General features: G+C 32.9%; 3 protein-coding genes across 5 annotated transcripts; 2 read left to right on the top strand and 1 right to left on the bottom strand.

The window, feature by feature from the left end:
• The first annotated feature begins 32,468 nt into the window (after window positions 1-32,468).
• LOC112025944 (putative receptor-like protein kinase At3g47110) lies at window positions 32,469-47,807 on the top strand. Its single transcript, XM_065778582.1, has 8 exons — window positions 32,469-32,523; window positions 32,802-32,862; window positions 34,659-35,626; window positions 35,820-35,891; window positions 35,978-36,109; window positions 36,819-38,807; window positions 39,172-39,470; window positions 47,499-47,807. The coding sequence occupies exons 1-8, from the start codon at window positions 32,469-32,471 to the stop codon at window positions 47,805-47,807; spliced, it is 3,885 nt and encodes a 1,294-aa protein (XP_065634654.1).
• A 6,712-nt stretch (window positions 47,808-54,519) lies between these two features.
• Window positions 54,520-61,342, top strand: LOC112010005 (O-fucosyltransferase 8). Of its 2 annotated transcripts, none has more exons than XM_024042364.2 (10): window positions 54,520-54,702; window positions 56,187-56,276; window positions 56,369-56,468; window positions 56,599-56,669; window positions 57,343-57,431; window positions 58,396-58,516; window positions 58,600-58,743; window positions 59,026-59,360; window positions 59,464-59,704; window positions 60,857-61,342. In XM_024042364.2, exons 2-10 carry the CDS (start codon window positions 56,232-56,234, stop codon window positions 61,166-61,168), a joined length of 1,458 nt encoding a protein of 485 aa, XP_023898132.1. In that variant the 5' UTR covers window positions 54,520-54,702; window positions 56,187-56,231; the 3' UTR covers window positions 61,169-61,342. The 2 variants fall into 2 exon arrangements, with proteins under 2 accessions (XP_023898132.1, XP_023898131.1); XM_024042363.2 differs by lacking the exon at window positions 54,520-54,702 and adding an exon at window positions 54,808-55,466.
• Window positions 61,343-61,557: 215 nt separating this feature from the next.
• Window positions 61,558-67,572, bottom strand: LOC112010006 (nucleobase-ascorbate transporter 2). 2 transcript variants are annotated; one of them, XM_024042365.2, is made up of 13 exons: window positions 67,141-67,572; window positions 66,904-67,001; window positions 66,330-66,506; window positions 65,513-65,613; window positions 65,331-65,406; window positions 65,147-65,206; window positions 64,265-64,449; window positions 63,643-63,739; window positions 63,414-63,559; window positions 63,244-63,335; window positions 63,082-63,159; window positions 62,828-62,988; window positions 61,558-62,016 (listed from the first exon to the last, which is right to left on the bottom strand). In XM_024042365.2, exons 1-13 carry the CDS (start codon window positions 67,235-67,237, stop codon window positions 61,804-61,806), a joined length of 1,581 nt encoding a protein of 526 aa, XP_023898133.1. In that variant the 5' UTR covers window positions 67,238-67,572; the 3' UTR covers window positions 61,558-61,803. The 2 variants fall into 2 exon arrangements, with proteins under 2 accessions (XP_023898133.1, XP_065634639.1); XM_065778567.1 differs by lacking the exon at window positions 66,330-66,506.
• Between the last annotated feature and the right edge of the window lie 4,517 nt (window positions 67,573-72,089).

Raw genomic sequence — 72,089 nt, 5'->3', positions numbered from 1 at the left:
TTGTGGGGGCAAACTACCCTAATATTCTATCTCCGAGATTTATTTATTCTTCAATTTTTGGAGTGGGAATATTAATTCAAATTCTTTGTTGCACTTTTTGCTTCATTAACACCAATTACAATATGTCTTCATTTGACTTTCCTTATAAAATAACTGTTGTTTAAAATTGAAAGAAATAAACTACGTAACACACCATTAAACGGTGGAGTAAAAAATTGAATATAAAAAGTGAGATAAAAATTTGTATTCAAGAAAATGAATTGAATAAAAATTGTAAGTTCGACGAGTGAAGAAAATACACTTTTAAGAACATGGTATGAAATTTTAGGATAAAGGGCAATCATTTCTTTAAATGAACCAAACATTCAATAGATTTGATTCTTTATATAAGGAGAACTTGGTTTCTTAATGGATGAAAGTAAATTTTAGTTAGTTCTTATCATCAAATAAACAATTTAAGGATTAAATTATAACAAAAATTAGTTATATTTTGGTTTGATGAGAAAAAGAAATCATTGAAAATGGATCATGGTTAAAATTATATCTTATGATAAAGTCTTTTATTATCAAATAAACAATTTAGGGTTTAAATTATACCAAAAATTAGTTATATTTTGGTTTGATGAGAAAAAGAAATCATTGAAAATGGATAATGGTCAAAATTATATCTTATGATCTTATCTATTAAAAAAAAAAAGGAAAGGTGGGGGCTTCCTTAGAGTCCAAGCCCAATGGACCTTCGGAGAAATCCCCAAATACTTGGCGCAGAAGGAGTTCATTTGAACTTGTTAAGTATCTTCTTAATCTTGAAGCAAAATAGAGTGAGTACTCACAGGGACGGACTCCCCGCCAAATTTTTTTGAAAATTTTAATTATTACTTAGTATATAGGATGATCAAAAAAATCCCCAATTCACCAATATCATAATTCAATAATTCATAACAAAAAAAATCTCATAGAATGAATTACAGTATTTATATTTTTTTCAAAAGATAAAATGCCAAAATTATTTTAGAAGCCAATATTGATGACGTAGCATTGCCAACTCTTAATATTGATATCCCAATTTTTTAAAATCCTCAAACGAAGTTTTGAAAAACTTCATTAGTGTGATTTTCAATTGCATTCAAAAGTATAGGATTATCATATTGGTGAGTTAGTCAACATGATAAAATCAACATATTAATTCCAATTACCCAAAATCTGAAGATCTGAAGTCTTCTTCTTCTTTTTTCTTCTTCTTTGAAAAATGTTAGAATATCATGTTGTAACTTTCGACTTTTTTGGTTCATATTATATCCTTCTTGACTTACATATTTAGGTAATAAAGTGCAATTTTTTTTTTGCCATGATTTTTTTTTTTTTTTTTTTTATATAACCATGTCAAATGAAATTTTTTGTTCATGCTTTGGCCCCCCTAAGTTCAAATCCTGGTTCCGTTCATGAGTACTCATACTTCATTTTTATGTTTTGGGAGATGATTAATCATTATATACATCCCTCTACAGCCTACGCTATCATCTTGTGAATATTTACTCTGTACCAAATATACAAATAAATAAATGTTGCCTTTCGTTCTAACAACTAATCATTCTTGCGAATTTTATAATAGTTTTCATGTAAGTTCCTGTCAAGATTAGAGAATGTTTGGGTATCATTTTATATAGCATCTAATCAATTATTTAACATTAATTTAGGCTTCTAATTGAATTCGATTCAAGGTTAAAATACCACATAGATTGTTACAAATATATTTTTTTAAAAGAAGAAGTGAGATTTTGCTTTAATTTATAAAGGATTTCAGTTTGTATTATTATTTGAGCCCGTGAATGAGAGATGTCAACAGCAGAAACCGCAAAATGCACGCTTGTCAAAGTGAAAAATGCCGGCTTATTAGGCGGCTCTTGCCGGATGGTACTCTTTGGTCTTCTACTATGATCACCCTTATCCTTATCCTTGCTGGATTTCTTGTTGGTGACTTGGTGTCACACTAAATATATATGAGAATGGAGATCTAAGCGCTCACGAGTAACATTTAGAATGTTTCTAGATTTTCTTTTTTCTTTAAAAAAAAAAAAAACACATCATTTTACACAAAGGTAGTGTTTATTATACACACCATAATGACCATATTACACGTATCTTTATACACACGTGCATTTCAAGTGTGTGTAAGAATGTGACGTGTATATTAATATTTTTCCTTTACACAATATGCTAAAGTGACAACTTTTTTGGCTTGGCTAATTAAGAGTGTTTATAACTCTTCGAGCACCCAACTAATCTTCTAATATGTGTAATTTTCACATCAAAGATGATCTAATTAAGGTGCTAGTTTAGTGTTTTAAATTTTTGGTCTGATGAATCTCATGAGGTCTTGGGACTCACTAGAACAATTCTCAAAAAATTACTAAAATAACAAGTTGTGATCACATGAGCCCATCATTTGCTACTTTATTAAGTTTCAATCAAACAAACCATGTCAAAAAATTATGTCCTTCAACTTACTGTTTTATGAGCTGTTTACAACACCATTATTATATGAGGCACATGCCCCACGATTTATGAATATATACGTTTAGCACCGCATAAGATTCAATAACAGTTAACCAACTCATGGCTCACGAGGAGATGGGATGACCACGGGCACCGATGTAGTGACAATTGTCAGGTAAAGATCACAAAATTTGATTGCGTATTGTACCATGGAGATAATTGGTCTAACATAAACAAATCGTATATAGAGAAAAATGGAATGAATGAAGACTTTAGTGTTTAGATTCTTTAGAAGCAATGTGCTACACATTTTTGTCAAATATATACAGCTAAGAAACCAAGAATTTTATATCAATTGCAATGTGATCTACTACAAAATGAAGAAAAAAAAAATCTTAAGCTCTGCACATCTTGCCAAGTTGGCAGAGGAAGAGTGTCATTTGGTTGAAATAGTTGGGTAGGGAACTCCTCAAAATCAAAGGTAATTTCGACAAAAGTTTGAAACTGGTGTCAACCCATTTCAGATTTGATAGATCTGAGAGTGTGAATGTTTTCATCCGAATCTTTTGGTATGAATCATTCAGGTCAAAGGATATATAATATATCCTTTAACTTTGACTGGTTCATATAGGACAAACAAGATCACACATATAATTATATATACATAATAGAATGTAATTTGGGGAGTGACATCACATATTACTCATGGGCATTGCTCTTAAAAGGTTGGCCACTTGTCTTATATATTGATTAAAATTGGAAGAAAATAAAAGATTTAAATGGGAGGGGTCCTTTTTCATCATTATTTTTATAACTATCTCTCATATTTCTTGTGTGTTTTATTCATTTTTATGTCTTCTCCTTCAGTATTGTGGCCTCACTTCATCACAGGTCTCGTAAAGCTCATGTCATTGTGCTAAGTATATAGTACAACTCTAATCTAGGGGCTCATTGTATTAAATTCTATTAGATTGCCTAAAGTAATCTTGAGCATCAGCATCAGGCATTGTAAATGCCAAATGCAAAGGTTATTTAACATTAGGAGCCACAAATCAATCAGCAGTGGGAAGGCTATATGGCATATGCCAAAAAAATTTTGAGATTTAGCTACAGTACCATCTCAAATGTAAGATGATACTGTAGCTAAATGTTATAAAAAATAATAATATTTTAATACCCTCATCTCTCTCTCCTCTCTTATTTTAACTGAAAATTTCTCACTCCTCTCATTGTTTCTCTTTCTTCTCTCTCTTTCTTTCTGCTTTCTCTTCTTCCTGCTCTCTCTTCTTCAACGGAATGGAGGCAACGACGTGGAGGCTTGATCAGAAAAGCTACGGTGGAGGCGTGGAGGTCGTGGGTTTCCGACGTTTGGGTGGCGTTTGGGTTGGCATTTGGGTGCTGTTTGGCGTTTGGGTCGAAGATGGTGATGATGATGACGGGTTTGGGATGAACAGAGACGGCGACCCTCTCTCTCTCGCCATCGCTGCCGGTGAGAACAGATGAGTTTGGGTTTGGTGAGAACAGATAGGTTTGATTTCGAATTTTGGATTTTGGATTTTAATTTTGATTTTGATTTGGCTAGAATTGGTTGTGCCGTGTTGGTGTTGATGGTGCTGTGGATGGTGGGCCGACGGTGGGGTGGGTGTCCGTGGCTCCGTCGGAGTGGGTTTTGGGTCAGTGGGTGGCGGCGTGGGTTTGCTGCCTGGGATTTTTTTTTTTTTTTTTTNATCCCACAATCTAGATATCGATTTTCGTAATCTTAAGGGTGAAACTTTTATTTGACTAAAACATGCTTTATTTTTCCATTTTTATGTTTTCTGTTTCTTTGTCTTTTTTGAATGCTTAAAATTGTGTGAAAACACAAGAGTTTGTTTAGACCCTAAAATAAAAATTATGGCTAGATTGCTTTTACTTTGACTTATCTAAGTGCAGAAACAAGAGTAAATGAAGCGTAATCAATCGATACTACTCTAGTGCATGCACATGAATAACAAACAATAAAAGTAAAGTACAAAAGTAAGGAAAGAGAGATGCAATCACAAGATAACACACCAATGTGTTATCGAAGAAGAAACCGAAAAACTCGGCAAAAAACCTCTATGCCGCCCTCCAAGCGGTAATCGATTCACTAAACAATCAGTTGAGATACATGAGCTAGCAAGAGACACTCCAAGCCTAATCTACCCAATGCACTTAAGCCCTCCAAGCTCTTACTCCAACAAGACTTCTCAGAACCGTGTCTTGTCTAGCTTTCCGGATCTCGTAATACGCTTGATTACATCCACCAAGCCTCACTGGTTTCTTTTGACAAATCCCCAAAACTTCCCAAACTCCAAAACACTCTCTACACTCTGAAAATGTGTGAGTTGTGTTTGGGTACAAATCTCTTCTCAAGGTATGATAATGGGAGAGGGAAGAAGAAGAGGCTACAATAATTTCTCACTAAGGATGAGTAGCTCTCTTTCTAAAAGATAAGTGTGTGTGTCGTAGAAAACCTATTTAGGGTTTTTCTCTTTGAATGGTCTCCTTACAATTTCTTTAGGTAATGAGGGTATATATAATATGAGTGAAGGGTAAGAAAGTTACTCTGAAAATGTGTGGGTCGTGTTTGAGTACAAATTTCCTTTCAAGATATGATAATGGGAGAGGAAAAGAGAAGAGGCTACAATGATTTCTCACTAAGGATGAATAGCTCTCTCTCTAAAAGATGGGTGTATGTTGTAGAAAACCTATCTAGGATTTTTCTCTCTGAATGACCTCCTTATAATTTTTGTGGGTAATGAGGATATATATAGTATGGGTAAATGGTAAGAAAGTCACATTCAAAAATCCTCAAAGCATAATGTTTCGCGACTACCTCGCGGGAAGGCCTTACCCGCGAGATATTTGCGAAACTGACAGCTTGACACGACTCTTCAGTTTTCAGTCATGTGCTTCTCACATGCCCTTTTCGCAGAAACCTTTCTCGCGAACTTCTCGCGAGCTAGTCGCGAAATGCACCGATTCTTCAATTAAGCTTGAATTTTCACAAACTTAATACTAAACTTAATAAAATAAAATCTCACAAAATACAATGAAATAAATTAAAACAATTACAACACTTTTTGTCTTGGAATAAAGCCAACATAAAACATAGTTGTAAATCACAACTTTACATTTTTAATATAAATATATGAAAGAAAATAAATACAAAAGGCAATAAAATATTAAAAACATTTCACCCATACCTCTAATATATATATATATATATATATTTTTTTTTTTTATAGAAGAAAACCTAAAATTTCATAAAAATAAAGCTCAACTATAATCAACCAAAAGTATATTATTTAGGTGTAGAGAAATATCCTTCATCCACATATATAAACCGTTAATATGTCTCGCATGTCTAATAAAGTTGTGAGCCATATAATTACTTTCTTATGGATATGCGAAAAACTAAAACTGCTAATGGACTCTACTGAAAACTTAAATATTTGAAATAAGGTCCCCAAATGAAGCAAAGGATTTATCCTCATTCCTAGGGGTGACCACGGGTTGGTCTAGGTCGGGTTTGTGCCCAACTTGCGACCAACCTGACCAAGTTAGGTGGACAATTTCTAGACCCACTGCCGGCTAGTCAGAGAGTTGGGTTGGATTAGTCGGTTCTTTGCCAGACAGTGGTTAGGTCTCGGTCAGAGTTGAATTTGGCTGAAAATTCGACAGATTTGGCTGAAATTCGGTGAATTTGGTCAAAAATTGGTCGTGTTTGATTAGATCTCGCTGCATCTTGACGAGATCTTGCCAGATCTGGTGAGATTTGACTGAGGAATTCCTCAGACGGTGGAGATCGGTAGCCTTTTGGTGGCAGAATCAACCAGGTTGGTTGAAATCGGGTTTAGATGCAAGGACCTACCAACTGACCCACTGGAATCAAGTTTAGGACTTTGGAAACCGTCGCCAACCTGTCATAGGAGTCGGATTTGGCGGTTTCCGGATTGGGTTGGTTGATATGGCTGGTGGGTCAGGTCCACGAGTGATCTTGGACAGCCCTACTCATTCCTTAGAGCTACGATGATCACCTCATCCTCCTTCTAAAATAATGAAGGAAAAACTAAGGTTATGTTTGGTAACAGTTTTTGTTTTCTATTTTCAAAATTTTGTTTTTGGGAATATAAAGAAAAAACAATTTTCTTGTATTTTTGAAATAAAAAACATGTTTGGTTAGTTGAAATTAAAAAGATAGGTTTTTGAATAAAAAAATAGAAAATACTAAAATATATTGTTCCTAGGATTTGAACTCTAATTGCTAACTCATTAAATGAGACAGATTCATTAAATTAAATGTGTGTTTTCATTAACTTTTGAAAATTAAAAACTGAAAACAAAATTTTACATGTTTTCAATTTCCTTTACAAATTGAGTTTTGAAAACAAATTTTGTTTTCTATCCATTTTGGATTACCAAACAAGTTTTTTAGTCTCAAAAATATAAAATTGTTTTTGGGAACATAAAATAGAGGGAAAAAACAGTTACTAAACAAATCCTAAGTTTCTTGGTGAAAACAATAGCTCTAAGGAAACGTTCACCCATTTGATTGTGAAAGAAAAGGTAAACGTTAAAGGCATTCTAGCTATATTAAAATTTCTTTACAAACCCTCTACAACGTTTAGTAATAAAGAATAGTCAAAGGATTCTATAAAACTTAAAAATGAATTTAAAGAAAAAATTGATTTTGTTGTGACTTTAAGCCTTTTATATCATTCATTTCATAACTTGAATCTAGCTTACATTATAATCTTTGTACAAAATCCTTTTTAAGGTTTGCTTTTAAGGCGTACACTCAATTCAACTCTTGTGATCCTCTTATTAAAAAATTAAAAAATAAAATAAAATAAAACTCTTGCAATCCTCTCCCTTCCGGAGTGGAAAGAATAATCATGATTTTAAAAATTGAAATGGTCATAAAATTGAAAATGTGTTTGGTTCCCGATTTTTCCCAATTGAACCGATGATTATTATGGTTGAACTACTGGTTTTCCTAGTTTTTGCCGGACCCATTCCATGACTTGTTCCCGGTTGAACTAGCCGATCCGATTTTAAAAACCATGAGACTTATGTTCTCTAGTTTGAAAACTTAATCTAGGCAAAAATTTGTTAATGGTGCTTGCCCTTTAAGCAAATTAACTAACTCCTTTTAGTATCCATCTCCACAAGAAGACACCAAATTCTAGGAGCTAGGACTAAGGAGCCCATCTTAGAGCACCCATAGCTCTACTTCAATACTAGTAGGCTAGTAGCTATATATTCCAGTGGCTCTTAAGAAACCCTTCACCCATTCTTCTTGACAGGATCTTATGAGTCCTATATCAACTCCAATTTCGAGATTACCTAATGAAGACCCATCCGTGTTGAGTTTAAACCAGCTCTCAAAGGCTAGGGGCGGCATTCTTATTATGATTAGCCCCTACCAGTAAGGCAGTAAGAAGATGTTCTCGAGCCTGGTTCCCTAGATCCACATGTTTCTAGTCGGGTCTAAATGAATGAATGAAGAAGCACGCTCAAGTGGACTTCAAGATCTCTTGCTCTACGTATCCTCCCATGTATCAGTCGGGTGCTCTAGTTGTGTAACTCATTTAGCCTCAGTTTAAAAAATCAAAACCCTCAAGCCCTCATACACCCAAAAAAAAAAAAAAAGTTACTCAGTCAATAATAACGTAAAAACATACATTTGATCATACCTCAATGTGCCTGTTTAGGTTTAGGTTGAATGACCTTTTAGCGGCCATTGGTTGCTCAGGAAGAGCATAAGCATTGTTAGCAGGGATGAATGGCATATAAACATTCCCAAATGAACTGAATCTAGTGCCTATTCTATTTCATTCATTAAAATCTAAAATGAAACTCATAATATCACCTTTAATGCCATTTTTGTGTACTGATTCTACTGAAGAAAAGACCAAGACCTACGCTAGGAGAAGTGGACTAGGGCTGTGGAACTGGGAAGAGAAACGAAGATTTCTTTTTTCTTTATTTCTTACTTCTTCTTATTAACCCAAAAGATTGCAATATTTAGATTTTGGTCCCAGTTACAGAAATTTGATTACAATTTTATATATTTGATTATGTTATATTTTTTAGATTACAGAAATTACAAAAAAAATATAAATAAATTAATTAATCAATTATATTTCTTCACCTTAAAGAAACGAACTTATTATATGTTGTGTTAATTTTGGTGAGGGATCTAGTTCTTTGGTTTACGTTCTCTTTTTCTTTTTCCTTTTTTAAATAAGTTTTATTTTACTTTTTAAAAATATGTTTTTGTTCCTACTTTCACGATTTTATTAAATCCTAATTTAATTCTAATTGATTTTACATTGAAGTGCATTTTTTTTTTTTTTGGTTGCTCCCTACTTAAGAAGATTATTTTATTTCTATATTAATTTATATTTATATTTAAAATTACATTTTGTATAATAATTAAATTTGAACAAAGTGTAAACACGCCATTTCACTACTTACATTTAACCTACATAGGGCAAAACCATAATTTGATTTAATTCAATTTAATTCTTTCGATTTTATAGCACCAAATTGCATAAAATTTCTTTCTCAAAAAAAAAAATTGCATAAAATTTATTAAATTTATTTTTAAAAAATTAAATTTAGTTATTTGGTGCCATATAACCACTATAGACCTAAATTATCACATAATCATGGAATTTTTAGATAATCCTAACAAACTATATAATAACTCTAATAATATAAATCTATCACAAAAAATGGAATATATTTCCATTAATTTGATAGTTGTATACGTTGATAATTTTTTTTTTTTTAAATCTATCATATTTCAATATATCTATCAATCACGTTTTCTTACTCTTCTTTTTTTTTTTTTTCAATTTTTTATATATATTAACGTTGATTAGAAATTATAATTTCAATAGGATTTAAACTCTATAATTATATTAAATGAGACTCAACAAATATATATCATCTTTAATTTTAATAGGATTTAAATTTATATCAAATGGACTCTACCAATATATTCATCATTTAAAAAAAAAAAAAATTTACATAACCAAATTTGATTAGGAATCCATAACCCTAACCAAATTTGATCAGGATTCCATAACCCTATATAATATTATAAATAGTTTTTTTAGGGATTATTTATTACAATTTCAACTCGACTTTTCATTCCTATATTATATTTTAAATAGTTTTTTTTTTTTTTGGGATTATTCTTCCAACATCACTTTGCTGTACAGTTTTTTGCATTGATTTTGGTTCTTGGAGTGTCTTCAAAACAAAAGGTATGTAAAGTTTTTTTATCAGGTTTAATGTTAACATATATGAGATATGTTTTGGTTAATTAGAAAAAGTTTGATTAAACATAAAAGGAAAAAGAGCTAAAGAACACACAATCTGGAAAAAAAATAAATAGTGATTGTATTAGGCAGAGGCTTTTGGAGATTGTTGTTTTTATTTTTGGAATTCTTTATGTTCATGTGTATGTATGTATTGAGTTTAATTGAATTGAAATTATCTTTGAAACTTTGGTTTTGATTGAATAATGAAAATGATAGAAGAAGTATGTTCCAATATTTAGAGTCTTCTATATATGTGTTGTTGTAATTTAAACTTGGTATTTAAATTATTAAATTGTTAATTCACAGTTTCATTGTTCATCTATTAATCATGAACAATAATATTGCTATTTGCAACCATCATGATATGCTATCAATGATGTGATCATTCTGAATACTTTCCTTTAGAGTTTAGATAGAGTCTATTTTATGATTAAAAAAAATTACAATTAAAAGACTTTTAAAATTATGGTTTTTTTTTAAAAATTATTGGATATGTTGGATCTTAAATGACTTTCATTAAACTCCATCCTTTATGGCATCATTAAAAAGAAAACTCATATAGATAGGTACGGATCTAACTATGACATCCTATGCTATAAAATAAAATTTGGGCCTATGGTTATCTTCTCTTTGCAAAAAATGGTTAAATTATCATTAATTGTGATAGTTCACTTTTAAGTAAAATAGAAACTCTAATAACTAAGTTTGAAGAAATTTAAAATTCTATTTCAAATAATTTCCAAAACATTAGATTTTATTTTAATTATTTTAATAATTCTATATTGTAAAAGAATAAAATTTATACATTACACACAATCATTACTTCAGTTACTTTCTAAACATTGGAGGATATGAGAATGCAATTTGTAGATCTACTATCAACATAATATAAATTAGATTGGTGGTGGATAGTAGATTTAATTGCAATTGAGTATTGTGTGAAGTCGTCACCATAGAATAGCCCATGCCGGAATGTGTTATGTGGAACCAATGATACGAAAGAAAAAGAATTTTTCTAAGCCATTATATTTGATAAAAAATTACATATTTTCATTCATTTTCAAGTTATACATTTTTTTTTTTTTTTAAAGTTATAGACCTTTAAGCAAAATAAATAATTTTTATTTTTGTTTAACTATTTTGTGCATTACACGGGTTAGTGACCAGTATATATTGTATTAATAAACTCAACCACATGATTGAATTTAATTAGATAAAATGAAACATTAATAAAATTATATATAAATTTTGCCAATTATCACCATATTGTCCGTTTTGGGTAGCTTGTTGCTTAGACTTTTTATTGGAGAGACCTAAAATAAAAAGGAAAAAGTTATGCGAACCTTGCGGAAGTTGTGAAAGCAGGGGGGAAGGATATATATCATCTCCGTGGTTCATAATATTGAAAGGAGAAAAACACTTTTAAAGATAAAGAAAGCTTTGTTTGAGGACATATTGTGGAGGGAATAATACACATATCAGAATAGTTGGTGCTTACTTAAAAAACAAGGGAGTTGCAGCTATATAGAATTCATGAATGTAGTATAAAACAAGGCAAAATTTATTAAGTTGGTTGTTGCATTATGTTCATGTCACCGTGACAACAACAAGTCAATCGTTTTTAAATTGGATTGTTGCTCTCAAAAGGAAAAAAAAAAAATTGGATTGTTTAATCCGGTCCAATCAATCTGTTTGGGAAAAAAATTATCCAGAAGATGGGGTTTAATGCGAAGTGGGTAAATATTATGATGAGATGTATGCGCACAGTATCTTACTTAGTACTAATTAATGGGAAACCTTGTGGTAATATTACCCCAACTAGGGGGTTGCGCCAAGGGGACCCACTTTCTTTATATTTGTTTTTGTTGTGTGCAGAAGGTTTATCAGCTTTATTACAGACATCAACGGATCAGGGCAATCTAATGGGAGTGGCGGCTTGCCAAAGAGCCCCAAAAATTTTACATCTCTTCTTCACAGATGATAGCCTTATCTTTTGTCAAGCTACTAGGGAGGATTGCTCTAATTTAGAGAAGATCCTGGAAACTTATGAACAAGCTTTGGGGCAGCAACTAAATAGGGACAAAACCTCCCTATATTTTAGTAGAAATACACCACCAGATATCTAGGAAGAAATAAATAATCGTTTTGGTGCTGAAGTCATTCAACAACATGAGAAGTACCTTGGTCTTCCATCATTGGTTGGGAAGAATAAGTGCAATACATTCAAGCAACTCATTGAAAGACTTACGGTTTCAAATATTGCGAGTGCTGAGGCAGACATTGCAGTCACGTTGTGTGAATTAGAAAAGATATTTGTACCATCTTTCTTCACTGTGATGGTACATTTGGTCATGCACTTGGCTACTAAATCCAAGATTGGTGGTCCAGTTCAGTACCGTTGGATGTACCCCATTGAGAGGTAAGTCGTACATAATACATGCTTGTCTGAGGCTTCATGTGTGCTTTGTAATAGCTAGTCTCAATTACTAACCTTTCATGCGCATTATAGGTACCTCTCACACCTTAAGTCTTACGTAAGGAATAGGGCTACTCCAGAAGGGTGTATTGACAAAGGATACATAGTGGAGGAATGCTTAACGTTTTGTTCACGGTATATGGAAGGAGCTGAAACTATATTCTCACAACCCACGAGGGCGATGGAGGAGTCAACAGTGGCGGTTTCTAGTGTGGCACTAGACAATAGGGAGTTGACCCAAGCTCATCGCTATGTGCTATTCAATTCCGAGAACATTTACCAGTTTCGTGAGTAAGTACAACAGATATCAATATAATTGCACGACAATCCAATGTTTGCTACGTGTATTAACACTAACACAATTGCCATTTCATGCAGGATGCACAAAAGTTTGATAGAGGATGAACTTCGAAGGGGCCACTGTCGTATATCCAATGCTACTATTCATAAGCACCACATGGAGAAGTTTTGTGGTTGGTTTAGATGTTACGTATGTGTCAACTTCTTAACCTTGCAACTTTCCTATAAGTAGAATGACTATACTAATTAAAATCAGTTTGTTTGGTTATATTAGGTGATGTCAATGACTGATGCTGATAGGGAAACTACTTGACTTACTGATACACTTATCATGTTTTCTAAAGGGCCTATACTTCAGTAAATCGGCTGAAACATTATGTCATAAATGGGTTAAAATTTAGGAGTTCGGATGTTGAGGGAAATAGAAAAATGCAGAATAGTGGAGTTAGTGTCGCCACAGAAGGTGGCAATACGTACTATGGTGTGTTGACAGATATTATTGAGTTGAATTATTCTGACAATATCATACATGTGTTATTCAAGTGTAAATGGGTTGATGATTAAAATATAAGGGGATATAAGACTGATGAGTTTGAGTTTCCTATGGTGAATTTTACTTACTCCGTACATGGTAGGGAGGAAATGGTGCATGAACTATATGTCTTGTCATCTCAAGCTACACAAGTTTTTTATGTTGAAGATAAAAGGCACAAAGATTGGTATGTCGTCGTTAAAATGAAAGCTAGAGATGTGTTTGATGCGGGTATTGGACCCCATTGTGATGAGGATGACACAGATGAGTTTCTTGAGAACATTCTGTACTCTCTCACTAGTATTGATGTTTGTAGGGATGACCTTCGTTGGGGTCAAGATGATGTGGAGGGAATGACAATTGCTACCTCTATCATTGGCCTAAGAGATCTTCATGAAATTGACAACTTAGATGAGTGTAAGTTCATTGATGATAAGTCCAACGATGAAGATGACAACAAAGTCGAGTACAGTGATGATGAGTAGTGTAATAGGATACTGCCGTTGTATGTGTAATTATGTTATAGTTATTATTGAACTTATAAGTTCTCATTTGTAAAGGCATATTGCATGTAAAGCTTGACAATGTTGCATATATGTATGGAAACTGTTATTTTGACAAAACTGTTAAGAAATAAAAGTTTGCACATATATAATTATCAAGTGAAACTATTACTTTTTCGTGTTGTTGCTTATATATGTTACAACTGTTATTTCTTCGTATTGTTAAGAAATAATAGTTTTAACATACATAATTATCTTTAAAATTGTTAATCTATCATGTCATTACTTGTTGACCATGTTTCCTCTTTGTGTTGTAAAAGGTGTTGGACGCAAGAATGGGGAGGAAACGTCAGTTGTGACTTGTTTACGTTGGGGAAGGATCGTTGCATGCACAACAATGGGTGGAGGTAGCTGATGAGGAAGCCCACATTTCTGAGGATGCAAGACCGGTGGCAACGCCAGTGGCAAGTGATGATGAGACACAGGCCCCAGGTATTGGTCATGTCTTTGAATGTAAGGTTTGATGTTTATTATTGGATGGTTGGATCAGTTCTAATAGCTATAGGAATTAATTGGGTTCACATCTTTTTAATATTGTAGGATTTATGTTTTGCAATTTAAATTATGAGTTGCTGGTCTACAAAAACAAATAATATAATTAAAATATGTAAATATATTCAGTATATTCTGTTGACTTCGGTTCGTTTGGTCCATTCATTTCCCTTGGGTCCAATTTGGTCAATTTTGGTCTATTTGGTCCAATTTGGTATGCTCAGTCCATTCAGTTCTGCTCAGTCCAGTTCAGTCCAATAGTGTCTACTTCGGTCCTTTAGGTCCACTATGGTCCATTCGATCACTTCAGACCAATTTGATCCTCTTTGGTCCACTTCGTTCACTTTGGTCCATGTTAGTGCACTTAAGAATGATCAAAGATAAGTTTGGGTTGAAATTATATATTCTAAATCCAAATTTGTTAAGGAAAAATGAAGGCAACCCAAATGAAGCATGGTTGCTCATTTTTTCAAAACCTAGGTAAGTGCATGCTTCTTTAAAGATGCAAAATTAACCTAAATCAAAATAAACTCACAAAATTACATGATAGAAGAGTTATCATAATTTTATTTTCCTTTTAAACAAAATAAGTGCCAAGACTAGTTTTGGTTAAGTGCTCTTCCAAATTTGTAGGCCAAGTTACAACCTTTTTATGGGACTTATAAGTTACTATTAAGGAGAACTGGTTGCAGGTTGTCATAGAAGGTAATGCGTTGTGTGGATTGCCAATATAATGGGTGAATAAGTTGACTGGTCGATTACTCACAGTGCCAATAGGCATCTAAGTTCATTAGTCATAGTACGAAGAAGTCCCATACATTTTTGAATTCACGAAATTACAAATTAACAGTCATTCTAATTATAATGCAAGTCAGCAAATGTTCTCAACAATTAACTTGGTCGAGTAGGGGAGGTATTGGTCGTTTGCGACCTCATTAAATCGAAATTCATCAACATATGTTGCTGTTCCTAAATGATTAAAAGTTACACTTGCAAAACTTGTGGGTTACATGAATTTGTGGGAGAAAGGCCTAAATTTACTCATGTTTTGTTTAAATGAAATCATAAACCTTTTATTATTTAAGTTGGTAGATGCAAAATTTTTGTGTGGTGTGATAGTTTTCACTAGTTGTGAGCTTTGTTAAATCAGTCCTAATATTGGTGGTTTTGTAGATACAGATGATTATGTTCAAACTTCAGCACCAGTTCAAAATCTAGCATTGGGAAATAGGCTTGGAAGACGTGGGAAAACAAGGTTGGTTGACATATGGGCAATGACTGGTGAGTACAAAATTCAGTTGCTATTAAATGATGAAGGCCAACTGATTGGGGAAGACAGGTCTTTGTTCATTCGGTGGTTAGGCTCATTTTGCGAGAATGGCCTATTTTGCCCGCTTATGTCTGTTGATTGGCCAAGTGTTCCTTAAAATTTTAAATAGGATTGTTAGGCGGAGATTGAGATAGTATGAAAATAAAATATTAGTTATTTTTCTTTATAGCTGTTGTCCTAATTAAATGTCATATTTAGCCATTGTTCTAATTAAAATACTACATTTTTCTAACTCCACTTTTACATTTCAGAAATGGTATATAATTAATCCCACTATTGTCGCACAACCCAATCAAATGAGATGAGCAATGCATCAACTAGGGGAACTGAGGAGAAATCGCAGGACCAAGTTGAAGAAGGATCACAAAAAACTAGGGCTGACACGTGAACAAGTATTGGCAAGCAAACCGCCTGAGGTTATCACAGTGCAATGGACGGAGATGGTTGATTATTGGTTCAATGACAAAACTGATGTATTGCTACTTTGTTCGTCAATCTCATCTTCGTGGTAATTTAGTCAAGAGATGTTTTGTTATTTTATTTTTGATAGTAATGTGGTTACAGACAAAAATTAACAAAAAACAAGGAGAGTCGAGGTAAGCAGGAAGTCATAGCAAGGTCTGGGCCCAAAAGTCTTGCTCAAATTTCTAATCAAATGGTAAGAAATAAATATAGAATTCATGAATGCCTACATGATGTTTTTGATATTTTGTTTTCCTATTTACCAAGTTAACCTCATTTCATATGTTATAGGAATAAGGATAAGTTAGTTATATTATAGGTATTTTTGTAAGTAAAAAATACAATAAATAACTCTATGCATCCTTTTAATATATAGAGATGACTTTGTTAATCCTCTTAATATGTACATATTAAGCAGCCACTTAAGGAGAGAAAGTCCAGCAAAGTTTGCTTGTGCACTAGTTCAACCTAGAATTTAAATTTTGATGCCTACTAGCTCATGTGATAACTATTATCCGTATGGGGTACTTTTTATGGTGTTGGATTAGAAAGAACTAGCCATTGGAACACTAATTGCATTTTCTGATTTAAATTTGATGCAAGGTGACTTTTTTTTATGTGAGATGTTATATATATTTGGTTTATGACCTAATATAGTAGTGTCATTGACACTTCTAACCTATCACAAGGAGATTGTAATATTTTAAAGTTGAATGTTACAGTTTTTCACCTAGTGTAGATGAAGGAAAAATTATGGTTGCCAAATATAAAATGGAGTCCTAGATCGTCAGTTCATAGAAACCATCATATGTCCCCTCCAAATCTTGACGTGCTTATCTAGGATCTAATTGTAAACTATTTTTGTAATTGCAACTAAGCATTGCTACATTTCACCCAAGCTTAGGTTTGTAAAAGGAGTCTTACAATCTTACAAGTGCTTGCAGCAATTCAGAGCTCTCAGTGGTACAAGATAATTTTCGGTCAAGAATTTGGTTTATACATGCTCATTCTGCCTAAAAAGTAACCTGTGAAAGATAATAATTATAGTACATTTAGTAAAATATAGAGACCATAACCTCCACCTTATCTAATTATCCAAGTCAACTAAATTTATTTATTACCAAATGAACCATTCTATCCAAGTCATTGATGTTAAGGTGATCATTCATCCATTTGACTTCAAACTGTTGCTATACACAAGCAAAAGCTTGTTTTCATTATAGTTGACTGTTTGCAACAAATGGAACATGTGCCAAAGAAGATGTCAAGAAGAATAGTGATTCAAATGGGAAGTTTTAAATGTTTATTTTTTGTCATCCTTGGTGCACATATTTTTCAGCAATCTGGTAAGCATCGAACATAATTTTTTGTTGCAAATCATAAAGAAACATGCCTAGTTAACTAAGTCCCAAAATTTTAGATCACCCATGGGTAATTTGTGACAAATTTGTGTGCAAAGTGGGCATCTCAATCTTATCTCAAATAAAGTGTCATTATAGAAAGTCTATGATGCTTATTTTCTAACTCCCCATGTCAATTTTATTTTTAATCTCTTCATTTAACAAGCCCACGTGTATTTGGAAGCTTGCTAAATCTTCTCATTTATTTACTACTCTCTCAGCTTTATCTTTATTTTCCAAATTTGCTATGTTATGACTATTTCATTGTGGATTTGTGTTAATTGTGGCACAACAACATGAATACCTTAGTGTTTATTGTATTTATGTTTGTTCATCATGTAGGCGAAAGCTAAAGGGGTGGCAGTCGAACACGTGGATGTATATCAACGAGTATACCGCACCAAAGATGGGGTTGCTGTTAGTGCCCGTGTGCAAGATAACATGGTAAGCACAATTTGATCAAATTGAATTTTAGTGTATTTTGTGTTTGTATTGATTATGGTGTGTAATATGTTGTTTGGTTCTTGTGGGAAAATAAGATAGGATGGTAGCACTTTTGAATGACCAGGGCATATGACTACAAGGAGAGATTGGTAATGGAATCCTCTGGTCCAACAACGACGCGTATGCTCGGGTGATTGGTCGTCCAAAGCACCCAGGATGTGTACGTAGGGTAGGTTTTGGAATCACTCCATTAGGAAGAAGTGGCATAAACTATTCACAGTCTACCTCAACTCCGTCATCAAGTAGAGCTCACCAAAGGATGTCAGAGTTGGAGACGAGTCATGAAGAGCTTAGGGAGCAGCTAGCTCAATCTAGGGAGGAACTAGTAAAGCATAGGGAGGAAGTAGCTCAATTTGAGGAGAGGCATAAGGAGGAACTAGCTCAATCTGAGGCAAGACACGAAGCAGAAATGGCTGAACTGAGGACATCAATGAGAAGCATGTTTGAGGAACTTAGCCAGGGGTTTCGTAATATATATCCTTCTCAGGTAGCAAACAAATGTTATTTAGCAAAATGCTACTTTTTGCAATGCATTGTTATGTGATATTAATACGATGCCTTTAATTTATTTTAGGATCACAATGCCTGATGGGAATGAAACTGTGAATCATGAGGTAAAACAAAATTTCTCTAAAAACAGTAGTCTACATATATACATACCATGCTATGATGGATAAACTGTGAACCTCAATAGTCAGTACAGGAGGAAAGAAAACTTTTTGCTAGTGAATATGTTATAAAATCTCATAATGCAATTGTATTATTGTAATATAAGTTGATTCAAGACACATTTCAAAGATGACTACTCTAGAGTATCGCATTCTTATTTGCCACCTGAAACATGAAGAACACAGTTTTTTGGCATATTCACATCTCCATGACTAGACACATGCAAAATACGTAATGTAAAGGAACAAAGCAATAGCTCTCATTATCAATGTCAATAATGTATTGCTAAACTTGATTGAATTGGAAGTTTTGACTAGATTGTTTTAATGAATAGTTGAACTATTGCTTAGTCTTCCTCTCATGTTACTCTTTGTATTGTATTACGGTTTTAAATCCAAATGAGCTTTCCCTATTTCTAATTATCTAGGTACGTAGTCTCGCACCTATCATATATAATATCTTTCACTTTTCCCTTTCATTTTGGCATTTGAAAAGCCAAATCACTCCATAATTAGGCAAAAAATAATGCCAAATAATATATGTCTCATTCCCTCATAACATTATTTTGCCAAATTGCTCAATTGTCAGGCCTTTTCATACAAATGTGCATCTAAGCATTGCCGAATTACAATTTCAAATTCATGTTTAGAGTATTATTATGTATTGCAAGCAAAAATTTGGCAAATTTAACTTGACAAAGAATAATTTGTGCAGTTTTACCATGAAGTGGACAAGAAAGCATTTCCGTTCAAAATGGAAGCAAATGAAACTGAGGACATTCTAAGCATGTTGTAAACACAAACGTTTTTATATATATATTTTTGTAAACACAAATGTTGCTGCTTGCTGCCTTAGTGTTTGAGGGCAGTTTAGAATGTAAAACTTAGCTTCTTGTATACTTTTTGTGATGTACAAAACTTGTATATATCTTTTGGCAATTTTGTGTTGGGAACTTGTATATATCTTTCTTGATTTGTTGTTGGGAACTCGTTCATGGAACTTGTGATGTTGGGATGTAACAGGAAGTTGTGATAGCAGGGAGTTGTGATGTTGGAAACTTAAATATATATAGCAGGAAGTTGTGATAGCAGAGGGAGGGGGGGGGGGGAGGAAAAAAAAACCTATAGTCGCGTTTTAAAAACGCTTAAATGTAGCTAAAAAAGCCATGTTTTTTGTACAAACGCAGCTATAGGTCTGAACTAAAGCCACGTTTATAAAACGTGGCTATAGACCCTAACCTATAGCTGCGTTTCTGAAAAACGCAGCTACAGGGCAGATATGAGCTGCGTTTAAAATGCGACTATAGAACCCTTTTCAGCTACATTCAAACAACCTATAGCTGCATTTTTAAAATGCGGCTACAAGTCTGTAGCCTTAGCTGTGATTATAAACGCAGCTCAAAGCTAACCTAAAAAACGCGGCTATAGGTCTGACCTTTAACCGCGTTTCTAAAAACGCAACTATAGGCCCGAATTCATCTTATAGGGTTAAAAAAATGCGGCTTTAGGTATGACCTTTAGCCTCATTTTTGGCCTATTGCTGCGCTATTTATGCCGTGTTTGTAAACGTGACTATAGGAAACGTGGCTCTATCCTATAGCCGTATTTTTGGGGTTTATAGCCGCGTTTTTTAAACACGGCTATAGACCCCTTTTTTTTTGTAGTGAACCCATTGAATAATACTTGGTAGGCGGATGTGATTAAGCAAGTCTTCTCTCACGCGGATGCTAATACAATTTTGGGCATTCCCCTAAGCTTTCGACGTTCAATGGATCGCTTAGTTTGGGTGTATACTCCAAAAGGTAACTTCACAGCACGTAGTGCTTACAAGGTGGCCCTTTCTTCCACCTCTGGTCCTGTACCTGAAACCTCAAATACACAGAATTGTAAGTCATTCTGGAAATCTCTATAGGGTCTTAATGTTCCAAATGAAATTAAGAATTTTGCTTGGAAAGCGAGCCGTAATATTCTTCCTACAAAAGTGAACCTTTGTCACCGAAAAGTTATTGATAGTCCAATATGTGAGGCTTGCGGCTTGGAAGTTGAGAGCAGTGGCCACATATTTTGGCATTGTGCCAAAACTCAAGATATTTGGCCTTTGTCTGCTCTTCCTCTTGACATGCACAGTGTGCACATAGCACGTGGGCAATGATGTACTAGAACTAATTATAGCTATTGCTTGGTGTATTTGGTATAACAGGAATCAAGTTCGACTTGGGAAACCAACTCAATCGGCTGGTATGATTAACAATAAAGCAAAGAGGTAATTGAAGAATTTCAAGTAGCAAATTTCACACCATCAAAGCCAATAGTGAAGGAAGCAGATTTATGGATCAATCCGAAGCCTCCCTGGTACGAAGTTAATAATGATGGAGTTGTCTTTGCACAATAGCAGGTGTGGGAGCTGTAATTCGAGACAATGAAGGTAGAGTTGTAGTTGCATTAAGCAAGAAGCTGCATTATCCCTTATGACCATTGGAAGCCAAAGCCAAAGCTCTTGAGGAAGCTATCGACTTTGCTTAGGATGTTGGCATTCAAGATGCCCATTTTGAAAGCGATTCACTTCTACTACTGATTCTATTTTTGAGTTGCCCACTTGTGGCCATCTCTAATATTGTTTTTGGGATTTGCCATAGGTTACAAGCTTTTCGATTTGTGCAAGTTTCCCATGTTAGGCGAGAAGGTAATAAACCTGTGCATATTTTAGCTTAATATGCCAAAGGGTTAGATAGTTTTGTAGCCTGGGTAGAGGAAGATCCAGTTATCATTGAGTCGGCTTTGGCTCAAGATGTATTGAATTTATCTTCATCTTAATAAAGTTACTAGTCTTTTCATAAAAAAAAAAAAAAAAAAAAAATGTTTTCATTGATTCTATGGCACATCAAGTTTGATAAAAATTCCATATAAAAACTATGAGTCATGTAACCAAATTGATAGCTCTGTTATTTCCAACAAAGACATTTAAAGTTCAATTTCACCCCCAACTATTGATGTATAAAATAAAAATATATATACCATATTAAGAACCTCAACTTTATTTTTTTTGGTTGAAAAAAAAGAACCTCAACTAATTTATTGTTTTTCCTAGCCCAATAGTTGGTATAATTGGTTATGAGAACTTTTATAGCTCAATTGTTACTTCTTGATGTGTTTAACAGAGACATCTATGGTTTAAATCCATCCTCCTTGTTTGTAGTTATTGAATTTTATTTTTAAAAAACAAAGAGTTATAAGCTAAATGTAATAAAAAAAAAATTAAAAGAAAGATTGTTATTCAGAATTAAAAAGAGAAAATTAATAGTTGTTAAAGATTTATACATCATTGTCAATGTAACAATCTAGTGAGATAAAATTTGTTTGAATTCTTAGATCTACGCGCGATACAAGAACATGGCAAATATATAATTATTTGCACCGCAAAGCCTTCTTTAATTTGAATTATAGTTTTTAAGAATTCTATGATTATCGAGCTGGGCATATAATCTAATATATATACTTATATTTTATGATGAAACCCATTTATAATCATATACTATATAATAAAAGTTGTGCTTAAAAGCCATGGTTGTACCAAGTGGCTTTGCCAAATTGCAGAAATTTTTTAGATTTTTAGATTCTAAGAAAATATATATATATATATATATAATTTTTCTTCTCCTATAATTTCTAAGTGGATAAAAATCTTAATTTGATTATAGTTGAATTACACTTGCAAAAGAACTAATATAGTTGATAGCAGTAATTTTAGATAAAACATCATTTTATTTGTTCTTATTAATTTCTTTAGATAAAATAACAATAGGTGTTTTAACAAAACATGCAGCCTATAATAAGTGTTTTCTAAAATTTCAAAAAGAGATTAAATTTAGTTGGTTGGTACCATACAACTACAACCTACAATTGTGTCTCTCTACAATATTATCAACAAAGTCTAAAATCAATAAGATAGAATTAACTATAAAAAAGGATAGAATTTCAAAAATTAAAAAAAAAATACGTAAAAGCAAATAAGATAGAATATCAATTTGATAAATATGCATTGTTAATTTTTATCATGTGACTACCCGTTTTGTTAATTTTTTTTTTTTACTACGTTATGTCATCTTTTTCCTAATAATCAAGTAACAAAAGAAAGTATTTGATTTACAACTACAACTCTAATTGTGTCTATCTAAAATGTTATCAACAATCCCTAAATCAATAGGATAAAAAATACGTAAAAGCAAATAAGATAGAAATTTTTTTATATGAAAAGAAAGATAGAATTGAATATTACTATGATGTATCAAAGTACGTTTTTTTTATTTATTTTTACTACGTTTTTTTGGGGGTGGGGGGGGGGGGGGGGGTGGTGGGGGATGGGGGGGCGGGGCGGGCAGAATGCACTTAATAATAGAGTTTAACGTGGAAGATAGAGAGATTATTTCAAGAGTTGTTAGCTTATTTCAAAGGAATTCAATCAGTCTAGTAATAGTGTCACGTTTGGACAAACTTTAGTGAACCCTTGAAAAAGGTTGAAAAAGGTCAGGTTTCTTGTAGTGATGGTTCATTGTTCAAATTCTTCACCTAAATGGTTTTTTGACCTCAAATCAAACTTTGCTTAAATTTTCTTTTTCAGAACATGCATTTTAGGTTACTAACAAAAAAATCATGGGGAAAAGAAAAGGGAAAAAAATTGATGGAGTATTTAAAGGAGCTTATAGTGGATATTTATTATAGATGATGGAATTTATAGTGCGCATTTAAAGTTTTTTATTTATTTATTGGGGCACATAGCAAAAAGATTGACATGTATCAATAGTTATCTGCCATGTGGCGTTATTTTTTCATATCATACCTAATAGATAGAGGAAGTTACAAAATGTGATATGTGTCATTGTTTTATGCATTGTCACAGAGACACTTGTCACTACTTTGTGCATCCACTAGTTGTAGGGATTCAAATTTTATAATAGACTAGTGAAAGTCTCGTGCGTTGCACGGTTTTAGTCATGTATTTTGTATATTGTCTTGTTTTGATATTTAAATCATCTGTTGTAATGTTGATTTTATTCAAATAGTTATATCACCCACTTAGTTGTAAAACCAACAATTATACATGAAAACTTACTAATAAATAAAAGTAATACCCTAACTTGATGTAACATTCTAACTTCCTAATAAATAAATATAACACACGAAAAAATAATGAATTTAATAATTAAAACATTTGAAAACAATATTAAGCCAAAATTCCAATTCATTAATGAAAAACAATCTAAGTTTCTGAACTTTTTTTTTTTAAAGTAAAGATAGACTTACATAGGAATTTGGACAGATGGATATAAGAAAATTTTTAGATCCTTCTTTTTCTATTGTATCCAATTTCACGTTGATAGCAAATTTTGCTTTTAAAAAAGATAGATTACATGGAGCAAAGCACCAAACGGAAATCATAACAAATTAAATCCACAATAAAATATTGATGTCAACAACAAATAACCATGTGATGAGAAAATAAATGATACAAATATATTGCTTGCTATATTAACATCTAAAAAAAGGCTAAAAGGTGTGATGATTATGAGATTAGGAGGGACATAAGTCTATATTTTCAGCATAATTCATAAACACAGACATAGAGTTTTAGCCTATCTATAAAACTTGTTGATAAAATCATATAGTATATAATAAAAAGGTAATAAATACACAAAATCTATTCAATTTGGTGAAAGGAAAAAAATGCCTACAGGGTTGTAGGTAGGGTCGAGAGGAGAAGGGAAGAATATAGAAAATAATTGTAAGGTGAGTAATAGAAAGAATAGTACACCAAAAAACTGTGTGTGTATATATAGAGAGAATTTTAAGTTGTGGTGAAGATGATATTAATAAAAAGAAAGAGTTTAAGTGAAAATCAAATAACTTTTTTTTTTTTACTTTATTATTATTTACTAGGAAAAGATGNTATGTGTCATTGTTTTATGCATTGTCACAGAGACACTTGTCACTACTTTGTGCATCCACTAGTTGTAGGGATTCAAATTTTATAATAGACTAGTGAAAGTCTCGTGCGTTGCACGGTTTTAGTCATGTATTTTGTATATTGTCTTGTTTTGATATTTAAATCATCTGTTGTAATGTTGATTTTATTCAAATAGTTATATCACCCACTTAGTTGTAAAACCAACAATTATACATGAAAACTTACTAATAAATAAAAGTAATACCCTAACTTGATGTAACATTCTAACTTCCTAATAAATAAATATAACACACGAAAAAATAATGAATTTAATAATTAAAACATTTGAAAACAATATTAAGCCAAAATTCCAATTCATTAATGAAAAACAATCTAAGTTTCTGAACTTTTTTTTTTTAAAGTAAAGATAGACTTACATAGGAATTTGGACAGATGGATATAAGAAAATTTTTAGATCCTTCTTTTTCTATTGTATCCAATTTCACGTTGATAGCAAATTTTGCTTTTAAAAAAGATAGATTACATGGAGCAAAGCACCAAACGGAAATCATAACAAATTAAATCCACAATAAAATATTGATGTCAACAACAAATAACCATGTGATGAGAAAATAAATGATACAAATATATTGCTTGCTATATTAACATCTAAAAAAAGGCTAAAAGGTGTGATGATTATGAGATTAGGAGGGACATAAGTCTATATTTTCAGCATAATTCATAAACACAGACATAGAGTTTTAGCCTATCTATAAAACTTGTTGATAAAATCATATAGTATATAATAAAAAGGTAATAAATACACAAAATCTATTCAATTTGGTGAAAGGAAAAAAATGCCTACAGGGTTGTAGGTAGGGTCGAGAGGAGAAGGGAAGAATATAGAAAATAATTGTAAGGTGAGTAATAGAAAGAATAGTACACCAAAAAACTGTGTGTGTATATATAGAGAGAATTTTAAGTTGTGGTGAAGATGATATTAATAAAAAGAAAGAGTTTAAGTGAAAATCAAATAACTTTTTTTTTTTTACTTTATTATTATTTACTAGGAAAAAGATGACATAAGATGCAAATTTAGCCCCACCCCCCCCCAAAAAAAAAACACTATCAAATTTCTATCCATATCTCTATTCTCTTCATGTCTTTTAAGCTTTTAGCATACCCAAACGGTGCAATTATGCAAACCCATGATCTCTTTTCACCTCTTACAATTCTGTTATTTCTGTCTCCTCTCTTTCCCATTCATTTGATCATACAGTCCTGCGGTTTTGTCGCAAGCTTTAGGGAATGACTTCAAAGGCCCTCAAGTCCATCACTGACATGCTCTCCACGCTCACAAAAACTTCTCTTTCATGCTCACTCGATTTTTCTATGTTCGCAATTCCAATTTCCAAGAAGTGAAGTTCCTCTTTCTTTTTCTCTTCTTCATTTGTCTAATCTACTTTTATCTCTTCATGTTTCTTTACTTCCGTTCCATGCATGATCTGTGCCTTTTTTTTTTTTTTAATACTAATTGCACCATTAATTTGAAATCCATTGTTCAGATTTAGTGGGTGATTCTGAGACGAATTTGGCTCTTCACAGGTACAAGTACAGTGGTGTGGGTCACAGGGGCGGCTTAATGTATTTGGGGGCTTAAGGCAAAAACAAAAATTGAGGCATTTTATATATTTAAATATGATTTTTAAAAAAATTTAAATTTAATTATCTTATTTTAGATGCAAAATTACTACTAATTAACATGAACCATGTAGATTTTTTTTTTGAAAGTCTATAGACAAAAAATTTGACAAAACTTTTCACATCTATTGACATGGCAAATTGATAATTTGATAGTGGTAAGTAAAAAAGTAATATTAGTGGTGGATTTAGATAAAAATTAGTAAAAGTTTGTCAGCTCAACTTGTGAAAAATGTTGTGATTTTCTTTTTTGTATTGCTATTTTTTTTAGAAGTTATATTCATAATATTTTCATAACAAATCTTAGGTGTTAATTTGTTATTGGTTCTAATTTAAACTCACCATTGAAATTAATTTTTTATCATCAATAATACTGTGTAACAACTTATCTCTTAGGATTTATTTTGAAAGTGTTGTGAAAAATGTTGTGAATGTAATATTTTTTTTCTTTTTTTCATTTGATAAAAAAATATTATTTTATTCATTGACTAATATTTAGACTTAATTAATACTATTATAATATATTAAAAAACCTCTATTGATTAAAATTTAGGGGCCTTTTTTCTACTTGGGGCCTTAGGCGACCGCATCGGTTGCTTTATATATAGAGCCGGCCCTGGTGGGTCACTCCTACCTTGCCAGATATGTGCTCCAACCTGTAAGTGCTTCACTCATGCCAAATCGTGAAAGGCATAGATGGAGTTCAAGAACTAGAATTACATAAGTAATATATTATTGGTGTTAAAGTATGTGCTTTAGTTTCATTTTTGCGGTGGTATCAATCTCTCCAATTCTTAATGTTTTTTTTTTTTTACTAGAAGTTTTTTTCTTCTTCGTAATTTTTTGGGTGTTTAATAGAAAACTAGCAAAAATTAATAATTTCAAATGTTTAACCTTAGGACACACTTCTTTAAAAAAAAAAAAGTCCCAATTTTTGTCTTTAAATGCTTCCTTGGTAACATGAGAAAAAAGGTTGTCTATGACTTAGTGGAATAGCGAGTTCGATTGCCTACAATTGGTCCCAACCAACTATTAAAACCAGTATCAAGACAGTTTTGGATGTGGCGTGAGTTTAAAACCAGCATCAAGATTATTCACGCTAGGTAATTTTTGTTGCTCATATATTGACGTTCTTTGATTTTTCAGACATATACTTGTTTGTAATTTTATTGTTTGATTGCTAGGTAATTTTTTGCTGCTCATATAATTCAGATATGTTTGTTTTTATGTGTACCTGTGATGGATGATATCATTTATCTTACCAAGTTATATAATTGTGAATTCACTTGGGCGATATACTCATATTCTTAATTATGTTATTCTTTTTTTCTTTTTTCTTTTTTCATCTTCTTAGTGACATAATATAAATAAAGATAATTTCCTGAATATCATGTCATTAGTATTTGTATATCACATGGGACATCGGCTAGTATATTATAAAAGTTAGATCCTCAAATTGATAGATACATGCAATGATGATACGTGCTTCTTTTTCAAAACATATTACAGTAACACCTATAATTTATTCTTAAAGCTAAAGATTCACAAAGAGAATATGATTCAAATGACTATTTTTATCTACTAATTCCGTTCATTTTCTTTTTAGTTAATTCTTTAGGTAATGACTTTTATTTCTTTTTAAAATTCACATAGTTTTGTAGCCAATTAATATTCTTAAAATAATTTTTGGATCATATATATATATATATATAAGGTTGGGTTTAAGTTACACTTTGTGTAACTTTAAGTAATATTACACCACCCAATAATTTGTTATAGAATTCATATTTTGAAAATCTCACTGTTAAATTACATTTTCTATATATTCTTAACATTCATGCCAATTTTTATATCAATTGGATATTATTTACCATTTGATCCATAAACTTATCTTTTATGTATTATTTTAGGTTACAAAAACTTGAATTTAAATAATTGATTGATGACATGATTATTGCTGAGGGGAAAATTGATGCCTCTGAATAAAATATGAGGAAGCCAAGCCGAAACTCAACGATGGGCTCTTGAGATGATGCCCAAAGGCTTTCGGTGTGATGATAAGCCTATCCAAGCAAGAAATAAAGGCTACACCTCAATAAAACAGCAACAAAGGCCCAATAAAAATACTTCACAATAGTTAATTAGTACATTAGTGGTCCTATTTTGGTAATACAAGAAAAATAAATTCTCTAGCAATAGGGTGAAATTACACTTAAAGTCCAGTAGTCAATTATTAAATAAATTTAAGAAAGTGTTCACTTCTAGAAGTCCTTGTATGTCTCGATCAGGGGAATTTATTATACTTTCAGCCATCATTACATCAGTATGAGAGAGGAATTCCTTGTATGTCTCGGTGGAGCTCTCTACTTGGACAAAGGAAGGGCCTAAGGTAAAACCGGACAGGAGCAAGCAGCCTTGAACTCGGCCAAGACTCCACCTGCCATTTCCCAAGCATGAATTGGAGGGGAGCTCAAGTCCTCATGAATTGCTTGATTGTGATTCCACCAAATAGACCAAGCAACAACAAGGAAGAGTTCTAGATCATTCGAGGAGCCTTTTGCAATAAAATTTAAGGCAATATCCACCAAGTCACAGGAAGTAGAGAGGTCCACAGGACAATTGTACCAAAATGCCCAAGTCATTTTTGCATGATCACAATGAAGAAGTGTATGGGCTATGGTTTCAATGGCTTTGTCACATAATGGGCAGAAGCTAGAGCAATGAACTCCTCTGTGATTTAGATTTTGCATAGTTGGAAGACCATTGACATAAGTCCTCCAAGCAAAAATTTTGATCTTTGGAGGGACTTTCTGCTGCAATAGCCGCTTCCACAATAAGGTCCATGAGCTGCCTGAGGTGCTTTCACCTTCCTCAACTAAATCCACAAAACCTGAAGCAATATATTATACACTTTTAACTGTAAACTCACCCCTTTTGTTACCTCTCTAGATAAGACAATCCTCGGGCAGATTATAACTTAGGGGGATTTTAAGGATGGTGCTGGCTTTATGAGGCAGAAAAGTGGTATTAATTACATCAGTCTTCCATCATTTAGTGTCATTGTCTATGAGGGAAGACACCATGGGAAAGTCTCCATAGTAATCTTGGGGGGAAATCACCTTGTGGGTTGTTGGCGTTGGCAACCATCTATCGTCCCAAATATGGATTCTCTGACCATTGCCCACCTTCCACCTTGTGCCCCTTCTAATAACCTCAAGACTATTGTGGATGCTTTGCCAGGCATATGAGGGGTTACTCCCTTTTTTGGAATTGAGGACATCATCAAAAGGAAAGTATTTTGCTTTGAAAACTCGAGCCACTAGGGAGTCGGGATTTGTGAAAATTCTCCAACCTTGCTTAGCTAGCATTGTTGTAATTAGTTTGAAAATCATGAGACCTGCACATTTTGACATTACAGTTTCTTTCTTTATTATTTTGGGGGGCATTATCAATAGTATGTTGGTAGTATAGTTTAATTCAAAATTATAAAGAATTTTTTTTTTTTTAAATCAAGAAAATGAACTATAAAAAAGATAGTGAAAATTTAAAAATAAATTGACAAACTACGTATTTGGTCCTTATCCTTTACATCATATTTCAATCTGGTCCCTAACATTTTAATTGTGTTAATTTGGTCCCTAACCTTTCAGTGTTGTGTCAATTTAGCCACTGCTGTTATCTCTTAGAGGTAAATTGCTGATGTGGCAAACTGCTAAAATAAAAAATTAGTTTATTGTCACATCAATGGAAACTAATTTCCACAACACTGAAAGATTATGGACCAATTTGACACAATTGAAAGTTATAGACTAAATTAATAAATGGTGTAAAGGATATGAACCAAATATGTAATTTACCCCAAATAAATGAAATTATATGGAAGCAACACATTGTATAAGGTCAATATCAAAACAAAATATGATGGAATGAAACTCAATCTAAAATTTTTGAAACTTTTAGCAATATCATTTAAGCTAGATAATATTTTAAACTTGTAATTTGGTAATATAGTTTTAGTTAGAGCAACTAATCTTTATAATTTTCATGTACATATAATGAATCACATTACAGAAGCAAAGTATATGAGAAATAACATTTATATTGAGCTACATGGTATAAGCATTACGTTGTGACACCCTATTGCGGCCTTCCCAAAACATTTTCCCATGAATTTACCTTAAATCTGACAACCCTAGACCTATACAAGGCAAAGTTTGATCCAAAATTGAATATTAGCTAGTGACCAAGCATGTGCACTTGACACTCTCATAACTCATAGTAGAAAATATATAATTTCAATTAAGTGGATAGAATAATTGTCATTTATTAACTTAAAAAAATGGGGAAATTACACTCTATCCACTTGTGGTTTGTCCGAAATACATTTTACCTACTTGTGGTTTAAAAATTGGCATTTTACTTATCTGAGATTAGCTCTGTTTATTTCCCGTTACTTACCTTTGTTAAAAACATGAGTAAATATATGTTTTTGTTACCTTTTATGTCTCTCTCCTCTCAAAACATAAAAAACTAAAAAATAGGGAAATAAAGACCTAAAAGCTAGGTTTCCCCTATTTAAAAAAAAAAAAAACATACAAAAACTAGATTCACCAATATTGTTTTGTAAAAAAACATACATATTTTTACTAGGAAATGGACTATTTATATTTATCTCTATATTAAAAATATTAATTCAATATCTTATGGATTTATTTATAAATTTAGAAAATTCAATCGCAAATATATTTTATATTTGTACGAATTGATCCCCATCCATACCCATGAACTTGATGGTGAATGCATTATTTTGTTTGAGTTTAGTATATTTAGTAGTCATGCCCATATTTGGGATTGATTTTGACTCTTTGCTAAATAAACAAACATGAACAATTTTTTAATTTTTTTAATTTTTTACCAATCCCTAGTTATATATTCATAAACAATTTGGTTCATTTATATGTCTACCCCTCACCAAACAATAAAACCTTAGAAACAAACCATTCTTTTATGGGTGGAATTAAGTACACGGGGGTGCACCAAGTTATGGTGCAATCACTTTACTTGAGAGAGAGAGAGAGAGAGAGCTGTTCTCTTCTTCTTCTTCTTCTTCTTTTTATCATTTTTTCTCCTTCCCCATATATCATAAGACGCATTACAAATATTTAAATAATGGACATAATTTCTAAGTGAAGATATATTTTCAAATTTCAATATTTTTAAAAGCTACTCCCATTATATAATTCAACTACAAAACTTTCTATAACTTTCATAGCAATTTCATTATTTATTTTATATCATTTTAACAATTATAGTTATAATAATAAAGGTTTGTTCTTATATGTTATGCTTGTACTATGTGGTTCAATGTAAGTACTACAAGATTTATGATATAATTTCACCATGCAGCTCACTATAAGTACATTAAAATTATTAATAGGGTTTACTTTAAATGAAGTCTATTACAAAATATTTAAAAATAAAATAAAATGGTACTCGACTAAACTCAATTACCAAAAGTTTAAAAACAAAGGAGTTTTGTTATTTATTTTAAATTATTTTATAATTTATTTCTAATATTTGGTTTTTCAAGAAATCTTTGTCTTACATGACATGCATCCGTCATATAACTTAAATAATTTTTTTGGTATGTTAAGTATCTATTTTATTATTCAAAATTATATATATATATATATATATTGTTAAAGTATTTTCTTTAGTTTATTTAGTAAGTAACTTGTGAATCTCTTTATTGCAGGGATACCTAATCCATGTCTAACACCATAACAACTTGATTGATGTAGGTCTTCGCTATAGCTTCACTTGGAACGCCTCTTAATCTTCAATATGGTGTCAGAGATGATACTCGGTACAAATCCCTTGGTGCACAAATGTTGCAATAAGATCTCCTCTTCTCTATATGTTCTCTGCACGCTTATTATTATGATGTCCTAAGAATTCTTAAATGTGTTATGTAACCCTAGGGAATGAATCCCAAGGCCTAGGTCATCATAGGCCTGAATATGAGAATTCAGTTATCCCATGGCTCAATCCGTCGACTAGATCGAGCTACAATCAAGCTTATAGTCGAAATAACAAACTTGACAGCTTAAGCAAATCTTGAGCAGTTTCTTGTGTCTACAATGTTGAACTTCAAACACACAATTAGACTAAGAACTTACAACTCAAATTACAATTGGGCATGTTTTAGAAACTGTTTTCCAACACTAACAGACTTTGACCTTAACATGTATGTATATATAAGCAATAACCAAGGTTACAATAGCTTAAAATTTGTGCTATGTCATTGAAAAGAGTATTAAGGGGATAAATGAATTTATTTCTATATGTTAGTTATCTATAAGTGGTGCACTAAATATTTATGTAAACATAATTTTTATAGTTATTTTTTAAAAATTTATATTTGAAACAATTGACTTGAAATATGACATTATTCATCAAGTTTAGTTGAGCAAAACCAGCAAAAGATAAAAGCAAATTTATTTACAAGCAATTAAAAATATAAAATACTTATACACTTTAGTAAGTGAAAATAATTAAGTATTTGTCATTCAATCAAGCAATAATATTCTTAATTATATCAATCTTAATAGTTTACATTTATTCTCTTTTTAATGACATGTAAAATGTAAGATAATTGAAACCATTTTCCCAAATATAATCACACTTATACATAGACAATAATTTCCTACAAAAATATAAGGGGAAACTACACTTTGTCCACTTGTGATTTGCCCGAAAAACAATTTACCTACTTGTGGCTTAAAAATTGGCATTATACCCACCTAAGGTTAGCTCCACTTGTCTTCTGTTATCCACATCTGTTAAAAACAAGAATAAATTTATATTTTTGTTATCCTCTTATGTCCCTCCCTTTTCAAAACATAAAAAACTAAAAAATCAAGGGAAAAGAAGGTCTAAAAACTAAATTTTGTAAAAATTAAAACTTAACTTTTACCTCTTCTTTTCATATATCAACTTTTAGATTTTCTATTTTAATACATCAAAAATTGAAATTATGCATTTCCTCACCCAAACCAAATCGTAAAAAAATCACCATTCAAGTGTTTTCACTGTCTTTACACCACAATAACCCGTTTTGGCGACCCCTCGCATCTGAACCTGTATGAACATATGGATGGGACCTGGGCCAAAAATAGGCCCTGAAAAAGTTCATCAACTCCGATAACATCCCTCGTCTCATCCAAACAACCCTCCAAATTCTCACCAACATCAAAAACCACTATAACCCAAAATTCCCAATTGTGAATTATCTTTTCCTCAACTCCACTCCAATAATTATACACTATAACAGCATCAACAACAAAACACCATAAAAATCAATACTTGTTCAATCAGAAACCTACAAGATCAACAACAAAGTACAAATAGAATCAATAACTGAAACCTTAGAATCCAACAATATCAGATAAGTGGCATGAAGAAGCTGCCTTGACAGTTAAATTCAGTTATAGCCTTATAGGATAGCACCAAAAACATTAGGAATACTGTAATTTGAAACCCATGTTATGTTTCCTCTCAAAACAGAAAATCCATGACCACAACAACACATACAGCCACTAAAGATCAAAAATTCAACACAGACAAAAGGGTGTGTTTGAACAAAAGAGTAGTCAAAGGTACTATTTTCTCAAACAAGTGTTTGGTCAGCCACTTGAAAATCCAGAAGGTCTACCACTTCACATTGAAAAATTAAAGCCCTCCAAGATCTTCTTTTCCCTTTAGATCTTCTTTTACAAAACCTAACTTTTAGATTTTTCTTTCCAATTTTTTAGTTTTTTATGTTTTGAGAGGAAATAGACATAAAAGAGTAATAAAAATACAAATTTACCCATATTTTTAACCAAACGGAGTTAATTTCAAGTGAGCAAAGTTCCAATTTTTAAACTACAAGTAGATGAAATGTATTTCAGGCAAACCACAGGTGGTTATGTGTAATTTCCCCAAAATATAAAATGAAACTATAACATACCCATACTTCGCATTGTCTAGTTCATAAATAGTTGAATACTTTTATGGTCTAATATAAAATTTTGGATAAAAACTGTTATACACATTTTTTGAACTGAAATGGTAAGGTGAAAACATGATTTTAGTTTTGAAAAAGTGTCTTCAATTTATGATTTCAGTTCAAAAAATGTGTTAGTGACAAAGGTGTGCGTAACAAACACTACCTTAAACTTTTGGGTTCCTAAAACAAGGTTCTAATATGTGGTGATAAGGTGCAAGACGTAAATGTAGACCCTATGAATTGAAATCAGGCCAATTTGATCCTATGTGGTCAAATTGACCCTATTTGAGCAGAGTTGCCTTAATTGACCCTATAAGGCAACTCTGCTCTAAGTCAAGACATGCACTGTCTCTGCCTTTTATTCTTAAGGATCTTCCTTCTCCAGAGTAGCAGCTGATCACTTTTGGTTCCGATTGGTACCATTCCACATTCCAAAATATGTCCATGGAAAGAACTGCGTCTTTTTTTATGTTTCAGTGTTATTGGCCCACCATTTCAGTGCCTGCTTAGCCATATCTTTAACAAACTTAACCGATCAACATGCCCTTCTTGCTTTCAAGTCCCATATCTTGTTTGAACCTAATAATCCCTTGTCACATAACTGGTCTACCACAACATCCTTTTGTAACTGGATGGGAGTCGCTTGTGGTGCTCGGCACCAAAGAGTCATAGCCTTGAATCTTCCTAACATGGGTCTAACTGGCACAATGCCTCCATCCATAGGAAACCTCTCATTCTTAGCTTACATCAACTTCAATGACAACAGCTTTCATGGTCCATTGCCTGATGAACTAAGTCGTTTGCATAGACTAAAGCTCATTAATTTGCAGTACAACAATTTTAGTGGAGGTGTTCCAACATGGCTTGGGAAATTATCTAGGCTGCAACACATACTTCTTGAAGACAATGGCTTCACTGGTACAATCCCACCTTCCCTCTCCAACATCTCAAACCTTCAGACATTGAGTCTAAGCACCAATCATTTACAAGGGCATATACCAGAGGAAATAGGTTATCTTCAGAACCTGAAGATATTATACCTGGATAATAACCAGCTCTTGGGTTCCATACCATCCACTATTTTCAATACCTCCTCATTGCAAAGCATTGATTTCACAAATAACAGCTTAAATGGTAGTCTTCCAATTGATATGTGCTATAATCTTCCATTTCTACAATACCTTTTCCTTTCTTACAACAAGTTAGCTGGACAGATTCCTTCCCATTTATACAAATGCAGGATGCTTCGCAGTCTATCGCTGTCCTCAAATAAATTTACAGGAGGCATACCAAGAGAAATTGGGAACGTTACCAAGCTTGAGGAGTTGTACCTCGGCCTAAACAGTTTGAAAGGTATTGTTTAAGGATAAATAATTTTGGGATTTGGGAACAGATCTATGTTCGAGGGGCAGTTTGAACATGAAAATCCTACTCACTTTTTTTGCTTTCCCATCAAAGTAAAACTAAAAATTAATTTAGCTGTTAGTTGTATCTTCTAAATGGTTCCATTTTAATTCTTTATGTCTAATGTTTGGCTACTCTATAGGTGAAATTCCTGAAGAGATTGGGAACCTACACAGTTTGGAGATATTGACATTACAAGAGGATGAACTGACAGGTTTTTTACCTTTTTCATCTTCAATATGTCTTCTCTGAAACATCTGAGCATCAGAAACAATGGTTTATATGGTAGTCTCCCAGCAGATATATGTTACCATTCTTCTGAACTCAAGGTACTTTATCTCTCCAGTAATAAGTTTTCTGGAACCATACCTGAAAAAATCAGGAATTGCACTTCACTACAAAAGCTGGACCTTGATGGAAACAACTTGACAGGTAACATTTTGCCTTTCCTTTTGTTAAGAGTTCATATATTATTATGCTAAGTGGAAATATTCTTGATATGTTTAAAACAAGTCATTCGGCAGCAGCAAAAACAACAACAGCAACAAAAAAAAAAAAAAAAAAAAAAAAAAGAGCCAAAATGCAAAACTGACCCTCTAACTCTTTTTAGATTTCATTTTAGTCATCTAACTTTACTTTCATTCATTTCAGTCCTTTAAATTTCAGATTTTTTCAATTAAGGTCTTTTTGTTAACTTTTGTTAAAAAAATTTTGGAAAAAAAAAAATCTAGAAAATATTTTTCAATCATTAATTGAATTTTTTTAATTTAAAAAAATTGAAGCAAAATTTATAAAATTGAAAAATTAACTACAACATATAACAAAAGTTGGTAGAAAAGCCTTAATTGAATAAACTTGAAGGTTAGAGAACTGAAATAAACAAAAGCAAAATTAGATGACTGAAATGAAATCTGAAGAAATTTAAAGAGTCAATCTTGCATTTTATCCAAAAAATAAATTATAACAATGTTAGTTTATAATTGAGGATGATGAGCACGTTCAACCTGCACCAATTATATGATTGTACCTGTAAGAGAGGCAGTCTTGGCGCAATATAAGCCGAGATTGAGCCATTCAATTAAATTGTTATCAGACAGATTTTTGAACCTATGCTGTTTTTGGGTGTCAAACACTTTGGCAGGTAATATGCCAGAAGGGATTGGTTTTCTTTCCAATTTGATCAAATTGAAATTGAGCAACAACAAACTTACAGGCTCCATTCCTCCAACCCTCTTCAGAATTTCAACAATGGAGTCCATTTCACTGGTATCAAATAGCCTTTCGGGCAGTCTTCCTACAGATTTTGGCATTTCGCTTCCCAATCTTAAAGAATTATATTTAGCAAAGAATAAGCTTGGTGGAAATCTTCCAAGTTTTATCATCAATGCTTCAAAACTTACTGTTCTAGATATTAGTGGCAACTTATTCACTGGTTATGTACCAAAGACCCTTGGTAATTTGGAACAAATCCAATTGCTCAACTTGGGGTATAACAACTTCACTAGTGAACCTTTTCCAGAACCTAGCTTTATTGACTCTCTGGCCAACTGCAAATATTTGAAAATTTTGGGTATACAGTCTAATCCACTGAATGACCTCCATTCTGCCTCCCTTGGGAATCTCTCCACTTCTCTAGAGAAAATTGATGCTTCTGCTAGCCAGATTAAGGGCAAGATTCCCCCAGGAATTGGTAATTTGAGCAATTTGGTAGACTTGTACCTAAACAGCAATGAGTTCATTGGACCTATACCCTCTGCATTAGGAAGGCTAGTTAAGTTACAAAGGTTGGAAGTTCAACACAATAATCTACAGGGAACCATTCCAACTGACCTTTGTGGAATGAAGAATTTGGGTCAACTAGTTCTGAGCCGAAATATGCTTTTTGGTTCCATACCATCATGCTTGGGTAATATGTCTTTCTTAAGATATCTCTCACTGGACTCTAATAAGCTAAGTTCCATGATACCCTCCACTATGTGGAGCCTTGAAAACCTCTTGGATTTGAACTTGTCATCAAATTCTTTAATTGGCAATTTACTTCCAGAATTTGGAACTTTTAAGGCCATGATTAATCTGGATCTCTCGAGGAATAAATTTTCAGGGCAGATACCAAGTACAATAGGTGATTTACAAGATTTGATTTTTCTCTCATTGGCTCATAACAGCTTGCAAGGTCCTATTCCACAATCTTTTGGCAAAATGGTGAGCTTGCAATCCTTGGACATATCCCATAATAATCTCTCTGGGGAAATTCCCAAGACCCTTGAGGCACTAATATATCTTAACCATTTGGATTTGTCTTTCAATCATCTATATGGGAAAATTCCTGATGAAGGCCCTTTCAAACGCGTCACAGCTCAAGCTTTCTTGGGGAATGATGCACTGTGTGGTGCAGCTCGGCTTCAAGTCCATCCATGCCATAGTAAATCAAAGAAAACCATACTCATTTTGAAATATGTACTACCAATAGTTGTGTCAACAATACTCATTGCAATGTTAATCTCTCTATTAATCATCAAACGTCAAAGATGTAAATTAGATAATCCAGCACAGGTTGATCCACTTCATTTAGCACAACATAGGAGACTTTCATACCTTGAACTTCAGCAAGCAACTGAAAATTTTGATGAAACCAACTTGCTTGGTGCTGGGAGTTTTGGCTGGGTATACAAAGGTATACTATTAGATGGGATGATTGTTGCTGTGAAGGTTTTCAATTTGGAACATGGAGGAGCGCTCAAAAGTTTTGAAGCAGAAAGCCAAGTAATGCGTGAACTTCGTCATCGCAATCTTGTGAAAGTCATCACCAGTTGCTCCAATCTTGACTTTAAAGCCTTGGTGCTAGAGTACATGCCTAAAGGGAGTTTAGAGAAGTGGTTATATTCTCACAACAATTTTCTCAATGTCCTTCAAAGATTGAACATCATAATTGATGTTGCATCCGCACTGGAATATCTCCATCATGGCTATTCTACACCTGTGGTGCACTGTGATATTAAGCCAAGTAATGTCTTGCTAGATGAAGACATGGTTGCACATGTTGGTGATTTTGGTATTGCAAAACTCATGGCTGAAGACGAGTACCCAATACAAACAATGACCTTAGCTACAATCGGGTATATGGCACCAGGTTATGTTACTTACTTTTATATTCACTTTTCTTTAAGTTTCTTATTCTTATTTCAAATTATTTTTTATTGATTTCATTTCAAAACATTTGAAAATTACTGTTCTTCATGGAAATTCAAAACTCTAAATAAATCAAAACTTTGATGTTAGAAACTCTTTGGTAAATGATGGAAAAGGTGATCGTCAATTATCTTTGAAAAAAAAATAATAATAATGATTAGGTTGAAGGTCAAAGTGAATTTATGATGCAAGCTTCTTGTCAAAGTGGCATGTTGCCCTTCTAAATTCTACATTCTCTGAGGTTATTATATATTATAATTAGCAATGATTTCCTTGACTATTTTAATACTGAATATAATGAACAGAGTACGGGACAGAAGGAATGGTATCTACAAGAGGTGATGTTTACAGTTATGGAATTATGATCATGGAAACATTTACAAGGAAGAAGCCAACGGATGAACTTTTTTCTGGGGAAATGAATTTGAAGCGTTGGGTGAACGAATCATTACATGGTTCAATTGTTAATGTTGCTGATGCAACTTTACTACAAAGAGAGGACGAACATTATGCCATAAAGGAGCAATGCATAGCAGCTATCTTGAACTTAGCCTTGGACTGTACCACAGATTCACCAGAGGAGAGGGCTGATATGACACATATTGTACCTAGACTCAAGAAAATTAGAGTCATGTTTCTTAAAAATATAGGAGAAGCTTGAGGTACTAAGGCTTGAAGTTGGATAGTCTTTTCTCATTTCTAATTATTTCTTTGATGCATCAGAAATGTTAGTTCAAATCATGAACATCCGTCTATGGGGAAATCTGGGTAACTAAGCATAAATATCAAACTTTATAGTTAGTTGGCCCGGTTTGGAAAGTATATAAGAGAGTAACATCTCGAGTATAATAGGGTCGATTTTGGACCTATAAATCGAGTTTTTGAGAACCGATTTTCATGGGTTGATGTGGCATTTTTTTTTTACGTGGCAACTACGTGGAAATCGAGTCTCAAAAGACTCGATTTCTAAACCAAAAAATATTTCGAAAAATTTCAAGTCTCAGCCGCGCCTCACCTCACCAAATCAGATCAGAGAGGGAGAGAAAGACCAGATCAGGGAAAGATCAGATCAGAGAGAAAGAGAAAAACACCTCACCAGATCAGATCAGAGAGAGAGATAGAGGCCGCGCGGCCAGGCCTCGCCCAGCCTGGGTCGCGCGCGGCCAGGCCTCGCGCGACCCAGGCGGCCAGACGCGCGCCGCCTGGGGCTTGCGCGAGGCCTGGTCGCGCGGCCTGGGCCTTGCGCGGCCTGGTCGCCGTTGCCTGCCCTGGGTCGCCGCTGCCTGGGGCTTTCTTCTTCAGCATTTTTTTTTTTTGCTCTGATTTCTGATTTGTTTCTTTGCTGTGTTGGGCTGGCATTATATATGGCCTTATAAATCGAGCTTTTGAAACTCGATTTTCATGTGGACGCCACGTGAAAAAAATGCCAACTCAGACCCGATCAAGACATAAAAATCGACCCTTTAAAACTCGATTTATAGTCTCTAAATCGAGTCTCTTAAACTCGAAATGTTAGTAAAAAATATAGTTTGAAACTAGTGACTATTAACTACATAGTTGGGTTTTTATGGTTAATTTCCAATTTCGTTCTCCGTCTATGTGACAGTTTGAGATTAATTTATTTTGCCTTTATTTATCTTTAAATTTTGTTAAATATAATAGTAGTAAAATAGTTTTAGCCTTTGTGACTGAACATCTGGAACATGTCTTAAAACAATACAATAAAAAGGAAATGAAAATAAGTTTCCAGTGAGTATGTCATCGACTTGAACTTATATTTGCTGTTGTAAAATAAAAGGAATGAAAAGACGAGAAGGAAATAAAGATATTGTCAATTTGATGACTACAGAGGATATGGGGGGTTAATTATTGATTTGTCGTGTAAGGTGTCCAAAACACTTTCTTTTGGATGACCACTTGTCACTTGATAAGGAGACTACTTATTAAAATCTAGCCAAGAACAACTCTAGTGGAAAAAAAAACATGGAGAAAGCAAAATAGTACAATAATCTTGTTGATTTTGAATTCCTTTCGGATTTTTAACAGCTTCCGAAGGGAAACCCTATGGCCAAAAAAAAAACCCCTTAGTGAAAGGGAAAGAGTAAAATCAGCACATATACTTCCCACCCTAAGTACGCACAGTTTTAATTGTTTATGATGAAAGATTTTACATTAATCCATGCCAATGTTGTACACTATCAATTAGGTTGGTTAATTCCATGAAATTATTTATTTAATATATTTGGAATTGAGTGTAATTGACTTAGTGGAAAAGGTTGTCCTGGGTTGCCTACAAACATTGAAGACTAAGAATTTCTCAAGCACAATGGGTTTTTTTGGCATTTAACATAATTTTCAAAACAATTTCCTTAATTGACAAGTTTGCAAAACTATTTTGTGAACTAGTATCTCAAATCTTTGAGACTCGAGTTCAAAGTGGTGACAAAGTTGAGGTGGACTAAAAATCCACATGGAACTCAAGTATTAGCCAGCAAATAACACTCTCACAGTCTCACTCCCAACCCCAAAAACCCAAGGACAAAACCCAAAACAAATACCGAAATCAATCTCAGCCTTAAAAACCCAAGGGCAAAACCAAACACAAAACCCACTGAATCAATCTCAGCTCTAAAAACCCACCACCGAATCAATTTAGCCCCCAAAACCCAAGAAGAAAATAAAAACCACCGAATCAATCTAGGTAATTTTGAGGAGAGGAAGTAGCTCCGTTTTTTGGGCAGTGGCATTGATTTATTAGGTCCTTCATGCTAGCTCTTTTTTCTTTTTATCCTTGTTCAATCTGGGTAATATATATTATTTGTGTATTTGGCCATTGAAGGAACTCGAGTCTCAAAGACTTGAGTTCCACATGGATATTTAGTCCACAAGTTCCTTCATTGAACTCGATTCTAAAAAACTTAAGACATTAGTTTAGAAAATAGTTTTGCGAACCTGCTAAGTAATACAATTGTTTTGAAAATTATCTTAAACTACTCATAGACCCATGCGTTGTACGTGATAATTTTTTTAGAGTTATCAAATAAATATATATACACACACATATTTATTTATTTATTATTGTTGTTGTTGTTGTTGTGGTTGTTTTATTATTGTCTATGTAATTGATGTAAAATTCTTATATGATAAAATTATCCAAATAATGCTATGTAATGGAATAATATTATATTCTTTATAATGCAATAGGATAACATTTTACAATCAAATAGAACAAAAAAAAAAAAAAAAACTTAAAACACAAAACTAAATTGCATCAACGCAAAGTAGAGTTAGTAAAAATACAAAAAATTAATAACCTAAAGCAAAGATGCAAGAAAAATAAAAAAAAATCCACCAAAAAATTGAGAGAGAGAGAGAGAGAGAGAGAGAGAGAGAGAGAGAGAGAGAAATAACATTTTTGTGAGGGAAAATTATGCATAGAAATATAAGAGAGAGAGAGAGAGAGAGAGAGAGAGAGAGAGAGAGAGAGAGAGAGAGAGAGAAATAACATTTTTGTGAGGGAAAATTATGCATAGAAATATAGGATAGAAAAGATAATGAAATATTTATAATAGGAGGATAAAAAGAAGAAGAGACAAAATAAATGAAGATAAAGGAAAAGATTAATAGTGATATTAAAGTAAAGGGTAGTAAGGAGATGAAATGTGAAAGGAATGAGAAATGTTGGAGAAAGTGTAAATGTTGAAGAAAAAAAATGTGTACAATTTTTTAAGGAAATTTTAATTTATTTGTATTTAATTAAAACATTATATGTTTAATTTTTAAAAATTAAAAAATGAGAGAAAATGTTAATAATTTAATGATATGGAGGGATATGATTGAATTTAAATAGTTAATTGTAGTAGTGCTATTGATGTTAGGTTGAATATATATATATATATATATATATATATTCAGCATAAAAAATGATAAACCCCATCCATATAACTAAATTAAAGTTACTTTATGATGTTGAGTTAACAAAACAAATTTGTGGTTACCAAAAAGTTAAGCATTTTTTTTTTAATAAAAAGAATGAACTTGAAAGATGAACATGAATTGTCTTGTTTTATTACTTGTCATTTGGGTGAGATTGAAGTCTCGTGTTGACACCCCATTTTGCAACCCGTATTTAACCTCACATGGAGAGTAAAAGGATAATTTTGCCTTAGAAATATGCATTCTTGATTCTGGCCATTAGACCCTTAATCTCATTTCACTAAAACGATCTTGATGTTGCAACGATCAAATCGACTGGTCATAAGCCTTAATCAGACCACCAGATTGAAAGTTATCATCAAATCAAGTTTTAATGGCTGAGATGCACTATCAAAAATTTAGTCCTACTATATATGATTATAAACAATTGATTTCAATTGGTTATAAGTATAATCAATTTGAGATCAATGACGTGTCATAATTTGATTGGTTAGGACTACATTTTATGGTGATGTTGCATACATCTAATTAATTAGATAGTTAAATATTAATTATTTAATAAGTAATTTGTTCAATTATCTTTTAATTAGAGTAAATTTGGAACCAATTAAGTCTAAAATTGGAGTGATTGGAGCCATTTAATGTTAATTGGGAGCTAATTTGAGACCTATTAATGTTAATTGTGCTGAAACCATTTTCCAACAAATGACCTCTGCTCACCATTTCATCGATATCTCTCAGAATATTTTGAATCTATGAATGAAGCTAATTTTTCCAGAAACTAGACATTCGGGGCTTCAATTTGAGCATAAGAATGAGACAATTCCAATCAGAATTGAGTTAGATATGATTTTTCAAAGTTGGCTCTACAGTTTGTTACAGCAGCTACAGGAAAACCGAATTTTGGGCTTACTTCCCACTCCAACCAATATCTCCATTTAATACACCAGATTTTTCCCAAGGCTAAAATGAGGTCTAGGTTCATGATTCTTTGTCAACCCTCGTTAAATGACCTTCTATTCATATTTCCTCTACCACTACTATATAAACTCTCCCTCTCCTTCATTCCAGGACACCACAAAAAATCTCCTCTCTTGAGTTCTAGTGAAATTGAGTAGTTTTGTCATATTTTGGTCTTCCTGAGACTCAATATATTGAGTGAGACTCATTCTTTCTCTCCTAACTCTTCTTTTTCTCCACCTTTAGGACCTTTACCAAGAGTTTTCTCCTCCACCGTATGGATATTGCATGAAGGTATAATCCCTTTCCCTAACTTGTTTTTTGTGTTGCCATGATGAGAGTTTAAGATTAAAGCATGATAGTAATTATTTAAATTCCCTTGAATATGTTTGAATGTTCTTAATTGTTCTTATATTTTCTTCACATGTTCTTGGTTGTTCATCACATGTTCATACATATCACTAGTTTTAATCTTAATTCCACATCAAAAATATGAAAAACATGTTTGTTTAATAATTCTTTCAAATCCTTGAATCTAGGTTATCACCATCCACACACATTCACTAGAATTTTATTTTTCAATCCAAATGCAATGTTTAATAAATTGAATTAGGGTTTATCACATGCACACACTTTAAATTCAACATGCAAATTGATTGAAATATTGGATGATATGATATGAATGTTGGCCATCATAGTCTAGAAGACCGATTTCACCGAGCAAGGTGGGTGCCTAACACCTTCCCACCTTGTAACATAGCCTCCGAACTTAGATCAAGGGTTAGTAGATCAAATGTTTATCCTTGCAATTTTCAATTTTTAGATTGTAACTAGGAAACAAAGTCATGTACTTTATCTTAGATTGTATCTAGGACTAAAGCCATGTAATTTTCCTATGATCAATGTAAATTCAATTTCAAATTAATAAAATGAGGAATTTTTCAATTTTGGTTTTCTTATTTATCCCAATAATTAAATAAATGGCAACTCCATTGTAAAACTCTTAATCTAAAGAGAAAAATATAATCAGTCGAACCTCTATTTTGAGAGGCAATAACACGACTCCACCCATTTATGTGGGTTTGGCCCAACAATCCTAAAAAACGGGTTGGGGGTGCGGTCTCTCACACCTCGCATAAATTAATGAAGCCTTATTAGACCTATCAACCATTATAGCTCTAAATAATACCAATAACAAAAACTTAGCATAAATCAGTACTTACCCTTTGCAAGTCAAGAGGCTACACATACAATCTAAGGAATATCATTACTCAACAATGTTTCAATTCACCACACAGTAAAGTAATCATGCAAATAAACTTTGAAATATCCATTTGGTGTTACAATCGATGGTATGTAGCTTTCAGGAAAATATATGTAGTAGTGGTATATTAAACAACAATACTATTTAACTACTTAGATTTATCACGATATGAGGAGAACATGAATGCATTATGGACCCCTTTGTTCCTATGGCCTATAAAAAATTTAAATGCTGGAATTAAGAAGAAATAGATTTTTAAATATACAAATAGAATAGTTTTTGTTAGAGTCAATCACTGCACATGAGGAGAGAAAAAAAAAATGAAAAGATAACGTATTAAGTCTAAAAGGAACTTCATAAAACAAATGTCATGTTGTATAAAAATAACATATATAGAACAACTAAATAGGTGAATCCAAAGCAACCCAAACTAAGAATTTAAAGAAAAACACATTTAATAAAATTAACAATTAAAGAGAGAGAAAAAAAAAAACTTAAATCACAAGATTAAATTGCATCAACTCAATATAAAGTTCTAAAGAACACAACAATTTATCAAACAAAAATAGAGATGCAAGAAAAATAAAAAAATCCACCAAAAATTTGAGAGAGAGAGAACTTTTTTTTTTGTGAGAGAAAAATATGTAAAGAATTGAAGAAAGAATGACAAATTTATAATAAGTGGGTATGAATAAGAAACGACAAAAAAAAAAAAATGAAGATGAAGGGAAAGATGAAGAGTGATATTAAGGTAGAGGGTAGTGAGAAAATAAAAAGGTAAGGTAGAGGGTAGTGGGAAGATGAAAAGATAAGGGATAGAGAAAGGTTGGAGAAAGTATAAATATTTAAAAAATGAGTAAATGTTAAAAAAAATTATAGGAAATTTGAAAAAGAAAATGATAATGATGTGGACGCTAAAGTGGCACCAGTGTGTGTGTGTGTGTGTGTGTGTGTGTTAAAAAAAAAAAAAAAAAAATCCGCTCACAAACATCAAAGAGCTCAGGACTTTCTTTGTCACTCGCTGGGGCTTTCACGAGTGAGATCACGTATCTCAAGAACTCCAATTCTATTTGGGCTAGGATTCTTTGCTGGACTTTTGCATCTACTTGTGCCCCTGTATAAGACATGCTTTGCACAAAATTTTTTGAGTGACAAAGGCTACAAACCTCGTGCAACACAAAGAAAAACTTTGCCATTTTTTCCTATTAGTTCATTTTAAATTAAATTACGTTAACTGAAGATTAATAAAATGATGAGTGATAGTTTAATTTGTTAAAAAAAGAGTTAACTTGTATGTAAGTTAAATTAAATAAATTAAGAAGAGTTATCTAAACTAATAAATAACGTGTAGGTTATGAGAAAGATAGGAAGACTATATATATGGTTATGCTACAGACTAATTTTAAATCAAGAGTGACTGAAAAGAAATAGTTAAAGCAAAGAGTATTGTGTGAGAGAGTGAATTCAATAATATTCTTAATATTTGAGAGATTTCGGGCCAAAGAAAGGTGTTTCTTTTGGTGGAGTTTTGAGCTCAACCACTTATGCAGAGTTGGTCTGAGCTACACAACAAACTATTGGGTTGTTGTATCCTGGAGGGGACAAGTCAGAAGTGAATTTCTACTGCATCAGTTTCTAGGCTTTGCTAACTGCAGAAGACTTGAATCTCCTTAAAAAGAGTGAGATTTTTATGCCTCAGTCCAACATTTTTTGTTTATATTTATATTTTTATTGTAATCAAAAAATCATTTTATTGGTAATTTCTCCGACATTTCCCTTGAGCCAAACTAAAATATTCTTAGTTTCTACCCACTCATATTGTGATCCCAAAGAGAGTGGTTGTTTAGAAACCACATAGATATTTTTCAATGAGTTCACTTCAACAAATCTTCAAAGAAGTCCTTGGAGTGCCAAAGGTTTTTATTTGTGCCAACAAGAAGTTCAAGAGGAAATTTGCTTAGAAAGATTTCAAAAGTTCTAGGACTACTAGGGTAAGAAAGCATAAAAGATGTTTTACAAAACTTGCAATTAAGAGTCTAAGGGTCTGTTTGGGATCCGCTTAATTTGCTGAAATTGAAAATTTTTTGCTAAAGGTACTATAAATAAATGTAAAAGTTAGTTGAAATAGTACAGTAGAGTTCATAAATAGTAACAAAAATAAGTTGTCTTTTTAAGCTAGAGCCAAACACACACTAAGAGATCGTTTGGCCAGCGCTTTGGGCGTTGCGCGTTTACGTTTTCAGCTCCTTTTTTTTTTTTTTTTTTTTTTCATTTCACGCGTTTCCAGCTTTCCCAGCCACTTAAAAAAAAAACTAAACACCTCTAATTAATTTACCTTCACCTCTTTCAGCGCACTTGCTAATTAATCACTTTCTATTGTATTCTATTCTCAACCAAACTAAACTTTCAGTCTACAACTATGGTAGCTGATGCACTACTTACTGATCTCTTTAAGCTTCAATCTCTGTTCAGCTGGCTAAACAAGAGATCAAGTTGCTTGTTGGCGTTGATGAAGAAGTCCAAAAGCTTCAAGACAGGCTCGGATTCATCAAGACAATGATGGATGATGCCGAGAAAAGACATGCAAAGAAGCTGGATACTGAGAAGCTTTGCTTAGAGCAGCTCCAAGACAAATACTACGAGATGGATGGCATTTTGGACACATGGAGCACTACAAGGATCAAAGCAGAGATAGAGAAAGAAGAAGGAAAACCAACTGATATTACTGCTCCAGCTGTTGTGAAGAAGAAGGTATGCTCCTTCTTCCCATCTCCATCATGAGGAGTAGCTACGGTAAGGCAAGGAAGAGCACACCCATCATCGATTCAGTCAAGGCAGAGCAACGAGGTGGTTTACACGATGAGCAAAGGTAGCGAGGTCTAGAGCAGGGGCGGCAAACTCAGTCTCTCTCTCTCTCTCTCTCTCTCTCTCTCTCTCTCTCTCTCTCTCTCTCTCTCTCAAACTGGCTCTCTCTCTCTCAAAGTTAGGGATTGGAATCCTTTTGATTTGTTTTGATTTAGGGGACGTCGTTTTGATTTAGTGTTGTGAAATTTTAAAGTATTCGCAAGTGTACGAACCATACCAAAGTATAGTTTGACAAGAACGAAGTCAAACCCACATGGACTTGAATGAACGTAGGAAAATTAATTAAATCTTAACCAAATTAATCCTAATCTAGTTTAATAAAAATTGGTTGTTTTGAAATTAAATAAACTAAGCAAATAATAAAATTAAGCAAATAGTTAAACTAAGCAAGTGATATAAAACAATAAAAAGATGTAAACAATGAATTAAGGTTTTGGAATTTGCCTTGCAAGTCATATCAGTATATATTTATGATCATTAATTTTTCTCACCTCACTACATGATAATTTAGAAATCAATCTTGCTATCATGGAAAATATCATCATTAAAACTTATGTTTAAAAAATCTCAAGCATGTTCTTCTTCGCTTCTTAAGTATAAAACCAAATCATCAATTGTATCCGTAGCCAAACAAATCACAAGATATATCCAATTCTAAAAATCAAATCATAACTTGTATCCATTGACAGACAAATCACAAACAATATCCAATTTTATAATCAAGAATTAATAAACCAAGCATTCAATTAATTAAGACAAATCCTAAATCATGAGAAAAACATGATTGAACTCATATCTAGAATCCCATCTTAGTCAATTGATATGAAGCAAGAACAATTTAAATCATTAAAGAACAACTATTGTGGGAAAAATCAAATCACATAAATATTACTAGTAATCCTTAACAAGGTTTCATCCTCAACCCTAATTATAAATTTAGCTACTCATGGTAATTGAAATAAAACAAAAGAATAAAATACTAAACATTAAACTAGACAAATAAAATAGAGAAAGAAATAGTCACAATGCTATCATGGAGAAAAGTTACAGAGAAGCTACATGCGGCACTGCCTCTTGCTCCAATTTTCTGTTTTGCATCTCAGCCCTAGCACTAGCCTCCTTTAATTTTGCCCTAAAAAGCCTTTAAATAGGTCAATGAATCCTATTACAAGTTGAATTCCCGTTTGGAGAAAATTCCAGACTTTTAGGCTTTACTTAACCGACTATTTAGGCCCACTTAACGTCAGAATTAGGGTTTCTGGTAAACTACAAAGTTGTAGCCCTTTAAGTTAACTTTCCAGCCCAACTTGAATCATTTCAATTGGACATTTGACCCGAAAGTTATGCCAAAAATACTAACTGATATGCAGGCTGGAATCCTAATCCGAATTGGACTTGGATTTGGTGCAAATTTCCTTTGATTCCTTACTCCAATTGGACTTAAATTTAATATTCATGCCTGGCTGGATGTAAGTTGGCTTGATTCAATTGGCCTAGCCCCACTTTGCATGTAAAGCCCTTGTTATCTGCAACACAAAGATATTATATAATCAATCACAAAATAACATAAAAGTAAGGCCAAATATGTAGATATGTGAGTACTTTATCGTATATATTTCATGCACATCATTTAGCGAGGTTTCTTTCTTTTTTTTTTTTTTTGAAAAAAAAAAAAAACCACATGCAAAACGACGTCATTTTGGTGTGGGTAATGGCAGCAGTATCAGATTTGCAATGGAGCCTTGAATTGACAAAAATTGAAACTTAGAGGACTAAAATAAAAAAAATGTGAAAGTTAGAGGGTTAGTTTTGCATTTTTGCCTAAAAATTTACTAAAATAGTACAGTGTGACCCATGAATAGTACCAAAAAGTGCAATGGAATCCATAAATAGTAACAAAAATAAGATGAATAGTAAAATAAGTTGACAAAATTAATTTTTGCCAAACAGACACTTAGGGTCCGTTTGGATACAGCTGAAAACTAAAAACTGAAAACTGAAAAACACTGTAGCAAATAATTTTTAAATGTGTAAATAGTACTGTGGGACCCATTTTTAATGAAAAAGTTGCTGAAAAGTGAAATTTGTGGGTCCATGAATAGTAAAAGTTGTGTGAAAAAGTCACATGTTGCGGTTATTGTTCAATGAACAGTAGCCGCAACAGTGTTGCTACAGTAAAATTTTTTTAAATTCAAAAAAAAAAAAAAAAAAACGGTGTTGTTTTGGTGTGGGTAACGGCAGCAGTAACAAATTTGTAACAGAGCCTTGAATTGACAAAAATTGAAAGTTAGAGGACTGAATTGACAAAACTGAAAGTTAGAGGACTGAAATGAAAAAAGGTGAAAGTTAGAGGACTGAATTGACAAAACTGAAAGTTAGAGGACTGAAATGAAAAAAGGTGAAAGTTAGAAGGTCAGTTTTGCATTTTTGCCTAACTTTTACATTTATCTACTATGGTTTTAGCAAAAAAATTTCAGTCTCAGCAAAATAAGTGAATTCTAAACAAACCCTAATTGTGCAAAATTTGATCATCAGAGTGCCAGGGGTTGTGGTTCATGCATACAAGAAGTTCATAGAAGAAATTCGTTTAGGAAGATTCTATAGGTTTGGGTGTTATTGTGATAGACAAGGGCAAAGCCATATAGTGGCTTGGGGGGGCCCCGGCCCCTGTAAAAAAAATTCCATTAGAGTAGGTAGAAAAAAAAAATTGGACCCCCCAATATTGGACAGCCAGCCCCCCCATGCCCAATTTTCAACTATTCTCTGAAGCCCAGCTCAAATATTCTCCCAAGTCTAACTTTAGTTTTAGGCCTTATCATCTTATGTACTCCAAATAAAACAAGCTGGCCTGCTCAAGTCCAAACGCTAAAAACAAAACTTCACTTTCTCTTCATCTCAAAAAAATCCACCCACTGACCGACGAAATCCCTTTCTTTACTTCTTATTATTTTGTTTTGTCTTCTTTGATACACTTTCATTTGCATTGGTACCATTGCCTACCTACCAGCCCCCAAAACTCCAATCATTTGTACTCACAGTTCGAAAAAAAAAAATCCTGACCAATTTTTTCTTTCTTCATCAGTTTTAGTTTTGAAACTTGGTAACTACTTGGTGACTGGTGAGTTTTCTTCTCTTTCTTAAGCATTAGACATTCATCTCTTTTTAGTGTCTTTTTTTGATTTTCTCAACTATCTACACTTAAATATTCACATGCTCTTTATATTTTTATAAATTTTTAGAGAATTACATGATTGAAGGCATGGGGAGATTGTTTGTGATGAGTCTTGAAGGGAAGATCTAAAGTTAGAGGCAGTCAAGCAGAGGCAGTCGGCATTGCCACACGAGTGACCCATCTTTACAATTTGTGAAGACAAAGTTTCTAAGGTAAAATTATTTTGATTTATTACCTATTTTTGATTAGTTAGATATAATGTGGCTGTGGGTGTTGTTATATTGTTTGGTTTATGTTGTGTACCAATACTTGTGTGTTTAATTTTTGTTTTTATTTGAGGGATTATTATTAATTAAAGTTGTATTAAAAATGGGTTGTATGTTTAAATTATAGTGAAAATTTTGTTTTTTCTTGAGTAAGAACAACATCCATATAACTAAGTAAAAATTTCTAATTAAAATTTTATTTTTTAAACTTCTTTTCAGGTTAATTTTTTAGTCATATTCTTAAAGTTAAAAGAATTATGAGTAAACGAAAAAAAAAAATTGATGCATTCTTTAAGAAAAAAGATATTAGTAATTCAGAAATTAGGACACCTGTGGTTGTAGAAATAAATGTTGAATTGTTGATACTTCAATGCCTGATGAACACCTTGACCTCTCCAAATGTTCAAGAATTCAATCTGAAGAGATAGATCGTGATCCAGGATCACATAAACAAATATGTGAATTCCCTATCAACAAACAAGATGAAATCCGACAAGTTTATCTCAAAGAAGGTCCATATCAACCTAAAAATATAGACTATCCATACAACGATGATACTCATCTTTGTCGATTTCAACCTTCATGGTTCGAATCGACCCCCCCATGTAAAAATTCCTAGCTACGCCCTTGGTGGTAGAAAGTCAAACAGGACATTTTATAGAACTTGCAATAGGGTCTTTCAAATGTTTTGATTTGTTTTTTTGTTTTTTAAGAAGAATTTACAAATGTTTTGTGAGGACACTATTTGTAATTGTTTTTCCTATAGTAATTTTTCTTCAAGCGTGAGTCTCTCAAGTTTTTTTTTTTTTTCATTAAAAAGGTTTTTCATTGATTTTCTACTTTATTACCATATTTAATATACGAATTTTAGATTTGGTATTTCATAATTGAGGTTGACTTATCTATATATGTGAATTAAATCATAACTAGTGTGATTAATCACTAAATCCATTAATTCTATCACATAAAACCCATAGGGTTCTAATCTAGATTTATCAAGTGGTATCAGACTTTAGAAAAAAAAAAAAAAAAGGACTCCTGAAGTGTGATCCCTAACTCTTTGTCATAAATATATCATAGTCCCTATCAGTCCCTCACTATTCCCCCGAGGACTGTCCATGCGGCCCACCAACCTGCTCAACTTGGCCAACCTGCCCGCGTTTGACCCGTTGCCACCTGATCTGACGACTCCAACAGTCGAACACGGGTTCCGAACTCGCTAACTCGACCCCACGCAAGTCAGTTGTCAGTTTTTCGTTTCAAAACCCGTGACACCCAACCCAAATAGAAACCTTTATCCTTTGCGATGAATTATTATGAATTTTGGACCAAATCCGACGAGATCTCGCCCAGATCTGGTGAGATCTCACTATTATTCGACAAAATCTGGGCCAAATCTGGACGAATCTAGCCATATTTCTGTTCAATCTCGACAAATCTAGCCAGATTTTAGCCAGATCTAACCGGATCCGACCAGATTTCGACCCCAGTGATAAAACATGAGATCAACTTGAATCAACCCAAAACCGACGAGACTTGAACCAAAAAATCCGACCAAATTTCCGGGTTGGTTTTAGGTCAAATTTTCATCCACTCGCCTCATTCAGGTCGAGTCTGGGTTGGGCACAAACTCGACTTGGCCCGACCCATGAACAGCCCTAATTCCCCCTTCTTTTGATGTGAACAATTATAAAAATGTTTTTCTATTCGGATATTAAAAATTCAAAAAATAATTAATCATTTGAATTCAAAAAAATAATGAGTTGACAAAGAAACAAAGTATGGAAATGTATCCGAATAGGATTTTCTTCATTAAAAAACACAGTTTTAAATCCAAGGTCAAAAACCTCAAGTGAAAAGTCATTATCATCTTTTAGGTGTTACAATTATTTTCATTTGTTTTTTAACTGGAAAGAGGTCCATTCATAAATCATAATGAAAATCTTTTTTTTTTAATAATTTAAATATATATATATATATACTAGTTTCGGTTCACCTAAAATCAAACATCATTTCTTGTTAGGTGAAGTGAAAATTTTGATGAAATGGCACAGTCCATAACAAAATATACATACACATTGTTAGGACTCAATTTGAATTGGACCCAAAATAGGAATAGGTTTTTAACCCAACAAACCTGAACAATAAATTTATAGAGAATGTGTGAAAGAACTAGTTCTATTCTTTAGGAAAGATCATCATAGGTACTGAGTAAGGAACTTTTAATACAAACAAACTGAGAAAAATTGCCTTTTGCCTGGTTTCTAAGGTCTTTAGGGTGTTTTCTTCTTAATTGACAATGCTCTCAATCTCCCGTCCCCCTCTTCTGAGTCCCTTTTTCTTCTTATATATCACGATCCTCGTATAATTTTCACCATACACATGTAGGTTAGACTCTAGGAACTCCTTCCTGTCCCGTCCAACCCCTCCCAGAATCTTCAACTAGTAGCCATAAGGCTGCTTAATTACTGTTCAGGTATCACCTCCACATTAATGCGGCCAGAGAGTTAGCTAGGAAGCATTTAATGTGGAGGTAACAGCTTTAGAAGATATTTGTTATCTCCCTTTGCTCCTCTCTTATCCCTCATTCGTTTCTCAATTATAATACAACCCTGTGGGGTATCTAGAATGATAAGATAATTGAATCTATTTTGGACCCTTATGTCTGACGTGGATTTATACTCGGACGTATTTTGGACTATCACATACAATTTCTATTTCTTTTTCTTGTACTATTTTCATCGTGTTCCTGTTTGGCCATCCTCAAATGGACTAACGTCCTCGGGCTGGGCCATTGGACCATAGGCCCATTTTTTACAATCTTAATAATATCTTTTTGGATAACTGGCCCACACACATCTTTATCATAAAATTCACCCTAATCCAAAGCAGCACATATGGGTTAGAAAAACACTAATATAATGTTAAATTGTTACCAGAGAAGAGTATATTATAAAAGTTGTGTCAATAAATATTTTTAAAGAAGAAAAGGAAATTTTGTTAATAATAAATTCATATAAAATATATGTCATACATGTTAGAAGATTATTACTGTAGATGAAAGATATTTTTTCACATCTTTGTAACGTTCTTTTAGCCAGTCAATCTGACTTAAAAAAAAAATAATAAAATTCGAGTTTTTTTTTCTAAAATATATATATATATATAATCTTTTGTCAAGCAAATAAATATACGGTTGGTTCAAATGGCCCGCCAATACCAAATCATAGAACTCTCATATTTTTTGCTCAAACCTTTCTTTTGAATACGTTTTGATTCAACAATGGAAACCCAGAAAGCACAGAAACAACGTTTTTTTTTTCTTCTGGTTGGTGACAAGTAGCTGTTCCATATGTGATTCTTGCTTCATAAGGTTCGTTCCTTATTGTATTTTTTTTTTTTGGCTTCTCGCTTGCTTTTCACTCATTTGTTTATGTACATCTTTGACACCAACTTCTTAGCTTCACTTTGAATTAATTCTCCGACGTTCTTAATTTATCAAACAATAAACTTTGTTTTCCCTTTCATGTCAATATTTGCCACCCAACACTGAACTTTCCTGATTGTATGGTTTGATGGGTTGGTGGGTCGGTTTCAGAATGAGAAATAGAAAATGACACGGGCTTGATAAGTATGTTTAAATCGTTGTATTAATGGTGTTTATCTGTTTAGGCTTAATTACTGGCCAAAATTTTGTTGGAATATGAGATGGTAGTTGTGATGTTGTGTTACAATTCTGAATACTTGAAGCTTTGCTGAGAGATAATGGTCTAAGGGGAAGCAAGTGTCCCCAAGGCTTTTTCTTTTTTAGGGATGAAAGAGTATCAGTTTAGATGCCCAGATACTTTACCTGGTAGTGATCCTTCTATTGGAAGGAGAATTTCATGCGGTGATAACCATTGGAATTCCAAAACTGTATTGCTTCATGGGTGGAAGAATGATCCTGCAAAATATAATGCTTCTAAGGGAGTTTATGTGGGGAAGAAAAATTTGTGGCTTAGAAAGCATGTGAAATTGATTGCTTTCATGTTGGGGTTGATGGGTTTTATTCTATTGATTGATTCTCTCATGATGTCCATTTTTGATTTGCGAAATTTTCAGCATCATTTAGCCCAAAGAAAATCAACTGGACTCAAGGTATAACACTTTTTGAAATGCTTCTTGAGTCAATATTTTATGTTCCATTCTTGATTTAGCTGCCTAGGTAAGAGCTGGTCAATTAGTAACTTGGAAATCAAGGAAAAGAAGTTAAATTGGCAAGAATGTAGCAATGAAAGTGTAGGTGACTGAGTGTTTGAAAAGAAGTTAAATAACAAGAATTGAGTCACTATTATTTGTTCAATTCTTAAAATGGTAGCTTCTTTCGTATTTTCTTCTTGTTATTTTATCCTCCGGTTCATTGATAGTCTGTTGCTGCTGTGGATGACTGAGTGTCTGATTCTTTTGTTTCTATCTTTTCCACCTATGGGTGAATCCTCAAGATAGATGCATTTTAGCATTTTTTAGAACATATTTTCTTACTGAAATGTTGTAGTTAAGCTATCTGTCTGCATTGGCGTATGGGATAAAAAAATGCGTGTCCATTTTTTCTATCTGCAAGACTTGGGACATTGTGTTTGCGTATGTGTTTTTACTCTTCAGGCTCGGGATTTCAGCTGCTACTGGTCATGGGCAATTTGCATTCCGAGTCTGCTTTATGTGCATCAGTTAGTGTGTGGAGTTTCTTTAGTCATGTGGCAAGGATTTTCCTCTAATACATGAGCAAACTGTAATGAATTAGTAATTCTAGAATAAGGGAAATATTATTAAATTATGCTGACTAATATATCTAATTTCAATGGCACGTATTTTCCAAAGGAGGAAGATAGAGATGCCTACATCAATGAAGAAAAATCACCAGTGATGTATGACCGGCTTCTAAACTTAGCATCCAGTGCTCTTGCTGAGGTTAGCTACATAACTTTAATTTTTGGTACACATTTTCAGATTAGCTCATGAAATTAGGTGTGCAAATATCTGAGACATTAACTATGCTTTAGAAAGAATTTAAGCAAGAGTCATCAAGGTTCTTGGAGGAACCATATCAGCAGGCCTCTGCATGGAAACCATGCTCGGACAGAAAAGTTCCAATGAATATGGGTATTTGATTCTTCTTTAACCTTGGTCGATGCATGAGAAATATGCATTTCAAATGATAGTCAGTTACTACAGTTGAACTTGCATCCTTTACCGTGCAAATCACTCTAAACTTTGTCATGCTTTTGGACAGGGAAATTTGATAAAAATAATGGCTACATATTAATCAGTGCGAATGGTGGTCTCAATCAACAGCGAGTCGCTGTAAGTACCCTGGCTGCCTTGAGTCATAGTTTTCCTTCTACAAAAAAAAAATCTGAAACCTAATGAAATTTTGGAGTAGGAAAAACGAGATTACTTAGGACAATCTTGAAATTCCATCTACTGAGAAAAGAAATACTTTGGACAGCTCCAAGCTTGTGACATTAGACAGCTCTTTGTCTTAGGTTTTGTATATTTAATAGGCTCACTATCAAGCATCATGATTTCTTTTGCAACTGATATAGGTTTGCTTTGAGTTCTTTCATCTAATTATCTGATATAGGAGTATCCATGGAAATGAACATCCAGAAGAATTTGGGTTTTCAGAAACTTAAGGATGCTTATGTAAAAATCGTGTTATATAAACATGAGGCTAGGTGTTTGAGATTTGGCTTTACTGGACCGTTCTTATTGTCTCATTGATATAGATTTAATTGCATACTTAATTTTCCAAACAAAATTTGAATTGTATATAACTTCTACCTAAAAGTGATTGAAGCATATTTAAATAATGTCTCACGTGTTTCAATTTTGATTCCATTTTTTCATCAATAAGTTCTAGTTGCTTTGCAGGTGTGTGTTTTAGAGGAACTTTTTTGTAGTCTCTTTTTTCTGATCTTTATTCAGTTATCTCCTCCGCTAGTGGAACTGACTAAGTTATTGTTAATGCTTACAGATTTGTAATGCCGTTGCCGTGGCATCTCTTCTTAATGCCACTCTAGTTCTTCCAAGATTTCTTTATAGCAACGTTTGGAAGGATCCCAGGTTTGAGATCATATCTGATATTATTTTTGAATTTTTTTTAAAGTAATTTTAAGTTGGTTACTTTTCACATTATCAAGATGGCATTGACATAGTTCTGTAGGTCAATGTCAGTAGCACCCAAACAAACAACTAGTTTTTTCTAGTTATATGGTTTGCTTCATGAATTTCTGGATATGTGTGAATGTTCTGCTATCTAATTTCAGATTTGTGTTCAGTTTTCATAGAACAAATCCTCAGTTCAGTCTTGGTATTTTATTATGTCATTCTACTTCAGTTAAATCCTAAAAAGATAGTTTCAGATATGAATAACAGTTCTCTATTACTTGTTTACCTCTATACATACTACATAGTATTACTTTGGCTATTATAACTACAGAAGAGTAGGATGCCAAAACTAACATTGCTTTGTTTTGCAATTCTTGTTCTTGAACTAACACATAGCAGGCATGAATTGTAGATATCACTATCCTTTCAGCAAAATATTTTTTGTTAAAACCAAAGTTTTCTTCTCTTTGAAAGCCCAGTATGCCTGGGATCTTTGGTTTTTTCTCCATTGTATCTCATACGATAAACTGTTAACATTGCATCTTAAGGTGCACCAAAAATAAGTATCTTAAGCATGCGATGTGGTTGATAACTATCACAGATGGCTTGAGAAGTATTCATATAAAATTTATTTCTTTTCCCCATCTACAAAAAATAAAATTATATGTAGATGGATATCATTTAGCTTAAACTAAGCTTCTGAGCATTTGAATGATATCAATTCAAAGAACAATAAAATGTTGCTCATAAATTGTACATCCATTCCAAGAATCTCTGGTTGATTACTTGATAGGTTTTTCATGACCTCTATGATTCAATCAATGCCTAGATACAGTTCGTGCTTTTTTTTTTTTGTTGTCAATTGTGATGTACATGCCTCATTTATTGATGCACACATTTAATTTGACATAAAGTGCAGCCAGTTTGGTGATATTTATCAAGAGGAGTATTTTATGAGTACCCTGAAGGATGAAGTCAACATTGTTAAGGATCTCCCTCTTCATCTGAGTTCACTTGACTTTGAAGCACTTGGTAGCCTGGTAATTTGTGTGTGATACTTTAGATGAATAAATTCCACTCATTTTGAGAACAATATCTTAGAGCTTTAACCTTGCCTTTTCAGATTACTGATGCAGATATTGTGAAGGAGGCAAAGCCTGTTGATTACATTAGAAGCGTACTTCCTCCTCTCTTAAAAAATGGAGTTGTTCACTTCCTTGGATTTGGAAATCGACTGGGCTTTGATCCATTGCCTTCTGATCTTCAGGTTATAAACAATTCCCCTAATGATTTGAATATTTCACAGAAATAGTTATTTGTGCAATGAAAGCTACTAGCTAGAAAATGCATGTCCTACCTGTGTTCCTATTGAATATCATAATATCTTCTTGAGAACTTGTTTGGTAGTTGATTTAAAGTAATTTGTCCTATACTTTTCAGAAGTGTGAAAAATTCTGCATATTTGTATTATATATATAGTGGCATATAACTCTTGTGCATGATCCCAATGCCTTTATAATCCGGTTAAATATACTTCAATGTATTGCAGAAACTAAGATGCAAATGCAACTTCCATGCTTTGAAGTTTGTTCCAAAAATTCAACAAGCTGGATCATTGTTGGTTAGAAGGATAAGAAAATATGATGCTGCACGGAGAATGTTGGACAAGCAATTGCTTGGAAACTTCGTGCCCAAAAACTCCTCAAACAAGCAGGATACTTCTAGAGGCCCATCCAAATACCTTGCTTTACACTTGAGATTTGAAGTGGATATGGTGGCCTACTCCCTATGTGAATTTGGGGGTGGAGAAAATGAGAAAAAGGATCTTCAAGCCTACAGAGAAACCCATTTTCCTTTACTTATTGAGCGCTTAAAGAACTCAAGGTAGTTTCTTGAGGCTTATCAAGTTATGGTTTTCTCTAATGTTTTTTGATGAGCAAGTTTTAGTTGACTGATCTATCTCCCTTAAAAATATTGGTGTTTGCAGCCCTATTTCTCCTACAAAGTTGAGAAAGTTGGGAAGATGTCCATTGACACCAGAAGAAGCAGCACTAGTTCTAGCTGGACTTGGTTTTAAGCGTGGAACTTACATTTATTTGGCTGGATCCCATATCTATGGAGGAGAATCCAGGATGTATCCCTTCACCAGCCTCTATCCCAACTTGGTCACAAAGGAAAGTCTCCTCACATCTGATGAACTTGCACCGTTTAGAAATTTCTCTTCTCAGGTAAATGAGTGTTATCAATTTCATTTTTTAAGTGTAACATATCACATTAACTTCTAGACGTATCAAACTTTAATTTAAATCTCACTGGTATCTGACAGTTCTTTTCTTATCAACATTCATTTGATTATGAATTCATGATGTGGGTGTTTTAAACCAGTTACAAAATTCATGTAGGCTCCACTTGCTTCTTTTTTAGCAGTTTTTAAAAACTAACAAACAGAAAACTGCATGATTAAGGAGGGATGTCTTAAACATTTTATACTATTTTGTATTCCTTTGTCTCATTTATACATAACTAAAAGAGTGTTAGCCAAATATCAGAGTGCTAAAATCCAAACAGTCAATAGAGCAGCATTTGCTGATTCAACTCAAGACAGGTTAGTTCTGATGTTAGTTAAATTGCTAGAATTCTCTGAAAAAAAAATGGACACAAGTTACATACAAAAAGTATGGGAAATTATCTCTTGAGAGTCTAGGAAGAATTTGAATTTATAAAATATGCCTTCCATGTTAATGTGTAACCTAGAGAAGTGAACAGGAGCCAAGTGCCTAGTTCTCACTGTTTGACTTGAACGGCAATTGAAAAATGTATTGCATACCTAAGAATTGTATGCACTCTGTCTATCATATCCTCTGGTCTGATAATAGTATTTAAAATTTAAATACTAGCTTAAAGCAAAGGTGTAAATCAAATCATAATAGTAATACATGTTGAACTATATCTTAAATCCAAGGAGATTTTGCCGTTCAAACCATATTCATATTGTTGTGCAATGCTATTTTGTATTTAATTAACACCATGACCTGATTTGACAAGTGATCTCATATGAGTTATTAATAATCAAAATTCCTCCCTTATGTCATATGGCATTAATCAACCAAATCTTATGCATAAGATTGAAGCCTGTTTATTGGACTGGTAACAGTTTTAATGAATGTTCCTTAATATTTTAGTACTTATAAATACATAAATCGTCAAACGTTCATTTAGAGCCAAATCTCCAGGTCAAACTGTCAAATTGCAGCTTTGGTTCACAGTTGTGGTTTCTTCACCTGATAGGAACAGTTGACCTTGATTCAATACCATGTAATTCTTTAATTGTCAACTAAATTTGATTACATTACTAAAATAGAGAGTTGGTATGGATGCAGCTGGCTGCATTGGACTTTATTGCATGTGCAACTGCTGATGTCTTTGCCATTACTGACTCTGGAAGCCAACTTTCATCCCTTGTATCTGGGTTTCGGACTTATTATGGTGGTGGCCACGCCCCTACCTTGCGGCCTAACAAGAAGAGGCTGGCAGCAATTTTGTCAGAGAATAGCACCATTGGGTGGAACGGTTTTGAAGATAGAGTGAAAAAGATGATTGAGGAAGGTCAAAGGGTGCGTGCAAGGGGCTTTGGTCGAAGCATTTATCGTCAGCCTAGGTGCCCAGAATGCATGTGCAAAGAAGCTCGTTAGCACATCTCATGCTGATAACTGGTTTAAGGCTCTTTAAATCATTTGTTATTTTTCTCATCTGTGTCCAACATAGTCGAGTATTTCAAGTGACTTCACAGATTGTAAAAATCTCCATTCCATTTGTTCAATAACCTTTGAAAATTGTAATTTATATAGCCAAATTCTTTTTTTCCCCCCCTTTTTCTTTGTTAAATCTTTGACCAGGTTGTGGCTTAGAAGGTTTCCCAAGATAACATGTACAAGACATTTAATTAAATGTTGTTGTATCTATACCACCTCCATGAACATTGAGCTGAAACGATCACTTCCACCTTACAATATACAGACTCGATTCTTGAAATCTCTCAAAAGTCAAAACTAAACCAAAAAATGAGGTGAATCAAACTGAATTCAGGGGCAAATATAATAGCTTTATTGTATTATACCAAAAGAATCCAACTCAAATATATATATAATCAATGAAAAAGAGGGAAGAGAAAAGCAAAGATTTCATTCATTCCTCTGCAATTCAAAACATATGGATCCTTGTTTCCCTGCTCTTCTTCACTGTAATTGTGATCATCATCATATGATCCTTATATGGAAATGATGCTTTTCCTCTAACATCTTTCATTTTTTTTTTTATTGGCATTACTTCAAGATGGAGGGAAGAAACGGTTGAGATTGAAAGGGAGGGTGTAGAACTCCTCATTACGACTGTCCCCCTTAAACGTCCGAAATTTAACCCACCATGGCATTCCTCTATCTCTGGCACTTTCTTTGTAGTCAAGTGTGTTGTCCAAGAAAATTGCAACAATCAATGCAACAGTTGGGGAAGAGAAGAAGATAGTATTAAGGAAATCATTGAACTGCACATCAAATAAACACGAGTTAATGTGAATGATTATAGAGCACCCTCAGAATACAGCTTTAGGAATTAATGTAGAGTTCTTCCACCACGAAGGGAAGGGAAGTTTGCTCTTATAGGAAGTTGTTCTTATAGGAAGAATTTAATAGTCCGTAGACATTGCAATGTGTGTGTGTGTGTACTATTAGGGGTATGGTTCAATTTGATCCTCCAAATGAAGTTTATAGTTGAAGGACTAAATTGACACAATTTAATAATTGAAGGACCTAATTGAACTTTACCTTATAAGTTAGTAGTTTAACCAAAAAGGTATGTTCACAATCATACTAAGCAAATAAGGTCTCCAAAGTTAATGCAAAAATATACAAACTATGATTGTGGAGAAGAAGCAAATGGTGATATACTGTCACATTTATCAACTTTTTTTTTTTTTTTTTGGTAAACTCATATTTATCAACTTAATACAATAAAAAAAAATCATTATAAGCATATATAGAAGAAGATATTAGGAGTATAGCCTAAATATACAAAGATTCTGAATCAAATCATTGCAAAAAGTTCATTTCCGCAATCATGTGTAAAAAGGTATTTTAAAAATCTTAGGCTATCTACCATGGGTCCACATAAGTTGTCAGCATCTTCAAGACAGAGTCTTGTCATTTTTCAGATAGACAGTTATTACTCATGGTAGTTTTGCTTACAACTCCAAACAAATTATCGGGGGGTCCAATGAAGTTGCCAACAGAGGCTGTGTTATTTTTCTCTTTCCACGTAGGATACAAGCCTGAGTACTGATGAAAAGATAAACTTACCCATCCAGCCCTGGTATGAGCAGGACCATGAAGAGCCCTGGCTGTGTATTCTCTAAAATACTCTGGAACAGACAAACCCAAGAAGAAGGCAACACCGGTGATAAACAGGTTCCTCATCGAGTTCATATTTGTGAATTGCAAAAATGACAGCCCCACCGAAGCTGGAAACAAAAATGTATCAACAATCATATGCAGGGAGAAGAGACAAGAAACGCCATAAAATGGTATTAAAATGTGAAGTCAATGATACTCACCAACAAGACCAAACAAAACGCAATATACAGCAGCAAATATAGTGAAGGGTATTGATGCAAACAAAGCACCGAATTTTCCTGCCGGAATCAAGAAATCAAGTTAAAAATGACATTAAGAAGTGAGCTTATATAGGTAAATATATGTGAAAATAAGTCACTTACCTAACATAGAGAAAAATATCATAAAACCAGCTGAGATTTGGATAACCCTGCGACTTCCAACGCGAGTGCTTCCAAGAAGCCCTACATTTTCTCTGTTGTTTTCCATTATTAATTAAACTACTTGCAGCAAACAAATGAGAAAGTTAAGAGCAAAAAGCAGTAATGCTTACACAGAGACTGTTGAACCAGACAAAGTTCCAAAGAGCCCACTCAGCAGAATCCCAATTCCCTGCCAGCCAATACCACGGCTAAGAACATGAGCTGGAGGTGGGGTTGCGCTTGCTAGACGTGATGCAGCCTTGTAAGCTCCCGTTGACTGTCAAGAAAACCATAGTTTTTACTTTCTCTGATCCACAATGATCTCCTTCATCAACTCTCTAGTTTATTTCAAAGTATTACCTCAATCAATGAAACAAGAGTGGCAGCCATCATTCCAAAAGCATGACCGGCATCAAAGGTAGGAGCACCCCACTGAAGAGGGTATGGGATCTTGATCCTGACAAAAATCAATTTCATGGTAAAAGGCAGTTGCTAAAAATTTCATCTGATTTTTTCACAATCTCTACTAAGTTTGAAAAAAAAATGTGTTTGACTAATCAGAAATCAAAAGATTCTCCTAATAATATTACATTTCAGTGCACATGTGAGATGACGAAGGATGGCAGCCAAACTTTTCTAGCTTGGTGCCAATTTTTAGTGGTTTTCAATCAAAAATCACAAGAGCATTTGGATGCCACCCATTTTCTGCACCAGCAGTTTCCAACAAAGAGGACTGCATCTTTTCTTTTGGTGGAGTTTTCTTGTTCTTAAGAACAGTAACTTCCCTATAAGATGACTGCATCCTCCTCCTCATTGCATGGCAATGCACAAGGAATTTGCTTGATTTGAGTCCAGAGGGTCATTCAGAAACTATCCTAAATTTTCAGCAGGAATTTGCACATATTTTTAGTCATCATTCAGTAACTGTTTTAGATTATTAGATTTTAATATTTAACTGATAAGAACTACTTTAGCTACCAACCATGGAGCAGAAGAAATGAGATTCGCCTTGTCAGTTCGGCAGTTAATTTGTGTTAAATCTGGTCGATGTCTGTATGCACCACTGGCTGTCAAGAGGTGTGCATATGCCCATATAACAGTGATTGATATGAGGAGAGCAAACCGCTCCAGTATTGGCAGTTTCTTTGCCTGAAAATTTTTTAAGTACTGCACACCAAAAAAAAGAAAAGAAAAGAAAAAGAATAATGATAATTAGATTGCCTTTCTATATAGCAAGTATCTACTTTATGCAACTAAGAAAGCAGACTTCGCATGATAAACCACATTTTGAAAATATACAAGAAGAATTAAGAGAAATTTCCTAGGATACCATTTTCTAATTACCTGACTTCCCTTTTTATATCATCCATTTGAATAACTAGTTGTAGAGAATGTGTCGTTGTTCAACTATGGTATAATTAAGATAACTTGCCAAAGATCTTTCTAAACATAAGTTTGTTGGACTCTTAACACCACAAAGAATTAAACTCAATTGGAAAAAATTAAGTTTCTGGAGCTGATATAAAAATGTGAATTTTTTTTACTTGGAAAATATAGAAAAAATTTATTGATTACTTCCCAAAATTGCTGATTTAACATAGCTTTCTAACTTTATGTCATCGTCAATAGACGTGAATCCAAGAGGCCACTGACTCCATTTTAGGTTCTAAATTCATTTCACAGAATAATCTCTAACAAACTATAATTCTATGTAGAAGTTGCTTCTAAAAATCACCATGAATAACTCGACATGGTAAGTTACTTTAATCTGGCTTCTCTAATTTTTTCGAACAAGATGTTATCAAATGTGTTAGCACAATTTTATACATGAATCTGATTAAAAAAGAGCCAATAGAAGCAGTACCTGGGAGAAGACTATAAATAGGATAAACATGGGAATGCCAATTTCCACGCAACGTCCAACCTAATACGAGTTCAATGAATCAATGAGAAGCAGTACAAGTAACATAATGGGTGATAAATATTTTCAGTATGTTCAATATTAAGGATTGAAAAGAAAAATCACGGTGATATTCTTTAAACTATACCACAGGGAAGCCTCTATCAAACAGACCAAAACCCACTAGTGCAATCACTGGAACCATTCCTAGAGGGCTGAAGAACCTGAAATGTAAAATTAATGTTAAAAATTGATATTTGAAATAAATGATACTGAAATTAGTTGCTTTTGACTAGTAGAGCAAAAATTCATTTGAGATCAAAGTTGTACCTGGAACAGATGGCCCAAAGCTGACTAAATCCCAAAATAATTTGTATGCTTGATGCTACTATCAGAGCACCTTGGACTGCTCTCATGGTATTGAGAAATCTCTAGAAAAAAAAAATAAAATACAAGAGCATTAGTTTTTGCTCTATGGAACAACAATCAAGTCAGTCCCATAGTTTTCCTCAAAAAAAAAAAAAAAAAAAAAAAAAAAGTCACTCCCATAGTTTTTAATAATCAAGTCAGTCCCATAGTTTTCCTCACAAAAAAAAAAAAAAAAAAACAAAACAAAAGTCACTCCCATAGTTTTTAATGAGCAAATTAGTTATCAGTTAGCATTTGTTATGACAAAATCTATTTTAAAACAGGACCACACAGGTAATGCAGCTAAGTAAATTGGAAGCTTGTTGCCATGGAATTATATTATTTGACAAATTTAAAGGTAGTATTAATTAGGATTAATGCATGCACACACAGTTAGGCCCGCCAACTCAGTCATCCACACTAGTACACACACGCATAAGGTTAATGTGCACAATAACAAATTCATGTCATGTGGGAAAAAAAATTTGACTGGTCCATGCTTTATCAACCTTGGATCTTTACACATTGACATGACTCACATTTGATTAGTTTAAGGTCATTAACCAATATACCCTTATCTTGATATTGTTTGATGTGATAAAGTCAATTGGTTTAAGTGGGTGGGACACACACAATTATTCACCGAAAGAACTTGTCTTTTCAAGATAGTGAGTACAGCTGCTTTAGCAGAAATGGTACAGAAGCAGGGGCTGAAAAACATTACAAAAATTGGACTAACCAGATGAGAATCATCAATACTCGTCAAGGACGAGTCGTGAATAATAGAAATAATGGGGACCATGAATGCATAAGACCCTCCAATCACGGTTGGCAATCGAGTCCCAAACAGTGTTTGTATTAGTGTGTTAATCCCTTCAACAAAGAGTAGAGTCTGTACCACCCTCACTTTGTCACCCTGAACAATCAATTGGACAAACATTAAAAAACAACCTTTGAGCATATTTTAGTTTATCATAAAATTAAGAAACATTAAAAATCATAATTTCCTTCAAAACAAGTGAATAAAAAAAATCATAGAACATACTTAGTTCTTGAGATATCAAGGTCAATGAAAATGATTAATCATTTGTAAATGGGTAGTTTTGATTTTTTTTTTTTTTTTCTTTCAAGTCTTCAATAACTCAAATAGGTGCCAAACTGATGTTATTAAATATTTTTCTTAAAATACTTACTAGGTGGTAAAATCTAAATAACATACTTATTTAACAATGAATATTGAAGATTTTAGGAACTTCATGGTAGATTTAGTTAAATGACATGCAATCCAATATAGATAGATGAGATTAGCTCACATCAGTGCCACCCATGAGAGGAACAAGGAATGATGGGATCATAACCGCAGTTCCTAAGGCCAAAATGTAGTGCTGGAAACCCAAAGCTATAGCCTCCCCTGTTTTCACATGCAGAAATGAGAATGGGTCACAAACAAGGAACAAAAAAAAAAAAAAATGGTCTAGAACTTTGAAAAAGATTCATAAATCAATGATTGAAGAAATGGGGTTGAGTAAAGGAGTGAACTTTGGCCATACCCCAAGATGGGTTTGAGTCAATACAGTATTCCAAGCCTTGAAGTTGGTCCATTGCTGGGTGGCTTATCTCTTCTGGTTTTGGAGCTGGAGCTGCCATGGCTAACACCCACTTCAAAAGCTCTCTCTCCTTTTGCCTCCAAATCCAAATGGGGTATTCACAAAATGAATGAAAGAAAATAAAATTTTGCTTAATGAATCAATGAGAGAGAGAGAGAGAGAGAGACGGAGGGAGAGAAAGTCAAAGAAAGTAAAAAAGCAGAAAGAGAAAAACCAATGGGATTGATGGAAGCAAAAGAAAGAGATTCAAGAAAAAGAAAGTTTAGAGCGAGAGAGAGAAAGATTTCACAGTAGAAAGAGAGACTAGAAATTGCACTTTGCCGCCCACTAAATTGAGTTTCTCTGTGAGCGTGTGTAGAGTAAAAACTCTGTCTCTCTCTCTCGCTCTGCTTTTTGATTTATACTAAAGTTCCGTTGAGCTTTTTTTTTTCGTAATTCCCAAAACTACCCCTTAAGGAACTGCCAAACTGAATGTTACCGTTGCCTCACTGTTTCCCATTAATTTTTAACATTGGCAACTTCTGTAATATACTTGGCTGGTAATTTTGTTACCCTTAAAAGGAAGCATGATAAAAGAAAAATGTTATTTGTGAGGGACATGCTTCTATCTTTACAAATATTTAATTTTTTACCTTAAAAGGAGAGAAAGAAAAAGAGAGACTAAGGATAGGCATTTTCATTAAAGTAATGAAATTTTATCCATTGTACCCCAAGAAAAAAAAAGAAAAAAGAAAACAAAGGTGGTGGGTGGATGATGATATCATGTATGTAGATTAAAGTAGTGATTATTTATTCTCAAAAAAAAAAAAAGTAGTGCTTATTTTGAAGTTTAAATCTTCTGTTCCATTTTTTCTACTTCACTTTGTACTTCACCAATAAATACTTGTCATGTGTTCACCTATTTTGCATAATCATCACGACTCTTTGTTTAATTTTAATTGAGCATGTTAAGAATATAACTTTTTGAACAATTCATTGTCTTTTGTCCTGGTGATAAAATGTTATTAAAAAAATATTACTTTTATGTTAGTTCATCACTCACATTACTTTTATTATATATTAATTATAATGAGTTATGATATAAGTGGCAAAATTAGGATTTTCCATAATCATCATGCCTCTCCTATTAATTTTATTGAACGTGTTAAGAGTATAACTTTTTGAACAATTCATCATCTTTTTTTGAGGTGATAAAATGTTATTAGAGTGATATCACTTTCATGTTAGCTCACTGCTCACATTATTTTTATTATATATTAATCACAACAAACTAAGACATTAGTGACGGACTCTAGGAACACAATTTATGTAGACATTATACACATGCACTCTAACCTATATACACACACATATAGTACCTGATATCAAATCAATTTATGTGTATATTAATTGATTTTAAAAAATCAACCAAAATAATAGATTCATTATATTTTGTTTTGATTTTTTTTGTATGAATAAGTTGAATTTTTTATTTATATTTATATTTTTCAAAGTAAAATTTTAACTTAAGAACAAAAAGATCTTTAAACAATTAGATAAAACACTAAGTACATTTTACATAAATTTGTGTTATTATGTAATTATCCCAAACTTTAATTGCTTATTACATAAATTTTATGAGGGAGAATAAATTATATTAATAGGGTTTTAGTAAAAGCTTAAAAATCTTGAGTAACTACATGCTCTACACATGGAGGTGTATTGACTGTATTCTCCATCCAAATCATACAATTAGTTATACACTTGGCAATTTGGCATACTTAGCTAGCTCCAACCCAATTTTGTTCATCCGAGCTTACTGAGGCTGCCACCTGAATCTAGTCCAATATATGACCAACACAAGAAAGTCGTGGTTATGGGGAGTTAATTTTTTCTCAATTTTTTATGGCAATAGATTGTGATTAGTACAAAATTACTTCTACATTAATTTATTATGTAATCATAATGTTACTCTAATAGTAATTGGAAAAGGTTTGCAAAATTTTTATGTTACTGTTCCTAAATTGATTGAATTTCATTTGGGTTAAGAGTTTACCTATTATGGGTTCCAGTTAACTTAATTAGTAAGGTCTCTAATAATTGAATAAGAGATTGTTCAATCTTCGTCTACACTAAAAATCAATTAGTATTTTAGTCTGATAATAAAAAGCAGAATTATCAGAAGCGGACGTTATAAATTGAAACTCTATTTTTTTTTTAAATTACATTTTCTTCTTTTTCTTTTCTTTTATTGTGTGTTTGGTTGCTATAAATTTGGGATAATGGGATCATTAAAATGAAGTGATCATCACCTCCATCCATCTCAATTTAATGCATAAATGAACATGGTACATGCTCTCTCCATTATAGTCAATTATTTTTATCATTACTTGAAGCTAGAATATGAGTTATGACAGACTACTGAAAGCTATGAACTCCCAAAATAAAAGCAGGATAATTTATTGTTTTTTTTCCTTTTTTTTTTTTTTTTGTTTGTTTTGCTGATATATTGTTTCTCCTCTCTCTCTTCTTCCCTCTTTCTTTATTTCAATATTTTTATTCATCGGATTAATCATAATTATAACCTGAATGATTTAATTTGACCAACTACAGTAATTTTTTTAATAATTTTAAACCTGTTTATAATACTTATAAATTAAAAAAAAAAGGAAAAAAAATTAAAATCTCTGCTGCGTCAAACATGGTAATGAAATTATGAAACACTTCTAGTGTAAACAAAAAGAATAAATGCTCTTGACCGTACTGTACGCATAAGCGATTTAATTTGTTTTTATTGTTGTTAGGTACAGCTATTGAGTATTGACAACATTTAATATCCAGGACATGCTACTCTGCTAGGGTAACTGCTATCTGTTGTCCCCGCTGTCATTACATGAGTGTCATTACATGTGTGACTTCAAATCCTTTTTTCCTTTAATTAAGGAGGGTTAAATTAAGTTGATCAAGTAACTCAGTTTTATAAAAACGTTAATCGTTAAAAATGAACTAAATTGTTTATATATAAATGGTTTAAATTTAGTTTGAGAAAAAGGATTATTTACAAATAAGCTCAACTCGAGTCTAAATTAAGCTCGACAATTATACAAAACGAACATCAACATAATAATGTGTTTTTTTTTTTTTTTTTGAGAGTTTCAATTTATGGCGTTCGTTTCTGATGATAGTTATTATCATCAGACTAAAATACCAATCAGTTTTTGGTATAGGCAGGAATTGAACCCCAAATCTCTTATACAACCATCAGAGATTTTACCAGTTGAGTTAACTGAAACCTACATATAATAATATGTTCTTGAATAAGCTTGTTAGGTATAAAAGTCAATTTAAGTATATATAATATTATATTTTTATATGTCTATATGAATAAAATATATTTACATAGACTTGAGACTTCATAGTAGAAGTTTATAAGATAACAAATTATTATTTATAATTTATTAATCCTAAACTTTAATATTCAGCTTGATTTAAAGTTTGCACATTAAATTTATTTCCTCAGTTTAATAAAAATATTCAAAAAAATCATATGAATCTTAAGCTCATAATACTGTAGCTTTTTAGGTTAACTTTTAATATCTGGATATCCACACATATAATGCAATCTCAAGGAAGATAATTGCAAAAGAAAGTGAGGAGTTTACAATTCCTTTTTGGCCAAAATGGGGCAATTAAGAGTGCAATTTATACTAAGAACCTTATCACTCAATTGGTCGGTACATATTAGTGTGTCTAATGGATGTTATCTAGACATACAAACTAAAATAAAAATAAAAATCAATTTATGGCATCACAACTTGATTTTATTAAATTTCTTTGGCTTATTATTGATAGACCAATTTCTTTTTTAAACAACATTTTAAAAAAATAGAGGTCAAAACTCAAAATGAAGGTTAAAAAAAATTGTTTTTTTTCCTAAAAAAAAATAATAATTTTACCTTTTCCAAACAGCATATTAGGAAGGTTAAAAAAATTGTTGGTTTTTAAATTACCCCAAATTAATGGTTCAAGAAATATACAATTATCTTTAAATAACGGGGAAAAAATTGAAAGATTCCAGGTCATTATCGGTTACTTAAATCCCATACCAAGGCAAGAAATTTCTCTTTTTCAGAAATGATTTGGAGCTTTTCTCTATTTTTAGGTGATAGGTGCTTCGTTTCTGCTCGTGGTTTCTGTTTAAATAAACAGAGAGTCTGACTAGGCCCCAACGTGTGAAAGAACAGTGTACGAATCTCTAACGTCTCTATTTTGATGCCAAGACAAGCAGCAGCATCGATCGTGGTGCCCCAATACATGTTGCTCTATTTTTCACTTTTTACTTTTTACCTGCACTCACAGTCGCAGTGGCTGCAAAATTCATGATATTTACCGCTCTGCCCACTTGCCCAGACCAAACTGACCAACCAACTTTTCAAAAAATATAAATCAAATTAAAAAAAAAAAAAACCCCTTTTATTAATCTTTTATTTTTTTGAAAAGCTTTAATATTTTTGTACCAGTTTGTCTATGAAATAAAAAGTTGTTTGTAGTATATCAGAACGTAGCATGTGCGTATCAGGGAACGTAGCTATGTTGTTACAAAGCTCCTACTGTGGATTCTGCCAGATATTTGACATATTGTTTTGTTGTAGGCCAAGATGCATAAACAAAAGTAAGTTGCAAAGTGATATTTTGGGTTTTAAAGTTTCTTTATAACTCTTTAATTAAGGTTTTTCCATTCATGATGAAACGATTATTTGGACAAAATTCTAATTACTCTCAACGATAAACTTCTGTTTACTCTTAATAATGGAAAAAAAATCATGTGACCATTATATAACAAACACTAAACTAATTTGTAGCAACAAGTGAAACAAATATAACAATAAAATAGAAGAAATTTGTTTTTATCA

This window comes from Quercus suber, unplaced genomic scaffold (genome assembly GCF_002906115.3).
Source record: "Quercus suber isolate HL8 unplaced genomic scaffold, Cork oak 2.0 scaffold_186, whole genome shotgun sequence".
NCBI lineage: Eukaryota > Viridiplantae > Streptophyta > Magnoliopsida > Fagales > Fagaceae > Quercus > Quercus suber.
The sequence above is the reverse complement of the archived record's forward strand: the minus strand, read 5'-3'. Positions and strand labels throughout refer to the sequence as shown.

Excerpts from the sequence above, each read along its gene's own strand:
- LOC112010006 (XM_024042365.2), bottom strand. The coding sequence starts at position 67,237 with ATGGCAGCTCCAGCTCCAAAACCAGAAGAGATAAGCCACCCAGCAATG. Across the intron at positions 66,507-66,903 it reads CTCTCATGGGTGGCACTGAT|GGTGACAAAGTGAGGGTGGT; the intron begins GTGAGCTAATCT and ends TTGATTGTTCAG. Across the intron at positions 63,336-63,413 it reads TCTGGTTCAACAGTCTCTGT|AGAAAATGTAGGGCTTCTTG; the intron begins GTAAGCATTACT and ends GGAAAACAACAG.
- LOC112025944 (XM_065778582.1), top strand. The coding sequence starts at position 32,469 with ATGTATGTATATATAAGCAATAACCAAGGTTACAATAGCTTAAAATTT. Across the intron at positions 32,863-34,658 it reads TATTCTCTTTTTAATGACAT|AGTAGCAGCTGATCACTTTT; the intron begins GTAAAATGTAAG and ends TTCCTTCTCCAG. Across the intron at positions 35,627-35,819 it reads CGGCCTAAACAGTTTGAAAG|GTGAAATTCCTGAAGAGATT; the intron begins GTATTGTTTAAG and ends GCTACTCTATAG.
- LOC112010005 (XM_024042363.2), top strand. The coding sequence starts at position 55,143 with ATGAAAGAGTATCAGTTTAGATGCCCAGATACTTTACCTGGTAGTGAT. Across the intron at positions 55,467-56,186 it reads GAAAATCAACTGGACTCAAG|GAGGAAGATAGAGATGCCTA; the intron begins GTATAACACTTT and ends TATTTTCCAAAG. Across the intron at positions 58,744-59,025 it reads CATTGCCTTCTGATCTTCAG|AAACTAAGATGCAAATGCAA; the intron begins GTTATAAACAAT and ends AATGTATTGCAG.